This window comes from Oryctolagus cuniculus, chromosome 3, assembly GCF_051225735.1.
Source record: "Oryctolagus cuniculus isolate XC-2025 breed Fujian yellow rabbit chromosome 3, ASM5122573v1, whole genome shotgun sequence".
In the NCBI taxonomy this organism is placed as follows: Eukaryota; Metazoa; Chordata; class Mammalia; order Lagomorpha; family Leporidae; genus Oryctolagus; species Oryctolagus cuniculus.
In genome coordinates, this window is record NC_142869.1 from 32,923,123 (window position 1) to 32,995,211 (window position 72,089).

Consider the following 72,089-nt stretch of genomic DNA (forward strand, 5'->3'; position numbering starts at 1 on the left):
TGCAGTCTATCACTTAGGATAGTTTATGTTTCAAAAAAAACAAAAAAGAAAAAAAATCATTTGAAGCTGGCTTAAGCAAAGCATGGAATTTGTTGACTCACATACGGGTGGATTCAAGGCTGCGTGGCTTCAGGTGTGGTTTGAGGCACAGATGCAACATATTCTGAGGGACTCCATGAAGCTGAGAGCATTTTGTCCACATTGGCTATTAGATCTTTTCTTCAGGTTGTTCCTGGGCTCAAGTTCTAGGCAGGGTTTTTCAGCCCTGAACAACATCAAACCCTTTCCGTACATCAAGGAAGAGAAAGCATCTTTCCTAGTTTGTCATAAGATCAAGGAACTGTTTTATTTTCTGGAACCTCTAGGAAACATCTTGCATTTTAGTGATCCAAACTGGGTCATGTGCTCATGTCCAAAGGAAATGAGTGAATGGGTTTGAGCTGATCAGAACTCACACTTAGAACAGAGTAGCATCAAACCTACTAAGAGTGGAGCTTTTCCCCAAATGAATTCTGGGAAGCTGCCATGATGGGGAGGGAGGGGAATACAAGCATCAAAATCCCAAGTACTTATTGCAATGTGCACACCAAGACAAGCACCACCACCCACCCCTGCCCTAAATGGGCTCTTTTATCTGAGACCTTCTATTATTGATGTTCAGTATGTTACAGTACAATAAAATGATAAGTATAACAGAAAAGGGCAAAAAAAGGCAATTCATATTCATATTGTTCTTTGTGTCCCAAGAAGTCTATTAGAAACTACCCTTGAAAAAGCCTACTAGAACCAGTAAGATAGATTTAATAACCAGAATAAAGGATGCTGTCATAGACACTGTTGGTGCCTCATTCACATCTCTTATACCAGGCTGCAGAGCCCTCTAGTAGGTGCTAGGACTATTGGCAGCTAGCAGTTTAAAGCTCCACCCCTTCCTCAGGGGATTGCTATTGGCTGAAGGAACTACCTTGCTCAGTGTCTCCCCCTGCCCCACCCAATCACTAATTTAGAGAGCTAAAAAAGCCAGCCCCCTTTCCTTAAGCTGGGACAGAGCTATGTTGCAGCTTGCTTCTGAAGCCTTCTGTGCCTCCCCCAGGTCAGGTCTAGACTTTACCAAACACTACCTCCTATTCAGTCCTTTCTGCCTCCTGTAGATTCCCTCACGCCCTCTTAACTTCTTCCTGGAGTAATTTCCTCAATAAATCACATCACCTGAGTCTCAACCACAGGCTCTCATACTAACGACCCAGACTTCAAACAGAGGTCACTTGGTATAGGGGAGGGAAGAAATCAACACAAATTAACTAGCATATGGAGTGGCAGGAAGAGCCTTGGCTCAAGATAGGTTTAGTGAGCCAATGGATTACAAGAATTAGAAGGTACTCAAATTCCAAGTAATAGACATCCACCCAGATTGACTTCATAGAAAAGGGAGGAGGTATTATAAAAGAATTAGGGTACCACGAAGGACAGAGGGAAAACCTCCATAGAAGTCATCCACATTGTCTTCCTCCCTCTCTCATCTCTGCACCTGTTTCACTGGTTTCATCTTTGTTTTGTTGAGGGGGGAGATCGTGGGGGATACAGTCATGCTAGAGATCTGAATATTTTTCTTTCTTAAACTTGAGAGATTGGATAAGATTCCATTGCCCTTTTTGTTGTGGTTCCAAGAGAAGGAATTTTGATTGGCCCACTGGTGTCAGATAAGCCCTGAAGTGATTGATCCTGGCCACAGAGCAGAGGTTTGGGGTGGATGTAGCATTGCACAAACATATCCTGGAAGCCTATCCTTATGGTCATGTGAGAGAGAAGAGGCCATTGGCAGATTACATTTTGAGTGCCCACTATTGTAATCCCAGGGTATGTCACTTCATGAATTCTACCAGCCTGAAGGTGATCTTTATCTCTGCCTTGGGCAAAAGAGTTATTAATGATGGAAGCAGTGAATTGGCCAGATTCAGGAGACTCTTTAAACTGGGAGGAATAAATAATGTGTTAGATAACTTAATACGGCTACTGAAGGAGTTTGGTGGACTTAAACAGTTCCCAGAACAAGAAAATTATAAGTAATGGGTTAACAATCAATCTGGTAGTCATAGAGTGGAAGAAACTTGACAATGATCCATTTGATCAAAGACTCCAGTAATTTTAGTTGACCATGAGTTGGTCATGGCATGACGTGGTTTCTAATAAAGGCTTTGCCTTGATGGGTGGCATTTTTGGGTATAGCATCCAGATCAGAGCAGATGGCACGAAGAGTGGAAAAGGGTCTGTCTTTCTGTACTCTACACTTGAATCAGAGGTATGCTCAGTTCTACACACCATACTTTAAAGGTCTTCTAAACCAGAGCTCAGGAAATAGAGGAATGCATATATATTTAGCACCTACTAATCACCAGACACTCGAGACAGACATTTTTAAAACTACATTCCCCAGGTTAGATGAGCTGACTGGAATTGAAATCTTATGAGAAATGGAACTGAAAATATTTTTGACAAGAGAAAAGAAGACTTCTAGAAGGGAAAGGTAGCTTTGTCCAGGTATCTGATAAGTTGTCATAGGAAGAAATCTCTGCTATTCAAGAGAGTAAAGGAAGCACACCAAGTGCAGAGATGCTGAGCCAATTTGCACCAAATAAGAAAGAGCTTGTTAGCAATGGGCAATGCTCTGTTATGATGGAATGGGCTTGCTCCCTGGTTGATGAGCCTACAGTCTGGAAGTAATCAGGACCACTGTTGAATATGCCCTAAATGCCAGGTCCATGATAAGTACTTACATACACAATTTCAAATCCTCACAGTAATTTTGCAAGCAGAAAAAATTATTACTCCTATGTCACAAATGAGAGACTTGTGGTCTAGAGGAGTTTCATGACTTGCTTAAAATCTCATTACTTGAAAGTGCAGAGCCTGAATTCCAACTCACATCTGACTAATTCCAAAATAGGGATACGTAGATCCTGCCTTAGAAAGAGGTTGGATTAGGTAACTAATCAGGTATACTAATTTACTCAGTTTTAGATTCTTCCCAGTAGTCCCTGTTTTCTGAAGCCTTCGCCAAATGTAGCATACACACGTCCTAAGCAGGAATTTGTTTTTGGCGTGGGGGGTGGGACAGAAGGGGATTCAGACCAAGTATTTTTGTAAAAATACCATATATTTGTGTATGAGGTGAGAATAAAGGAAAATACACATTATCAGTGAGCAATTCCCAAGCACAGCAGCTTCACTCAATGACTCCAGCAAGGTCAGCAAAGGAATCTTTCCAACTATGGTCAGGGACCCCGGCTGATGGGGAACATCTTTTTGACACATGCCTGCATGACCACAGCAGCAGTGGTCAGCAAGTATAGCTACTGTGCACTGGCTCTCACAACTTCCTTCTGGAAGTGACACACATCTCTTTCACTCACCTTCCTTTGGTCAATATATGGGCAGAGTAAACTATCAAGAAGGTGAGGAAGGACATCCTATCATAAACTAGCATGGGACAGCCATACAGATGTCAGATTTCCCTAATGATTTCCACAGTAGGATTTTGAAAGCAGTAAATGTTCAGAGGTGATATTTAACGTATAACTAGGATCATTAAGAATTTTGAAGTAAATTGTGAAAAGATAAAGTTCATTCTCTAAAAATTTGGAGGATTATAAATTAGATCTCATTATAACACACTGTCAAAAGATGATCCAAGTGAGTGGTTTTCATTCTGTGCCAGAGAATGTCTTAGACATCCTATATACACCTGCATAAAGGGGTAAGGCCTAGGGTTCTGGGTTCTCTCCTCCTCTTCTTTAGTCTGTTTAACTTGGTGATGGTGGTGGTGGTGGTAGTGGTGTGAGTGTGTGTGTGTGATTGACCTATTTCTAACAGCACCCTTATTTCCATTTGGGAAATTATTTCCATCTCTGCTCTCTGCCCGCATCCCCAACTGTTCCACATGAGATGTCCTGGTACCAGCCTCGGAAGCTACTGGCCTCTACCGGAAGCTCTCCACCACTCAGGTACAGACAAATGTGCAACCCAGGATTAATCACATATACTCTCTCTTGATTTTGACCCTGAGACTAGTGAGCACAGGGGCAAAAGAAATAGTGAGAGTTCATTCATTGCCACTTCTAGTCCTGGTACCTGTAAATCCCAACCCTCACGCTTCCATTCTCCCTGCAGTCATGTGAAAGCACTATAACATCTTTCTGGTAAATTCCCATATGCTCAGTTAACTCAATAGTTTCTCTTACTGACAGTCAGATAACCCAAAGTTTAACTAAGATTTTGTTTGTTTCTTTGTTTAAACAAAGAGTTCCACTGTTAAAATACTTAAATTTGCACAAGGTGTTTTTAGATGCTGATCCTAACCCTATATTTTAAGCTTAAAAATAACAGGAGAAAATGCAATTTTTTTCAGCTCTTTCAGCTGACAATGCACATGTCACCACCAACAGGAACCACAAAGAAACCTAGGTCAGTAAAATGCTCTCAAAAACAATGTCTCAGTGTCTCTCCCACCAGTCTTCCCACATTTGATTAGGAAATTTAACTCTTTCTTAGTGTCCAAACATTGACAAGCTGCAGGCTGCACAATCTGAGCTATCTGATCCAGGTGTCCCTTGGGAGCCCCTTGCGGTCCTTCTCTCTGTGATGGGTGGAAGGGACATGGACACACACACCTACTGACTTGGATTGGGGTGCTTTTGAGGTTTGTGCCTTTCCTGTGCAATGGTAACACCGTTTTCTGTGACTCATTTGTAGCATATTGGCACCAGCTCCTCAATCTTCCTGGCTGATATTTATGAGTTTAAATATGGCTAATGATACAACATGCCTGCCAGATGGTCAAGGGGAACTACCTGGATTCAGATATTTGAGCATCAGGCAAATGCTTGATTCCTTGGACTGAGACTCAAACATAAAGCCATTTTTGGAAAATAATATAATCCTGAGGATTCTCAAACACTGTAAGTAAACAGAAGCAACCCATGCAGATCAATGAAACAGGAGCAGGCTAAGGGTGGACCAGGCATCCTTCTCACATGGGTGAGTAGCCGGTGTCGCATTAGGGCTGGTTCTGCCTGCGTGTTCTGTTTGGGATTCCTGTTATTGTGTAGGTTGCAGAGACTTAACATGTATTTCCCCTGTGATGCACCCGATGTCTCCTTATTTTGCTTGTAGGATCAGCTGCCTCTCCATAAATGTTTATGAGTTTCCCTGGTTGTTTTTGTTGCTTCCACAGTCTCCATCAGATTCTTGGTGCACATTCTTTTGCAGAAGCCTGAATGTTCTGTGTCCTGCTCTGCCCAGCGGCAGTCTTTCTTTTTACTCTGGCTTTTTGTTGAGTCTCAACCTGGAATGTCAAACTGTTTTGGTGATTCTCCCAGTCTGCTTCTCCCTGTCTGCTTCACTGGGTTATTGATGTGCTCCCTTGAAGTGCCACCACCTCCGTACCCGCAACCCCAGTTCTGCACTTGGTGAATTGTTTTTTACTCTGTAAAATGGGCACTTCTCTCCACTCAGCCAGAAAGCAGCCTGGTTTCTGCCAGGAAGCACTGGTCCCTTGGCAGAGGGCAGTCAGAAAACATCACTCCAGCACTCAACGGTCATTTTTTCCCTGAATTCTTTGCTTATTTGCTTTGTTTCTAGCTTAAGAACCATTCCTTGGCTGTTGCAAAAGCTGGCCTATTTTGAGTGCTATCAGCCAAGCATAGATCACTACTTCTGTGTACTTTATGTGTGGATTACTCCAAGAATTAGGAAAGAGAGTGGAATAAAGAATTTCATAGGAGGAAGGATTGGCAGACTGTAGAACCAAGTTTAAAAGGAAAAGGATTAGGGAAGACAGAAAGCAACCAGTTTTCTAAATTCAAGGGAAACTACATACAGTTGCTAGAGGAATTCAAGGACATTTAAAGGCTGGGCTGTTTTTCTTTAAATATAATTATCCTTTGCATGGATTTCTCAAGCAACCTACCTGCCTGGCTCACCTCACTGTCCTGTTGTCCATGTGGAGGTCTCTGGCAAGGTCCAAGGAGCTTTGTACAAGCAAAGAAACAAACAAACAAACAAACAAACAAATACAGCTAATACAGTTAAGAACCCTGGAAATAGAAAGTCAGGCTCCTAGGCTATGAATGTATCCGGTGAACTATGTGACAACACTGAGGTGTCACTGCAGTGCCCCTTTTTTTGATCTCATTGGATTCAGGCATCCCCACAGATGTGTCTTGTAAACCAGCCTCTTTCAGGGGAAAGGAATCTCTGTGTAGCACCTCTTGTTCCTCTGTCCCTCGGTCTGCTCTGAGACGTCATTGTCAGGTCATGGGAATCACATCCCCCACCCCGTCATGCTGTTGGTGTGTCAGCTCCTTAGGCATGTCTCACACACGCAATTCCGGCCTGGCCAGTGTCTGCCTTTTTCCTTCCCCAGCTCATCATGCCCACATCACCAGCCCCTCACTGCCAGCAAGCAGAGGCCAGCCCTGCCTCTCAGGGCAGAGACGATTTGCTGTGCTCTTCACCCTGAGCAAGGAGACCCTTCATTTAAAAAGGAAAGATGCTTTATTTCTCCCTGAATTAGAATAATGAAATCTGCCTTGTAAACACAGAAATTAAAATGCAGACAATACAAGTCCTTCAATTTCCTTTTATTGGTCCTCAGAGGTGAACCCAGGAATGGTTGTAAATATGTATCAAGGTAGCTCCTGGCCTTGCTGTAAGGAAACTCCACTCCCAGCAACGCCAAGTGTCGCCGTCTCATTTGTCTCCAAGAGTCCCTCCCCCGACTCATCTCCCCACGCTGCACCTGCTTCTGTCTCCCTACCCTGGCTACAGTGACTTTGAAACTGGTAAGAAATATTTTGAGGTGACACCGGAGTGGCTGTGTGGTCTGGAATGCATTATCGTGCCATGTCTCAATTACAATGCTCTCCGGATGGTAGGGGAATCAGCACAGGCTTGGAGCGCACTGCCACCTCCTGGAAAACCAGCCACACAGGGTGCCTGCTGTCATCCCTCCAACGCCACCAAAGGGAAACCAGGGACTTGGTCGTGGCCTTCTATCTTTAGAACCCAAGATCTAAAGTGCACAGAGCAGTATGCTCCTGCTCCTCCAAACTGGAACACACCAATTCCTGAAGGGGAAGAAAGATGTTGCACTCTCCTCTTAATTAAAAGCAAATAACCAGGTCGGGGAGGACCTGGTGCCCAGAGATGCGATCCTTATTCCTGCCTTCCGCTCCGAGGCTGGCAGCAGGCGCCGCTTACCGTAAATGAGTGCCTGGCACCAGTCGGATCATGCCCTTGGGATCTCTGGCAGAAGTGATAGCCTTATTTACACCGTTAAGGGACTGGCCGCAGTACTCCGAGGAGTCACGTGCACCGCGGAGGTAGGGGTGGAGACAGCCCAGGCTCTTCCTGTTATTCCCCTGTGATTGTTTACTGAGATTCGGCCTTGCCAGTGTGTCCGGATAACTACTGAGATTCTTTCAGGGAACACCAAGAACACAGAAAAGCCCCTATGAGTTTAAATTTAAAATCACAGCACATGCAACTGTGTCTTGAAGGCGCAGCTTTGCTAACGAGCAGGTTAGTTGTCAGGTTTTGGCTAGAAGAATAAAATATGCTTGGGAAGAGAGCGGGCCCATCGTCAGGAAAAAGAACAGGATAACAGATTTCTCTATCAAGAGCTTTCCTTTGAAATGACAAAAAAATGATTATCTCTGGAAAAAGGCAAATGAGGAAGTATTCTTATTAACTGAATTGATTTCTACAAAATAGCTGGATTTTTTAATTCAATGGTGTTCCCTATAAATAAGCATTTCTTATCTTTGGAAGAATTATAAACCCTTTGAAAAATATTTTAATATCTGAAAATTTATGTATCTTTTTTCCAAGAAAAATACATACATTTAATAAAGTCTGTGGAACCCCATCACCAATTTGCCAAGGCTGAAGTCATCTTCTTTTATTTATTTATTTTTTTCTGACAGGCAGAGTTACACAGTGAGAGAGAGACAGAAAGAAAGGTCTTCCTTCCATTGGTTCACGCCCCAAATGGCTGCTATGGCCAGCGTGCTGCGCCGATCCAGGTGCTTCCTCCTGGTCTCCCATGCAGGCACAGGGCCCAAGGACTTGGGCCATCCTCCACTGCACTCCCAGGCCACAGCAGAGAGCTGGACTGGAAGAGGAGCAACCGGGACAGAACTGGCGCCCCAACCAGGACTAGAACCCAGGGTGCTGGCGCCGCAGATGGAGGATCAGCCTAGTGAGCCGCGGCGCCGGCTAAAGTCATCTTCTTTTAAAACATTTACTTATTTATTTGAAAGGCAGAGGGCCAGCGAGAAGGGGGTAGGATATCTTCCATAGGCTGGTTTACTCCCCAGGTTGCTTTAATAGCTGGAGCTGGTCCAGGATAAAGCTGGGAGCCCAGAACTCCAACCAGGTCTCTCACATTGGTGGTAGGAACACAAGTACTTGGGCCATTGTCCACTGCTTTCTCAGGTGCATTAGCAAGCAGCTGGATTGGAAATGGAACAGCCAGGACTTGAACTGGCACTCTGATATGGGATACCAGTATTGCTAGTGGTGGCTTAACCCACGTGCCACACACTGCCCTTCTCCCCCCTAAAGTGACCTTAACATCATTTAATTAAAAATACCTGCTGTTGCTAGACTGGGTTTGAGCATCCTGGTTGTTTCAGGGAGAAAGAGAGGCCATAGGAATATCTTCAAATGAGCAGAACCTTGAGCTTGGCACCTGTAAGGAACGACCAGGAAGTATTTTCCCTCTGTTCCATTTCCTAGCCTCAGATTAAAAATAGGTTTCAACATGCATCCTTTGAAAATCCTGTACTTTCAGTCACACATTTGCAAAGCTCTGATAACATCTGGCCTCAGTATGGCTCCAGGGAAACAAAGTTGAAGCTGGGTCCGCTGTGGCACCTGTTGGGACCTGTCCGTTGTCTTCTCCCTTGGAGGAAAAGCCTAACAAAAACAATTTGGGGAAACAGCCTTCTCATGGGGGGAGGAGATCCCACCTTTGCTGACAATGTCATGGTGGCAGCCCCACAGCCCTCACAGGGGATTCCAGATATGGAAAAATTGTACGATCAGATCCAGGGCGAGATGATTTGCAAGAACTACATTAAAATAGTAGTGGAGTTGGAAGCATACCAGGGGATTCCAATTCAATCCCATCGAGGTGGCATGTACCAATGCCATCTCACTGTTCCAGGTGATCAGTTTCAGTTCACAGTTGGTCATGGTGAAGGGACTGGGAGTCAAAGGGAGCACATAGACAAGTCTAGTACCTGCTAACGCTAACCGATAGAATAAATAAAGGGGAGAGTGATCCAACATGGGAAGTGAGATACTCAGCAGACTCATAGAATGGCAGATGTCCTAAATAGCACTCTGGCCTCAGAATCAGCCCTAAAGGCATTCGGAGCTGGCTGAAAAGCTCATGAGAGTATTTCAGGCATGGAAAGCCAAGATACTCTGGCAAAAGATCTCTGCGAGTGAGATCCCAGTGGAAAGAACAGGTCATCAAAGAAGGAGGTACCTTTCTCTGAAGGGAGGAGAGAACCTCCACTTTGACTATGACCTTGTCTAAACAAGATAAGAGTCGGAGAACTCAGAGGGCTTCCATAGCCTTGGAAACTCATGACTGGAGCAGAGGGAGATTACTGATGCCATAGACAGGAGTGTCAATTGGTAAAGTCAACAACAGGAGTCACTGTGCACTTACTCCTCATGTAGGATCTCTGTCCTTAATGTGCTGTGCATTGAGATTTAATGCTATAACGAGTACTCAAACAATATATTTCACTTTGTGTTTCTATGGGGGTGCAAACTGTTGAAATCCTTACTTAATGCATACTAAACTGATCCTCTGTAAAAAAAAAAAAAAAAAAAAAAAAGAAAAGAAATTATCAATTCCCAACTTGACTCTCACTGGGATTAAACATGACAATAGGTCTGCTCTGATTTCATCATCATTTAAAAAAATCATCTATTATTTTTCACTTTATGTTTCTGTGTGGGAGCAAACTGTTGAAATCCATACTTAATGTATACTAAGCTGATCTTCTGTATATTAAGATAATCGAAAATGAATCTTGATGTGAATGGAAGGGGAGAGGGAGTGGGAAAGGGGAGGGTTGTGGGTGGGAGGGACGGTATGGGGGGGAAGCCATTGTAATCCATAAGTCGTACTTTGGAAATTTATATGCATTAAATAAAAGTTTAAAAAAAAATAGTAGTAAAATATAGTGCCACAGGGTCTCTTCCAGGGCTGGATCCCTTACCTCTGGATTATGGTTTTTCACCAGTGGCCCTTGTCTTTGGATCCCTGTTTTCATCTTGATCATCAGTTCCTGGAAGCTGCCTTTTGTCTTCCTTTCCTAATTGGTAGCAGAGGCTGTGTGTTCACATAAGTATTTTCGGACTTGAGCTTTCAAAGAAGTGGTCACCCTCCAGCTTCTCTCTAGCGTGGGCCAGTTCAGCATATCATTGGGAACTCATTTTTGTTTCTCTATCTAAAAGCGGTGGAATTGACAGTGTCATATTTATACAGTACCTTTCAATTTTTTTAATTTTCTCCCAGGTAAACCTCATCCTTCTCCTCTTAGCAGGTGGGAAAATTGAAGCACAGGTGGACTAAGGGGATGAGCATTAGTCCCCAGGACACAGGAGCAGTGATAACAGGTGAGTGCCGATCCCTTCTGGTGAACCCACCATTAGTCACTGTTTCACTTACTCTCCCCACAAACCTGTTTAAAAGGATAAAATAATGATCCCTTCTTTTCCAGCTAGGAAGCCAAAAAAAGTTCATTTCACTGTTATTTTAATGACAGATGATTCTTGGTGGCATACAAGAGTAAACTCTTATGTGGATCACACATCTGTGGGTTTATAAGAAGTGAACTACACTAAGCTGGACTCAAGCAGCCCCATTGCATGGCATCTTTCATCCTTCTTGGGCCAGTGGGCCAGCTGTGGCATGGTCTTTCCATGAAGATGATGGAAATGAGAGCAGAAAAGTGGAACCTATAAGGCTGCAGAAGGCTAAGGCTCAGAACTAGCACAGAGACACTGCTACCCCTACAAAATTAGTCAAAGCAAGTCACATGGGTGAGTCCAAAGTTAAGGAAGAGGGAAGTACACTCTGTTTAAGATGATGCTGTGGCCAAGGGAGGTAGAGATGAGAGAAGAGACATAACCCAAGCTAGCTAAGAGAAGGGCCTGGGATTTGAAAAATGCTGCCTGGCGGGGCCGGCACCGTGGCTCACTTGGTTAATCCTCCGCCTGAGGCACTGGCATCCCATATGGGTACCAGGTTCTAGTCCCAGTTGCTCCTCTTCCAGTCCAGCTATTTGCTGGGGCCTGGGAAGGCAGTGGAGGATGGCCCAAGTGCTTGGGCCCTGCACCCGCATGGGAGACCAGGAGGAAGCACCTGGCTCCTGGCTTTGGATCGGCATAGCTCTGGCCGTAGTGGCCATTTGGGGGTGAAACAACGGGAGGAAGACTTCTCTTTCTGTTTCTCTCACTGTCTAACTCTATCTGTCAAATAAATAATAATAAAAAAAGAAAAATGTTTCCTGGCTTCAAAATCCAAGTTGTTAACTGCTGTGTTACATTATGAGGCCTTAAAGGACCACAATAGTTACCTTTAAAAAAAACTCACCTAGATTAATATAGACAAATAAGAGTAGCAGAGGAAAGCTATTAATAAGGAAAAATAATAGAAGAGTAAGAAATGGGACATGGAAGAGAGGTTAAAACTGTAGCTTTAATTCATAATCATCCAGCATTCTCTGAATACTTAGTCATATTTTATAGCACCATTTCAGAGCAAGTGGATAAAATGTCCCATTTCACCTTATGAGAATCTTTATTGGCGTGTGTTAAAAGTTTTGAGACTCAGACTCACTTTTTTTTTGGACAGGTAGTTATAGACAGTGAGAGAGAGAGACAGAGAGAAAGGTTTTCCTTCCATTGATTTACTCCCCAAATGGCCGCTATGGTCAGTGCTGTGCCGATCCAAAGCCAGGAGCCAGGTGCTTCCTCCTGGTCTCCCATGTGGGTGCAGGGCCCAAGCACTAGGGCCATCCTCCACTGCCTTCCCAGGCCACATCAGAGAGCTAGACTGGAAGCGGAGCAACTGGGACTAGAACCCGGCGCCCATATGAGATGCCAGCGCCACAGGCAGAGGATTAACCAAGTGAGCCCTGGCGTCAGCCCCTCAGACTCACTTTTAAGTAGAAATTTTGGAGGTGTGTCCCACTGTAATATCATGCATAACCTCAGATAAGTTGGGGGCACTGGGCTTTTGGAAGGGTGTAGTGACCAGAAACCTTAGGATCTGAAATCAAGGAAGCAACAGAAGGGCAAATTCAGACTTGATGGACCCAGGAAGACAAACTGAAAGGATTAGAACAAGGCCTTAAAATGATCACCGAGAACAAAATGGATTGGAATAAAATAAAAGCAATGGATACAGAGAGACCTTTACCTTCCAGGGGACGAATAACCTATATTATGGATTTTGAACCTCAGCATGGAGTGAGATTGCTGGTGTCAGTCATATATGATATCATGGAATAGTGACCCTTGTCAATACCAGCATCTAAATGCCACTCTCCAACAAGAAGTCAGGGACATTTTGAGAAGACATCATTGTAAGAAAGAGGCAGCTGGCCAGCGCCGTAGCTCACTTGGCTAATCCTCTGCCTGTGGTGCTGGCACCCCAGGTTCTAGTCCTGGTTGCTCCTCTTCCAGTCCAGCTGTCTGCTGTGGCCCAGGAGGGCAGTGGAGGATGGCCCAAGTGCTTGGCCATTAGGGGAGTGACCCAACGGAAGGAAGACCTTTCTCTCTGCTTTCTCTCTGTCTCTGTCTCTGTCTCTGTCTCTGTCTCTGTCTCCCTCTCTCTCTCTCTCTCTGTCTAACTCTGCCTGGCCAAAAAAAAAAAAAAAAAAAAAAAAGTGGCAGCTGATTCCCCAGCCATCCCAGCCATCTACCATCATTCTACTAGAATTATGATACTCCCACTTCTCCTTTCCTTTGGAAGTGACTTATTTGATAATCCCAAACAATAAGCCTACTTGCCCCATTTTTCCCTCTTAATCTGAAATAATATTCAAGAAACTATTGGTGGGACCTCCTATATGGGCACTGATTCATGCTCTAGCTATTACACTTCCAATACAGCTCCCTACTAATAGCCTAGGAAAAGAAGTGGAAGATGGTCCAAGTTTTTAGACCCCTACCAGGCTTGTGGGGGACCCAGATGAAGCCCCTGACTCCTAATTTTGACCTGTACCAGGGCTGACCATAGCAGCCATCTGGGGAGTGAATCAGCAGATGGAAAATTTCTCTCTCTCCCTCTCTCTCTCTCTCTCTCCCTCTTTCTCTGTAACTCTGACTTTCAAAATAAATAAGTGCATCTTAATGAAAAAATAGACTATTGGCAACTTGCTCTTTGCTTCTCACTGGCCATGTGAGTACCTAATGAATGATACAGAAACCTGACAGAGAGAATGAAAACGACATTTCATGGAGGACTTGAAATGACAATGGGGCCGGCCTCCCCCTCTGTCACCCAAAAAGAGGAAGGGACACAACAGAAGGTTCTTAGAAGATGAAGGAGGTAATCCCTCTTTTCCTGGTAGCATCCATGAATCTTAGGTTTAAGTACAAATGCAGAGACCCAACAGGAAGCCAAGATGTAGGGGACCATGGTGATGTGGAACTTGGCCCATTGCTCAACCCCAGTCTTCCATGCCGAGTGTTTTCCTGATGGGAAAACTCCTTTTCAGTGATGTCACTGTGAGTCATTTTATCAATTCCAGGACAACAGAATGCTGAGAAACCAGAAATTAAATGAGGTAATACTGGGAATACTTGGTTACTAACAATCACTGAAGGCATACAAAAAGCAAAGCAGAATATCCTGGAGGCAGGTATTGAACAGCTTAATATACCCAGGTGCTTTACTATTCATTGCACTCTAGGATAAGAGTTCTGCTCCTGTGCTTCCAAATTTCCAATGAGAGCTGGCACTGTGGTGATAAGAATACAAGTGAGGCTTAACTTCTCATGTTTACAGGGCACTCACTCTGTGGCTAGGAAAATGGTCTCAGGTGGATAAATGACACTGTCTTGGAAAATCAACATCATTCAAAGCATACTACAAACATTGACTTATCTAATTTCCCCAATAACTATATAAGGTTGGTCCTTTATTCCAGTTTTTCAGTGTGGCAGTTGAGACATGAATAGGCTCAGTGACTTGACCCAGGTACACAGTCATGAAACTACTGAATGGAATTTTGAACCTGGGCAACAGTGACTTCCCTACAGTGTCTTTCATATATGTGAATCCTGGAAACCATCCATGAGAATCATTTGATGAAGAATTTGTGGCCATTTGAATTTTCTCCTTGAAAAATGCCTGTTCAGGTTCGTTGCCCATTTCTTAACTGATTGTTATTTTGTTGTTGAATTTCTTGAGCTCTTTAGGAAATTCAAATGGCCAACAAATACTTGAAAAAATATTCAAGATCACTAGCCATAGGAAAATGGAACTCAAAAACCACAAAAAGGTTAGAATGGCTTACATACAGAAATCAACAAGCAAGAAAACCTTGGGAGGATATGGGGAGGGTGTACCTGAATCCACTGTTGGTGGGAACATAAAACTGTACAGCCACCATGGTGGAAGACATTATGGAGATACCTTAGAAGTTTGAAAATAGACCTACCATATGATCCAGCCATCCCACTCTTGGGAATTTACCCAAACCAAAAAAAATCAGTATAAGAAAAAGTTATCTGTACAGTCATATTTATAGCACCTCAGTTCACAATAGCTAAGATATGGAATCAACCCGGATGTTCATCAACTGATGACTGAACAAAGAAATTATGATATATGTACACTATAGAGTACTACTCAGCTGTAAAAAAAAGAAAATGAAATCTTGTCTTTTGTAACAAAATGAATGAAACTGGAAACCATTATACTTAGTGAAATAAGCCAGTCCCAAAAATACAGATATCATATGTTTTCTCTGATCTGGGGTAACTAATAGAGTACCTGAAATGCAATGTATTGGAGTGAAATGGATATTTTGAGATTTGATGGTCATTTACAGCCCTTGTCTCTACTGTTGAGGAACAGTGTTTTTTCTTCATACTATTTGTTGAACTCTTTACTTAGTGTATGCTTAAACTTATGAGCATAAAGTAAACTGAAAATAGATCTTTGTAAAAATTAAGAGTAGGAATAAGAGAGGTAGGAAGAAGAATTGTTGGAGCATGGGCAGGAGGGAGGGTAGGGTGGGAAGTGTCACTATGTTCCTAGATCTGCATATATGAAGTACATGAATTGTATACTTAAATATAATTTGAAAAAGAGAGAAAGAAAAAAGAATTTGTGGAAGAGCACAGGGACAAGATTGCTGCTATTAAGTAGAAACAGTGTGTAGAACAGACTTTGACTTCCATTTTGGAGGACCCTGAATCTGATGTTGGACATATGTCCAGTATATAGTTGAGAAATAAACTGTGTGCCTTTCTTTTGGGGGATATACTCTCAATGCCCTAGGGTGGATTCTGAGACTTGTGAATAGACCCTGACTTTTCCTGGTATAGTATCAACCAGGGCTTTTCACTGAGCAGTGTCCCTCACTCTTCTTCCAGGATGGATCTTTCCTATCTCAAGCTCTGTGGTTGGGGAAGCTGGTCTGGGAATGGGCCTCGGTCATGCAACTTTTTCAACTTCTCAACCCCATTCAGTGCTTCTTTGGAAATTTTACTGGAACTATTGCACAAGAGAAGCAGTCTTTCTCCAGTGTTTCAGAGAAGATAAAATCTAGGCACAGAGCTGCTGCTGGTGGTGGTGGGGTCTCACTTTGCATTCACATATGAAAAGTTGATTTAAAAAATCCACAGGAAAAAATTGATAACTTTAAAATAAGAAAGCTCACTAAATCCTGAGAACCCCTTTGGAATCCCTGAATCCTGCTGTTCTTGAACTCCCTCTAAAGCTTTTGGCGAGATGAAGTGATAAATCCCACTTTGTTTTTCTTTATTCAAGCCAATCTTTTATCTCACACACACACACACACACACACACACACACCACAAACAAAACAAAAACGAAATATATGTGTGGATCCTTGGAAGAAGGTACAGTCCTCAGTCCTAGGCTTAATAATTCCATTTTGGGTGCTGGTCCTAGTCCCGGCTGCTCCTCTTCTGATCCAGCTCTCTGCTATGGCCTGGGAAAGCAGTAGAGGATGGCCCAAGTCCTTGAACCCCTGCACCGCGTGGGAGACCTGGAAGAAGCTCCTGGCTCCTGGCTTTGGATCAGCACATCTCTGGCCGTAGCGGCCATCTGGGGAGTGAACCAACAGATGAAAGACCTCTCTCTCTTTCTCTCTCTCTCTCTCTCTCTCTCTCTCTGCCTCTCCTCTCTCTGTGTAGCTCTGACGTTCAAAAAAAAAATCCCATTTCTTCCAGGGCAGAGCCCTGAAGATTTTTTCCAGTAATCAGTGGCAGCAGATATCAGTCGCTTGTCTGACATTTAATTGCTGCCTCTCCTCTCCCCACGCCAAGAGAGGGTTTGTCTAGGCTCGTCCCCTCCCCCATTGCTTTCTCTGCAAGCCTCTTCATTGCCAACCATACTCCATACTCTACACCGCCCCATACCCCCTTATAAAAGATATTGAGTTTGTTTTTTGGAAGCATATATGGGTGGAAAACTCCTGGCTGAGATCAAGATGTCAAAGCATGTCTTGAATGGGACACAGATCATTTAGCCAATTAAGCCATTTTCAGTTTTCCCAGATTTAAAGACAACTAGATGAACCATTTCTTAACCCTTCTAATGCCCACTCAGCAGAGAATGAACTAACGGCTCTTCTCAGTTAGCTTCTGGCATACAATCTTCATTTTAGTAGTTATCATTACATGGATTGTTAGTTTGCTTTTCTGTATTTTGAACTAGACCCAAAAATCCTTTAGAGAAGAGATTTTGTCTTACTGTATTTTTTACCCTTCTTTATGAAAAAGCATAAACAAGATACTTCGTTTACTGGTGACAGCTCTAACCTGATTATCAGTCAAGTGTTATATTTCAGTATTTCCCAAAATGTGTTCCCTAGGAACTGTATTTTCAGTATCAACATCACCTGAGAGCTTGTTACCTATACAAATTCTCAGACTCCACCTGCTGAATCAGAAGCTTCGAGATGGAGCCCAGCAGTTCACATTTCAATAACTTTCCAGATGATTCTCATGGCTGCTAATATTGGAGAACCATTGGTTTAGGTTCTTGCTATTCAATGTGTCTTCGTCAGAGGACCAACAGCATCAGCATAATCTGGGAGCTTACTAAATATGTGAAATCTAATGCTCTACCACTGATATATTGATGTGGTCAGGAATCTGTGTTTTAATCAACTTTTCAGGGGTGGGTGTTTGGCACAGCAGTTAAGATGCCTCTTGGAATGCCAGCAATCTGTGTCATAGTGCTTGGGTTTCAGTCCTGGCTCCACTGCCTATCCCAGCTTCCTGCTAATGTGCACCCTGGGAGGAAGTAGGTTATGGCTCAAGTGCTTGGTTCCCTGTCACCCAATGGAGATATGGATTAAGTTCTGGGCTCCTGGTTTCAGCCTGGCCCAGCCCTGGCTTTTGCTGGTATTTGGGAAGTAAACCAGCAGATGGGAGATCTTTGTCTGTTTCTCTGCCTTTCAAACAAATAAAATAAGTAAATAAACATATTTTTTAAAATGAGCTTTCCAGGTGATTCATACAACATTAAACTGTGTAAACTTTCAAAAGCATCACATTACCTAGGGATTTTGTTGAACACAGCTCCAATGTCCAAGAATCTGAATTTCTAACAAGCTCCCAGTAAGACTGATGTTGCTGTTCCAAGGACCCTGATCTGAATAGCAAGTACTTCAAGACTACAGGGAAATCCAAGGAAGGGGGATGTATCTCCTGATCCAATACCCATCCTTCTCCTGAAATCAGGAAGAATAGTTTTTATCTGACTTATATATCATGCATCAAGGTAAACTTATATTTGCAATAAGAATTCTGCTGTAAAACAAATCTCTTAAGCAACCGTCTTGAAGAAAATAGTCAACCTTTAAAGTGATAGACTTGCAAACCTAATTATAAAATAAATGTCATAGGGTAAATTAGCGTATGTGCAATAGGAAACTGGTGAAGATTATAGTTCTTTTTAACTTTGTAAAAGATTTTACTAAGCTACCATACTGAATAAAGCTTGAAATGTGAGATTGAAATGAAGAGTGCTTGTGACTCAACACCTGACTTAAAGATGGAAAATTAACCCCAACTTTTAACTAACACATTCAATGTGATGATTCTTCATTTCCTGTTTCCTATCTGATACCACATGGCTTTTCATTTTTCCATCCTGCTCTCCTTCTGGCTTCCATGGATCATAAGTCTATTATCAGCATTATTATGCCTTCCTTGGTAGAAATGAAATAAAGTTGATTGAATACAAGGTCTCATGGACTTATAATAGTACAATTTTTCTAATCAGCTACTCACAATACTTTCAACCTTATGTTTTTGGGTATGTTCTTATTCATATATCCCATGTTGAATTTTTCTGAATAATATCTATGATTTATGTCTCTTTTTAAAAAAATTATTTACTTTGAAAGTCAGAGTTAGAGAGAGAGGGAGAAAGAGAGACTCCCAGATGGCTACAACAGACAGAGCTGAGCCAGGCCGATGCCAGAAGCCAGGGGCTTCTTCCAGATCTCCCATGTGGGTGGCAACTCCCCGCAAGCACTTGGGTCAGCTTCCGCTGCTTTTCCCAGGCCATTAGAGGGAGCTGACTCAGAAGTGGAGCAGCAGGGAAATGAACTAACACCCATGTGAGATGCCAGTGGAAGCTTTACCTGCTGTGCCAGAACACCATTTCCAAGGATATGTTTCTTTGTTTCCATTTCTTTGGTCACCAACTGAAATTAGATCTTATTCAATGTATGTGTGCTTAGTAGATTTTCTGGACTGCTTTGTCTCACTTCTCCCTTCTGGTAGTCTCTCCAAGGGTGGAGAACACCCAGTCCAAGGGCCATATAAGGCCTGCAAAGACATTTGGTCTGCCTGCAAAGGCAACAACAAGATGGGACTTGAAGTTCAATAAATCTATTGCAGGCTAATTTTTAAGTTGATAAATTTGTATGGTTCCTGAATGATGTTATAAATATCCAAATGGCCCTTGGCAGCAAAAAGGTTCCCCACCCCTGCAGTCTTGTCCATCTATGCAGACTGATATTTATGCAATACATGCCCTTCCTCCCACTATGCAAAAGTGTTAGTACTTTCTGCAGCTTAGGCGGATAATGTCTAGACCCCTGCCTGGTGTTCAGGAACTGTAATCAGCTGATCCCAACCTTTCACTTCACTTTTATAGGCTTCTCTACCTACTCAGCTGGGTTTTTGGGGGCTCCAACCCATGAACACACATTCCTCTTGACCTCCTCTGTATGTCTGTGTCTGTTTTGCACCATCTGTGTGAAGAGAAAGGACATTACTCGTCTTTGATTTGGAGCTTTCACAAATCTGTTTTTAAAAAAGAAAAATGTTCTCAGAAAAAAAAAAAAAAAAGCATGAGAACTTCATGGGAAAAGAGCATGCCAGCCAGATAGGAGTTAGTACACCCACCGTTGAAGCTCTTTAGAACTTTATTTTTAATTCATTTTTAATTTTAAGTAAATGAATCCATGAAGGAAAATTCTTCTTTTGGAATATCTGAGAAGACTATAAATTCTTGATTATAGCAGGGTGAAAAACTGTAATAAATAGCTATTATTTTCTCATCTTATCATAGCACCAACTTCAAAATTTATGAGCTCATAAAGGCTAATCTTTTTCACTATGCCTTCAATAAGAGGCTCAACTGAAAATGCATATGTTTTTCTGAAGTCAAAGTCTTATCTGGAACAAAGTTCATGTAAAATGATAGCACCATCAAAAGAGGAACATTTCTAGCCAGACAACATTTACAATTCTCAGACATATTTTAAACATTAAATAATATTTGCATTAAAATCTTTTTAAGAAATTATACATTTGTGATGCTTTCGAAATAATTCAAAAGGAAAAGGGAGGAAGCCAAGCAAGGGAAAGCACTTTGGGGGTGACTTCAGCCTTACCCCACAGGATCTCTGAAAATGTCATAGCTCCCATTGAAAGACAACTGGGATTTCATATTCCTGGACCAAACAGGCTACCAAACAGGCAGGGCATGGGTGTTTCTGATGGGGAATGGAGTTCCCACACTCTTCTAGCTCACTGTGGGTAGACTTTGTGGCAGACAAAGTACATTCAGTAGCCCTGAGTAGTCCCTAGCAAAGTCATATTGGTGTGAGTTGTTGGAGGCAAAAAACAAAAACAAAATTCACATCAATAATGGAGTGGGATTCAGGAGAAGGGGCCTAGTGGATTTTAGAAAACCACTGACAATATCCACTAGAGAGTGCTTCTGATATCCCAGAAGAGGAAAATTCCTATCCCAACAAGTTATCAGATCAATCAACAATTATTACCAACAGTGTGACTTGGGGCAGCTGTTGTGGTGCAGCAGGTTAAGCCACTGGTTGGGATGCTTACATCCTGTATCAGAGCACCTAGGATGGAATCTCTCCTCTGCTTCCAATCCAACTTCCTGCTGATATGTGCCCTGAGAAGCAATAGATGATGGCTAAAGTATTTGGGATCTTGTCCCCCAAATAGGAGACCCAGATGTAGTTCCTGGCTCCTGGCTTCAGCCAGGCCCAATGCTGGATGTTGCAAACATTTGAGGAGTGAACCAACAGATTGAAGATCTTTCTGTCCCCTACTCCTCTCTCTTACTGTTCTTCTGCCTTTTTGATAAATAAAAACAAATACATAAACATTAAAAAGAACAGTGTGATCATGTTGATTAAGTTCTTTATGTCTCAGCTTCATCAAATTTTAAAAAGTGCTTAACTCAGGATTCTTATGTGCATCATCCAAAGTGATAAACATAAAATGTTTTAATCGCTATACATCATAACAGAAATTAAGTTATTTTTTAAAAAACTCTTGCTTTTAATATTATAATTTTATATATTTGACAGTCGACTTCTCTTTGTGACATGATAAGTTTACAACAGATACAAGGTAAACATATAAGGTAAAAGTAATATTGAGGTGATATGCAAAATGTATCTTTAGTAATGTATCATGAAATGAGTAAGCTTCATAACCAAAAGAAAGGGAAGGGCTTGAACTAGATAGCAGAAGCAGATTCATTTTAGCCATAATGTAGATAAAATTAGAGCCAGAAGCTTAGACGCCACCTGAACTTATCATTTTGCATCACTTTAAACTGTAAATTTATCTATAAGTCAAGAAGTTCCAGGTCCTTTGTAGGAAGTTATGGGAAAAAATTACTGACAGAATTGGGTGCAAGGAAAAGCAGAAACAAAATGCAATATAGTCAAACTTTATGAAAAATAAAAGAGTTTTATGGAAATACTTCTATTAGCACTGAACTGTTTACCCTATAAAATCACTGAAATTTTTGACCTATGAAAATAGAAATTTCATATGATTCAATCCAAAGAACAAAGAATATTGGGAGATAGTCTTTCATGGCCTTCCAATTTCATATCCATCTTTCTGGCTGTGGCAAGAATGCAAGGTCATGACCACTATTTACCTGGGTCATTTTTCTACTCGAGGGACAAGGAATGAGGGTTGAGGAAATATCTCATTCTGGGATAAAGACCAAATTTGCTTACAACTTGCTATGGAAGCAGTGAATTCCCAAGCTCAGAGTTTGTTTCCTGTAACACGACTCACTGCAGTTGCACGTGGCATCTGGGCTCTTTGCGTCATCTCCTTCGAACTTGGATGCAAGAGCAACCGATGTAAATATGCTGATGTTCATGCTGCTGTCATGAGTGATTATGTCCTTTGACTGTGGCCCAGGGGTTGCATCTCTTCTAATGACATCCATGAAATGCTAATTAGCTAACTTCTCAGATATAAGGCACAGTAAATTAATTCCAAGCCCCAATAAGTCACAGTATAGGATATTCTCCAGATCGTGATAGTTGTATCAGTTGTGACATTTTCCCAAGCTATTACATCCTTTTAGACCAGGTAAATACCAGTGTGGTCATTCCTCTTTCTACACTGTTTTTAGGAGCTTTACAGAGGAAGTAAAAACTTTCAGAAGAAGAAAAACATATGTCATGTGCCCGAGTACCTTAGAGAGATGTGTGAGGCCCCTCAAGGGGGCTATGATTGTATCTTAGAGTCTAGAAAAATTCATGTGGGAGACTAGAGGTAAGCTGATGGGTTGAATTTTTTTCTGTTTCCTTCCAAATTTGGCCATGGACTCAATCTTTAGATAGGAATTAAATTTTGCAGATGAGAGCTCCTATAATACTCAGAGGTTCAAATTATTTTAAAAATAGCCTTGAAAACAAAAAAACATAGACTAGATTAAAACTTACAATGTGTGTCTCTAAGAACAGCTCACAACTGTCTTCTTGAATAAGGCCTTGGGGAGTAACACTGCTTTTCTTCCATTCTAGGATGACTATTGATGAAACCCAACCATTCTCTCCTGGCAAAACCATGATTGTGGAGTTGACATGTTTATGTAAATAGCTGTTCTCTGATTCATTAAACCCTATTGGCTCTGGCATTTTCCTTTCTGACCCTTATCAGCCACATACTAGCAAAATGTGAAGAAATAGAACAAAGACAGGCAATAAAAGGGGAACAACCAAGAAGTGCATTGTGACTGTGACCAACAAGGAAATTTAGAAATGGGTGACTGAACACCCAAGGAGACCCTGTCAGCTGGTCACAGCTACATTTGTTCAACTTGACAAGTGCTTAGCACAATTTCAAGGTGTCATACAGAGATACATAGGCAATGACAGTCATGGATGCTACTTTAAGATCAGATTGAATGTAGGAAATACTGTTGTTTTTTATAAATTGGCCTTTTGTGAAGTTGTTAAAAAAAGAAACTTAATAGATTAGAGTGCAATTAAATGCCCACATATCCCTAAACATACAATCTGGCCCTTGCAGATCTCTCCACATACTCCTTATTTCCTTCATTGCATGCGTCACAAGCTACAATGTTTATTTATTAGTGTTATAAATAAATGATTCACCCAGAGCTGGGATTCACAGTACCCATTCCACTTATGTGTCGTTGCTGCTCCTAATCTCACCCACTGGAATATAAATTCAAAACAGACAGGGCTGTGTCTATCTTGTTCACTATTATAACCCCCCAGCCTGGCAAAATGTGCTGAAAACAGTCTCAAAATTTTTTTGATACATAAATAAAATAGGCAAAACTAGCAACAGCTACATGAAGATATCATATAATTTATCCCCTGAATTCGGCTCCTAACTTATTAACACAAAATTCAGCAAAAACGTGGCTCAAAAGCAGAAGCAAAATTTTCAAAGAATTTAGATGAAAAAAAATCCCCACACCCCAGGGCAGGAAACCTATTCCTACTTCATTTTCCTTATTGAATATTGAGATCATAAATCAGAAAAAACTAGTAGACTACAAAAGGCTCCATCAGAATCTCATGAGGTGACCTTTAATTAGATTTTAAGAGCAATGGGGTTCCACTGGTACTCAACTTTTCGAGATTTAAAAGTGAATACAATAATAGCAATCCTGTTGAATTGCTTCATATTATAGCTGTGCTGTCCTAACTATAATGCTAAATCAGTAAAGCTCAAGGGTGCGATATTAAACACCAGATAATTTCACTGATGGCCCAATTCTTCATTTCACACATTGAGCTCTGCTCCACCCCTTGACTCTGAATTCAGTCATGTGACTGACTTCCTCTGACCAATGGAATGTTAGCGAATGTTATGCAAGCAGAGGTTTAAAATGTATGTGTACACTGGGACTTGCTCTCCCATTGTTCTTTCTCTACCATATTCATGAGTACATGACTAGCCTAACCTGCTGGGGGAGGAAGTACATGGAGCAGAGTCAGAATTCCTTATCCCAGCTAAGGCTATCCTAGAATAACTGACAGCTGGCCAGGCCTCAAGTGAGCCCTGAAGCTGACCTCAGATGTATAAGTGATCACAGCCAAGATCACCAGGATTTCTTGTTGACCTATAGATTGACACATCGTTGAGTTTTAGAAGTGTTTGGCTTGTAGCATTACTGTAGTAATAGATGATTAATACTATACTCTTATAAAGTCATTAAAATTAATTGCCAGCAAACAAGCATTAAAATGTAGACACTATTCTTTATTGAAATAGAAATTATTTTTAGTTAAAGTTAATTGACTTCTCTACAAACTAACATGCTTTCCTTCTAACCACAGCTATGTCACTGGTGTTGAGCAGGCCTGGTAGGATGTACTTAGAGAAGAGCAATCAGGGACATCAACAGACTCAGCACCACAGTGATGGAGGTCACCTTCCCAGCACTGTTTGAGAGCCAGTATTTTGCATACACATCATCTAGGATTGACAGCACAGCCTCCATGGTTTCTTCACAGGTGGGCTGGATCTGAGCTTCTGGCAGAACAAATCCATATGTGCCATTGTCCCTCAGCTCAAACGTGTATGAGAAAGGGATCCCAATGTCTCGAGCCCAGTCTCTTGAAGACCCTGATGAGGAATCTACAAAGGAAAACATGCAGGAAGAGGTAAAAATGTTATTTTCAATGGATAGATTTCTATGGCCGTTTCAGGGAATAAATATTCAATCAGTAGAGACTCTTTTTTTCAGATTAGAGTGTCATAGGTAGCTATCTTCCCCCTTTCTTGATAGTAAGTGTCTTTAGGAAGGGGTTGTACATTATTTAGCCTCTCGGGCCCCCACCCTTATATCTAGTACGATGCCTGGCATCTAGAAAAGTTTGTTAAAGTTTATCAGATAAAATCAAAGACCAGGCAATCTAATATTGCAAGGCAATAATGAAGTGACATATTTAAAGGAACAGAAACAAAATGACCCAGAGGAAAATTTTCTCTGTGCGTCCCTAGAAGGTGGAGGAGGTGATGGTTGGGGGTTGGGGGACACAGGGCATTTTCCTTTCGCTGAATTTTTTTCTTCTAGATCTTTTTACCAGGCTGCTGTAGCAACTAAAATAAACGAGTCTGCAGGCTGCTCGCCTCTGGCCTGCTTTCACCGGGCTCCTGGAGTCTGTGTGGTGACCCCGTGCCTCTTGCTCCCACCATACTCCTCCTCTCAGAAGAAATCAACCTCAACATCTGGCACACCAATGTGACTGAGAGAGAGACAGCGTGTTGGACTTGGTGAGGTCCCCCCTTGATTTCTGCAAGTAGGCCCCTCGATGTTTTGTGTGCTGTTCAGTTCTGTGGGGGTGAGCACGGAACCCCCTTCTACGCCACTTTATTTGTCCTTGTCCTCAGTCTAAGTGACCCCAGGTTAGGCACACACCACCCAGAAGCACACGCCACTTCTTGGCTCTTTTTACTTTCAGTTCTCCTGGTGAATTCACATAAGGGACTGATCATTCCAGAATTTGGAACCAAGTCATCTTCCCTCACTCGAGAGAGGTGATGCTCCAGAGACACCGTGTGGGCATACGGCCTTGACCTAACAAACCAAGGAAGTCTCCCACTAAGCATAGGATACACCACTGTCTGTTTGTCTAAAGTCAGGAAACCCCTGCAAAATGCCAACAGCGGCTGAAGTGCTATGAATTGATTTTGTTATGGCAGCAGTGCTGTGGGAGTCTTTCCTTTGGCTAGAGTTGGCATGGTGTGCTACTCTTAAACACTCAAACATGGGAAAGATACCCCTCTCTCAGAATCCCGCACAGATTACCAAACATAATGAATCTGTGAGTGATAAGAGCCTGACACTCCAGGTCCCTGTCTCACAGACAACAGTCGATGACTGTGGGAGAGCTCTGACAGTGAAAATGACGTGACAGCAGACAATGCAGCAATGCCTAGTCAGCCACCCCTCAACTACCCATGGGATGAACTTAGACAACCTTGAGGTGATAACCCATACGAGGTCATCCCATCCACACCCAGTGAGGATCCTCACATTTGTGGCAGTCCTCAGGCACCCCAGGCACTCAGGGTAGCCGCTAGAACCCATCCCACTCACATATTTGCCATTAATGTAGGAATGGATGCAGAATTCAGGCCCTGGATTCCAACGCCTGTAAAAAGGCTTCTGCTAACCAAGGGTCGAGGATATGTTTGTGTCTTTGCAGAGAATGCAGGACAGCCCATTTGGGTACCAGCCAGAAACATCAAGCCTGCAACTGACAGCCAACTAGAATCAGATGAACAAGACTGAGAGTCCACCTTGTTAACAGATGCACCTGCCCTATCATCCTACCCTGAGAAACTGCCCATGTCCACATCCGCTACTGTTTTATACCCCATTAGCTCTGGTCAGCCACTCAAATGGCCCACAGCCTGTGTGTGGTCATGTCATTCCTGATTACCATTGTTCCTCATTCCTACCCCTATCTGAGCAAGCACTCCTGAGGTCTCCTGTTTTGATCACTGGTTAGTCAACGACGGGTAAGATCCCCTGGGGGACAACCTAAGACAGGCACAGTCACATACGGATACCACATGGAAACGGGGTCAACAATGGTATGGCCAAGAATCATTTCTCCTGTCGCTCAAAAATAAACGAAAATGGAGAAATGTGGTGGAATGAGAAGGCTGTGCCAAGATGGCCACTGGCAACAGAAACTGACTGACAACAGGTCGTGATTGGATGGCTTCAGAAACCACATGACAATGGAGCCTGCCTGGCAACAGGCTGTGATTGGATGGCTTTGGAACCTGCCTGGCAACAGGGTATGATTGATTAGGGCATAGACCGCCCCTTAACCAGATTGGCTGCCTTGGCTATATAAGCTGCTGTAGCAACTGAAATAAAGGAGTCTGCAGGATGCTCGTCTCTGGCCTGCTTTCTCTCGGCTCCCGGAGTCTGTGTGGTGACTCCGTGCCTCTTGCCCCCACCACACTCCTCCTCTCAGAATGAATCAACAGCAACACCAGGCCACATCTTGCTTTGCTTTCTGGCTGATGGGGCTTCTGGGAAACAAATTAACTGACCAAGTATCATTGAACAGTGTCCTTTGTGTTAACCTCTGGGTCTTCTAACTTCCCATCTCTTTCCAACTCAAGTCAAGGGAAGTTTTGGTATGAGAAAATGTATTATTTTTCTTCCATTTTAGCTCATGCCATATTGCTACAGACTATAATTATGAATTTGGACAGACTCCCTTGTATCATTGGTCATTTTGATTTGTACTCCCTGTTGATCCCAGGAATTCTTCTCTTCTCACCATCCAAAGTCCACTGACTTATTTTGTTCCTTAGATACTATTGAAAAGGGAAATAAAGATACTTACATAAAATATCCGCACTTGATCCAACTCTATAATTGGTTCCATGCTTTGCTTTCAATGCATTTGCTGCCTTCTGTCCAACTTGAATCTGTAGGTGGGAAATACAGATACCTGGTGTTAAAAATAAACTCAGCAATCCGTGGGCTTGGAATTTTGTACAGATCCATCTCTAGAGTTTTAGACCATATTTCTGACTTCCCATTATACATCTACAATTAAGAAGCCTCGTGGTACCTCCAATTCAACACACAACCTGTTTAATCCCATTGTCTCCCTTTAACAAGGCTGTTGTGACTTTCATATTTCTGGTCTTCCAAACACACATGGACAATCCTGCAGGTATCTCTGACTCTCCTCTCAGTTACTTAGCTGCATTGCCAGTGCCGTCACCCTTTTTCAGACTCATTGCCTCTTGGTCTGTTTCATCTCCTAATAAGTTTCCTTTTTATCACCAATTCTTATCTTCATTGTTTCCACTTGGCTTCTAGATGGATCTTTGTGGACTAGAGCTATGATCATGATCCTGCTGAAAAGCCTTCAGTAACCCCAGATTTCTTACTGAGCTAACTAGAAGCTTCCCAGCCATTGAGAACCTCTAAAATATTGGCTTAACCCACTTATTACGTTGTATTTTGTACACCCACCTAGAGCATAGTCAAACTCATTTCAACACGGTTACAAAGACATGCCTCATGGTCTCTAGCTTTTTTCAGGTGGGATCCATACCTTTAATCTCTGCTGGTTGAAATTCTTCCCAACTTCACAGAGCTTTCTTGAATGCCATATTTTTCATGAGAATTTACCTTGCTTCAACTAAATTCTCCCCTATGCCCTTTGTTCATGCTGCTCTTATGACTCCACTCCAATTCTCCTTACATGTATTTAATACTTACCTCTCACATATCTGTAAAATTTTAGAGCTAGAAGTCACGCCTGTCCTCATACCTACCACATTGTCACCTTACAATATTGTAAATCTCTCAGAAATAGATGGTTTCTAGGATCTCAGCTTTGCTCTCTGAAAACCATTGCCTGAGATCAGTCATTAACTAAGGCCAATTTCTGTTGGCTGTGCTTACTGATATTGTGATGAATATTCTGGCCCAGCTCTATCAACAGACTCGAGACTCCCCAACCCTATTGAATACCTAGCAGATAATATATAATACTTCCTCTTGGATTCTGAACAAACATCAGCCAAATCCCCTTGCTGTTCCTTACCTGGACCAGAATCCATCATTGCTTTTACCCCTGAGGGCAGCTTGGCTGCACTTACAGGTGCATCATCTCCCCTGACTGTTAACTGAAGACAGGTCTAGTTTTAGCCCCTGTCTCTCCCTTCCTAACTCTGCACTGTCTAATTGAATCCTAAAATGTGAGAATGTTTGAGCAGAGTAGAGATAGGTATGGTGAAATGTAAGAGGAAGACTAACAAAGGCAGCAAATTGTGGTGGGAAGCACCTGCAGCAGTTGTAAGGTATATCCTTCAGGCACCTGGGATTTTTTGTGTGTGGTTAAGATACAAGAAAAAAGATTACTTTGAATTATTTGTAAGTATTTTGCCATGTTATTACTTATGACTGAGTATTGTCTTTGGTCATCTCTCTCTCTCTCTCTCTCTCTTCCCCCTAAAAAGATAACGTGCATCTGTCTCAGTTCCTCTGTTTATACTGTCCAGAACTGAGATTAGGGACAGGAAAGGCTGAAGAATGAGGTTTACAGTCAGTTTATGCATTCACAATGAAAGAAGCACAAGATCTATTTGTATGAAGAAGAGGAAATTATAAGCAGGAGGTGGGGAGTCACAAAGGGGAACTCTGGATAGAAAAGTTCTATTAAGGAACTGAAAGTGAGGCGTGGAAAGGATTCAGGTAGCTGCCATGTGTGATGAAATCAAGAGCAAGAGTCTTGGGGAAAGCCCACTGTAATTTACCAACTCCATTCCCTTATGAAGTGTTGCAAGTCTCTGTTAGACATACAAATTGCTTAGAATTTATTGTTAATTCACTTGTGTTTCTCGGAATGAAACCCCATGCTAACTGGCCCATGGGGGGGCCTTAACTTTTATTTGGGAAGCATGGATCAGGTCCAGACTACATTTTCCAGCTAAAGATACCTGCATTGTTTTCTTTCCTGCAGTTCACCCCTTGACAATGATTTATCATTTCCATTGCCAGGCTTTGCTTATTTTACCTTTTCCATTTCCTCTCCCCCAAATTCTGGTTTTGAGTGGGAAACAATTCTCTCAGTTTCCCCATCTTTTGTGATAAAAAGTACTTTGGATTCTTTTAAAGGATTCCATTAACAATTAGTGTGAGTTAGAAGATAGGCACAAGAAATGTGTACATGTACACTTGTGATCTGCCTGTATTGATTCAGTCACTTCTGAGGTGACAAAGTGGAAATTCCCTAGACTACTAATTCAACTTCTGTGTCTGGAGGTGGAATTTCTGAATGCAGTTCTCTCCCCTTATGAAACTATACTACAATGCCATCTAGGACAAGTCTCTCTGTTGCCCTTCCTCTCAACTTAAAAGTACAAGTTGCATATCCTTTGTTCAAAGTGCTTGGAGCTAGAATTATTTCAGATTTGGAATTTTTTCAGATTTTGGATTATTTGCATATACATAATAAGGTATCTTGTGGATGGGGCACAAATATAAACACAAAATTAATTTGGTTCATACACATCTTACACACATGACCTGATGGTAATTTTATCCAATGTTTTGAATGTACCTGTGTTTTGACTATGACCCATCACATGAAGTCAGGTGTGAAATTTCCACTTGTACCATCATATTGTCACTCAAAAATTCTGGATTTTGGAGTATTTCATATTTTTCAGATTAAGGATGCACAATCTGAATACCCTAGTCAAAATCATAAAAACTTCTTTCCAACAGTACTTGTTATGTGCTGCTAAATGTTGCTGAAGATCTCTAGCTTGCTTACCAAGACCTTCACTGAGTCTAGAAATTTTCCTGTAAGCATAAATTCACAGACAGGCACATGAACAGTTTGATTAAGGCCCTGGAATGTGTTTGACAGTGGGCGGGGTGGGTGAGTGAGAGGAGGACCATGTTTGGGATGGCTTGCACAACTTGATGTGGAAAGAGTCCAAATGGAAAGAATTTAAGCATGTAAAACATTAACATTCTTATTGTATCCTAATTTCCAGAGCAGCTTAGGAAGGAATTATATATAGTTATGTTTCCCCTAAACAATGATTGAATAGTGTAATATTTACTATGATTTCTAAAAATTTTTGGTTTTGTAAATATATAGAGGTTAATTAGCCTTCTTTAATGGTTGTAAATAGTGATAGAAATGGAAATCTTCCCAGAGAAATTGATTTGATTCTGTGTCTTTGTGCACCATATAAAAGCTTGCATCCCCTCCCCCCAAAAAACATAAAAGCACTGCTAAGTAGTTTCAACAACATTGACATGTGCTGGTGAAGTATTCACAATGCCACTTTATTGAAAAATTTTGGAGATGAATGTTTACACTAACTCTCCAACACCTGAGACTAAGCAACACAGAACTGAAGCAATCTTTCTCAGTTAAATTTATCTATTTCTACACATGGTACTAAGGAGTTGCCAAAAATTCTAGTCTTAATGGTCCTTCAAGTAGCGTCAAAGCTATTGCCCCAAGCTCCTCCATTCTTGCTCCATCTGACCTATGGCAACAGGGCTCTCTAATCTTTGCATACATACATAGCTTGCAAAATGACCAGGTAGTTCCTGTTTTCCTGTGTCTAGAAGAAAATGAAGTTCCCAGGAAAAATACCGGAGTATACAAATGCTGGTGGCAGACTCCCTTCCTCCCATCAAATATCCTCCTGCTGATAGAAAATTCTTTCCCATCAAAGATCGATAATGGCCTCCTTTTGGAGACTCATTTGTTGATTCCACAGTTCCCTTTAAGGAGAAAGTAGAAATCTACAACACAGGCCACAGACACCGGGGATAAAGAGGGTTCTGGGCTTCTCGCCTGAAATATCTGCCTCTGCAGATTTCTTTATTAAAGAAATAGAGATTCCAGAGCTCACAAATGAAAAGGACAGCACATAGTTGACAGAGAACATAATCTGATAATTGCCCCTAGAAGTTGTAGGCCCTTTCTGAGCTGAAGAGAGCCAGTGTGAGGTAGTGGAATGAGGTATATGGTCTCTGGAGTCCAAAGACATGAATTTCAGGCCAGACACCACTGTTTCCTGTCTACAGAGGTGCTACAGATATAGTTAAGTCAATGTCTCAGTTCCTACACTTCCAAAGGGAGCTGACTATATGATTAAGATGGGCAAAGTAGACTATGTCTGTAAAATTCCTTTGTAGACTATAAAGATGTGGGTAAATATAAGTTATTTCCACATTTTGCAAAATGATCACATAATAGGTTTTCCTGGACCAATAAAGAAAAAGGAATTGTAAGAAAAGTACTTGGGAACTGTGTACATGTTTGACAGTGGGGAAAGGGCTTTCTCCAGCAAAAATCTACAGTAGTCCTTTTGGCACCCAGGCCTTATGTTTTATGGGTCCTGCTCCAGAGTAAGAAGAAAAAGAGGTATAAAAGACCTGGTGCTTCCCTTAGTCCCTTAGTGGAAGGGACCACCCCAACATATACACCAAATATGAAGCTTATTTTTTAAAAATTAAGATAAACAAAGTAGCACATGTCGTAAGAATGAATAAATTGGAATCGTTGTGCCTTATTTGTAGATATATAGAACAGTGATGCCACTATAGAAAGCAGCGTTGTAATTCTTCAAAAAGTTTCCAAGATATGGGGCCAGTGCTGTGGCATAGAGGGTAAAGCCACTGCTTACCGTGCCGGCATCTTGTATGGGCACTGATTCAAGTCCTGGCTGCTCCACTTCCAGACCAGCTCTCTGCTATGGCCTGGGAAAGCAGTGGGGGATGGCCCAAGTCCTTGGGTCCCTGCACCTGCGTGGGAAACCCAGAAGAAGCTCCTGGCTCCTGGCTTCAGATCAGCGCAGCTCCAGTCATTGCAGCCATTTGGGGAGTGAACCAGCAGATGGAAGACCTCTCTCTCTCTCTCTCTCTCTCTGCCCCTCCTTCTCTCTCTGTGTAACTCTGACTTTCAAATAAATAAATAAATCTTTAAAAAAATTCCAAGATATGAGTACTATATGATCAAGCAATTCCAGTTAAGTCATCTTTCTGTTTTGAAGGGTTCCACATCCACAGACTCAACCAACCAAGGATCAAAAATATTAAGGGAAAAAATTGTGTCTGTACAAAATACATACAGACTTTATTTTCTAGCCATTATACCTTAAACAATATGGAGTAACAACCAATAGATAGCATTTACATTATTTTAGGTGTTTTAAGTAATCTAGAGAGGACTTAAAATATATGAGAATATGTTTGTAGATTCTGTGTAAATGTTATTTCATTTTATATAAGGGAGCATCTGCACACTTTGGTATTCACAGGGGGCCCTGGAACCAATTCCCTGTGGATACCAGGGGATGATTATGTATACAAAAGAATTGAAATAAGAGTCCTGAAGTGATATTGTACTTCTATATTCATAGCAGCATTATTCACAGTAACTGAAATGTGGTAGCAACCCCAGTGCCCATCAGTGGATGAATGAATGAGCAGAGTATGGTCTATACATTCAATAGACCGTTGTTCAGCCTTCGAAAGGAAGGAAATTCTCACATATACCACATGGATGATTTTTTTTTTTTGACAGGCAGAGTTAGACAGTGAGAGAGAGAGAGAGAAAGAGAGAGACAGAAAGAAAGGTCTTCCTTTTTCCGTTAGTTCACCCTCCAAATGCTGCTACTGCTGGCGCGCTGCGCTGATCCAAAGCCAGGAGCCAGGCGCTTCCTCCCAGTCTCCCATGCGGGTGCAGAGCCCAAGCACTTGTGCCATCCTCCACTGCCTTCCCGGGCCACAGCAGAGAGGTGGACTGGAAGAGGAGCAACCGGGACAGAATCCGGCGCCCCAACCAGGACTAGAACCCGAGGTGCCGGTGCCACAGGCGGAGGATTAGCCAAGTGAGCCGTGACGCTAGCCATGGATGAGTCTTGAAGATATGCCAGTAAAATAAATCATCCATAAAAAGGTGAATACTGAACAATTCTGAGCATATATGTTATCTAGAGTAGCCAAATTCATAAAAATACAAAGTAGAATGATGGTTGCCAAGGGTAGAGGTATAGGGTTAAACGAGGAGATGTTAATGGGCATATAGTTTCAATTACCCATGAGGAGAAAATTCTTGCCATTGATTACACAAGAATGTGAAATATTGAACCATACCTTTGAAAATGTTAAGATGGTAAGTTGGATGTTATGTGTGTTTTACACTTAAATTTTTTAAATAAAAAGATAGCAAATATTATAACAATTCTATTGTACTCTCTCTTTGATTTGTAAAAAGTTTCACCAAGGAGAAAAGGGCCCAGTCCTTTTCAGCAATCCCAGCCCCCAGTGCTTGGGTAAGCACAGCTTTGGAGAAGAACGTGTACCTCAGATAATGCAAAACACAGCTTCCCTGCCTCAGCTTGCATTTCATGGGCACTTCCCCTCACAAATATTCCGAGGCAAATATTGGAGGAAGAGTTTAGGATAAAATAGAGCATTGTGTTTAGCAGAGAAGAGAGCAGATATTATTTAGCTGTGTTATTTTAGATATGCCATATTCTACTAACAGCTGGCAAGTTCTTTAAAGCATGGTTTAAAAGCTGTAATTGCTGAATGGAGCTTTGAGAGAATTTACAGAAATGAAAGCATATTCCTACAGATTATTAACACAATCATCTCATTTATATTATAGACAAATACCTAAGATGCCTCCCTACTTGACACTTTACGGAACAGGTAGTTAATTAACATAGGTAAAGCTGCATTTAACCCGAAGCCTCCACCAGGCGCTTGGCAAAGAGCAAAAAGCAAGAAAAAGAAACTGAAGATGAGCAGAGAGAAAAAAGGGGGGGCTGGAGCCAGCCCCTGGAAATGAAAGTCAGTAAAAGGAAGACAGAGGTCTTTCTGCAGTTATTCTTAAGGCCATGTCACTGTGGACTTACCAGTTCTTCATGGTTACTTGATTTATTTTTGGTGTAGCCATATGGCAAGAGAATGTACTGCCCATAAGAGTGTATGGTCAGGAAACACACAATGTTCTCCTTCTGGCTCTCTACAAAGCTGGAGACAGCCTTAGTCTCTGGTTCAGACGCTGGTCCTGTCCCACAGAATGTTAAATCTTGGCAATTTTTAGATGCACCAATACCTGAAATATACAGGAAACCACAAAGATGGCCTCAGGATCTCTGTTTAGAAATGACTGAGAGCAAGAACTCATCAGTGCTCGGGGAATCCATGGATTGTATCAGGACTTGCCTTTGGTTATCTACTTGAGTCTTAGCTAAATTGGTGAACTTGGACAGACACTAAAGGACGATTTTTCAAGGAGGAACACAAAGAGGTGGGAGAGATGATGTTAAAGATTTAGAAACATTGGGACTGATTTTATGGTGTCAATGATGTAGCAGGTAAAGCCATCACCTGGAAAACCAGCATTCTATATGTACCAGCTTGTGTAGCAGCTGTTCTACTTCCCTTCCTGCTCCCTGCTAATGGCCTTGGAAAGGCAGCAGAAGATGGCCAAGTATTTGGGCCCCTGCCACACACATAGGAGACCCAGATGAAGCCTTGGGATCCTGGCTTCAGCCTGGCCCAGCCCTAGCCCTTGGGATCATCTGGGGAGTGAACCAGTGGAAGATCTCTCCCTGTTACTCTCTCTCTCTGTAACTCTGATTTTCAAATAAATAAATATTATTTAAAAAGAAATGATTTAGAAATATATTCCATGCTTGTATGACCCTGCAGGAAAGATGCAAATAAAATGACATTTCAATATTCTGTTTAAAGCTGAGGGGACTCTGAGACAAATGGTTAAGACTGAGTTCTTAAATTCCTAGGTCAGGCTCTGATAGTTATAGTGGCCCATATTGCTCCTTCAATGTCTTACTTGCTTAAGTTTCATTAGAGCTATTTTACAAGGACATAAAGCAATTTGACCTCCTCATTTATGATAATAAGGATCATCAATTGAACACCTCTTATATGCTAGGTACTCAGTCCCTTCTAGGTAGAAGTAGATTAGATTACACTGAATTTTCACAACAGCTATTTTTATGGTGACTCACCCACGTTTACAGAAGAGAAAAGTAAAGCAGGAAGATGAAGCCATTTTTCAAAATTACCACTATTAGATCTGAATTTTAACCCTTGCCATCTGGTTAATGGTGATATTCTTAACTATTCTTGCCTCTTTATATACTTCCAATTCATTGAATATGTTAATATTTGGAAGCACGAAAAAGTGTGCTCTGTTTACTGCCCCCTTTGCTACTATAAAATAATCTCCACAAGAAAATTTTTTTGGAATTTTCTTCTTTCTTTATGACAATACATATATTTTAAAGCAAAGTGATGTATTTTAAATATTTGTATAAGAAAGTACTTAAGAAAGTTCATGGAAAATGCAATTCAATGATAAGCTTATTTTGATGTAAAAATATTTTTAAGCCATGCATAACTTTTTTCATAATACGCATTCCTGTGAATGTGTTGAAGTCTCCTCGTTTTCACACTAATCTACTTTGTCATTGTTTAGCCAGCTCTCTTGAAGGCAGCTCTGCATCTGAGAGCTGATAGCTCTTGCTATGTAGATAATATCATTCCTTTTAGAGGAAATAAACCTGTTCAGGAAGTCCAGAAAGTGGTATGAAAAAGACCTTTATTTTCATAAATTATACTTTTAGTAATTCAACTCTTCATTTGTTTATTTGCTCTATTTTTGTTCATCAGCTCACCTACTAAACATATACTTACTACACCAGGATGCATTGAAATTTCTGTTGAGATCTGTCCCAAAACATGTGCCATTATCATGGAGTGAACGGGATTTCCTCCAAAGACGATCCTGTAACAGAGGAGCCCAGGGATGTTACCATCCTGAGGTTTCATAAATCACGGCGTTAGTGGTGAAAGGTGGCCCTCAAACATGAGGAACATTCTGGAAGAATTTGCCTTTCACATGATGAGATTTGTTGTACATAATTTTTAGTCTTGCAGATGGGCTAGCAACCCGAATAACAGGAACATTTCAACCAAAAGTGTAAACAAATTGGAGGAAGCAGTGTGGTCTTTCCCTCTCGAGAAGATTAGCAGTGCCTGTGGACGTGATCTGCTTACTCAGACCAAGCTTCAGGGTCAGTTTGGGGTCCAAGTGATACAGATGAAAAGAAAATATCTTGAGAGAGGGAAATTGGAGGTGTATCAGAGCTGGTCTCTGCACACTTCTAAAAGCTGAAGGTGAATGCTTGAGATGGAAATAAAGACAAGTTTCACCAGGAAAGCTCAGAGGGAGGAACGTGATTCACACGCCATTCTGGGAGGAAAACCCCGTGAAGGGCCTTTGAGAGAACAGTGGAGGAGTCACACCATGACTCTTTCTTGTAGAGTGATGAAACGTCTTAAAGAGAAAGCTGTTTACTACATGAAAAGAATTTAGAAGAGGTTTGCCCCCTGTGTGAATGAATACCTTGAAAAGCATAGGCTAGTTTAGCATCTATATCCCCCTCATCTTCATAACTGACTTGCAGATACAGGTTGGTGTCTGAACTTTATATCAATAGAAGCCCTACTGCATAGCAGGCAATCCACAAGCATTAAGAGGAAGCAGGAGGAGAAAGGACCAATCTGATGGTGAGACTGGGAACATATCAACAACAAAGAAAAACTTGCTCTGGACTTCACTTCCAAAAGGCCTTTGCTCCCTCAGTCCCAAAGTTGGTTTTGATTGTTTGCATAACAAATTTTGAGGAGAGTTTTTCCTATTACTAATGGGGGATTCTTTCTTCACACGGGTAAACATTTTTCTTATAACCAGCAGGAATGAGGTCAGAAGAAGGAACCCAAGTGGAGCTTAGGTCAGTGCATCCCAGGACATCTCAATGTACTCACAGTGGTCCAAGAATAGATGTAACCATCAATGTTGAGAACTGGAAGCACATAGAAGTCCAGGTTCCTGAGAAACCTGATTATCCTCAAGTCATTTTTATAATTTTGTAGGAGCTGGAAATTTAAGAGAGAAATATCTGGCATGATCCATGGAAGAGCAATCTTTTCCCCTTAATTTTCTGCCAATTTCAACTTCATTGTAAGAGGTGATTGCACCTCACACCCCCGTCCTTCACCCCCAACTACCACAACTACTCCTCAGCAGTCTTAGTTTTTATAGTTGTAGTTCTCAAACTTCATCCTACATCACAGTCACCTGGAGGGTCCGTTAAAAACAGATAGCCTCAGCTCCATCCTCTCTTCCCATCCTCCCCCTGCCCCTATGAGTTTCTAACACATTAGGTTTGAGATGGGGCCCAAGGATTTGTATTTTTAGAAAGTTCCCAGTTGATGCTGATGTTGTTAGTCTGGGGACCATATTCTGAGAACTACTCTGCAGGATTTTTTTTAATGTTTGGATTTTTAAAAAGACTAACCAAAAAGAATATTGTTTTTAAACGTTTCTTAATCCCTCAAGAGTATGCTATAAGCAACTCACAAAAATATTGCTGTGCTAGGTATTTTCCATATGCTAAATCTCTTAATCTACAGAACAGATACATGGGACAGTTATTTCCTATGCCTTTCGCAAATGAAAAACTCAGGATCTCAGGGCCAGAAAGTTTTCCCAATGCTGTTAGAGACAGACTTGTCTTTAAACTATTCTCTGACTCCCAAGAGACCTCTTCTTCTACATTCAGATATTTTTTACCCTCCAATAAAAACGAGGCAACTGATTAGCTCTGTAAAGAGTTGCATTACTAGCCGGCGCCGTGGCTCACTTGGCTAATTCTCCGCCTGCGGCGCCGGTACCCCGGGTTCTAGTCCTGGTTGGGGGTGCTGGGTTCTGTCCCGGTTGCTCCTCTTCCAGTCCAGCTCTCTGCTGTGGCCTGGGAAGGCAGTGGAGGATGGCCCAAGTGTTTGGGTCCTGCACCCGCATGGGAGACCAGGAGGAAGCACCTGGCTCTTGGCTTTGGATCGGCCCAGTGTGCCGGCCGTAGCGGCCATTTGGGGGCTGAACCAAAGGAAGGAAGACCTTTCTCTCTGTCTCTCTCTCACTGTCTACTCTGCCTGTCAAAAAAAAAAAAAAAAAAAAAAGAGTTGCATTACTAACCTGTGATTGGGGCATCGATTCTAAGTAGCCAAGAACAACAGATATTTTATGGGCTGGTTTACCATTATGAGGAAGCTAAAGACACTTACTTCTTTCACAAACCATTGGCAAAAAGCTGGGGCAATCCATTCCCTGGCATGAATTCCACAGTCCATCCAAATGCTCTTCTTGGGGTTACTGGATGGTTGGCTGATCTGGAGGGGAGATCCATGCTGCATTACCAGTCACTTATTATCCTAAGTCATTGTGCTTAATTATCAGCTTTTTTATTTTCCCTAGAGGTCCCTTTGTTACTTCTCTCTGTAGTTTAATGGAGGCAAGGATGCTGATGGAGACACCCACCGATATGACACTTTCCTCTGCTAATTTTGTTCTCTTGCCATAACCTTGGTGGTGGTTTTAAGGACCACCGACTCCCTGTGGCATCCACCCAAAGCATGGTCTTCCCTATACGCTACATTAGTCCCTAACTAGAAATAAAAGCATAAACATCAAGTCACAAGCATTTGTAAGTCACAAGAATTTGTAAAAGCCTTATAAAACCTTTAGGCATATAATTTTCTCAGGGTGGTAAAGTGCACAAGAATCACAGGTATTTTAAAATAAAATATTCTTTATTTACACTTCTTGAAACCATGAGCAGATCCAAATACAGAGTATCTTGCAACACATACTGCATTCTTTTTCCCTCAGAGATTGCTCTACTCTCAGTCCAATTTTCTTTCTTCTCTCCTCATCCCATTTATTACTCTTACATATCTGTGCACTCATTCCAGCAAGAAAGGTCCCCTCCTCTTTCAAAGCATTGAGTAGACAGGAATTAATATGGCAATTGTGGATTCTCTTTGGTGAAGAAGGGACTGTGAACACATCCAGTTTTAACAGTCTCATCTGTTTTGGATTTGGAAATGGCCTAGACTAGCGCTATTTGTGAAAGCCATCAGGAGTTGGACTGATGAAAGCTCTCTTCCTCCCTATGAGAATCTTATGAATTGAGATAAATGTCTGACCAGATTGATCATATTCAAGGAAATTCCTCATTTCAGCCTCACTTATTTGCCAGTGCTTCAAAGAAAATTCCTAATCCCTCTCTTAATTTTTTTATAATTATCCTATTATGCATATATGTATGTTAATTTTATTTATTTTGATTGCCTCCTTATTATGTACTCTTTCTACTCTTTATTATATGCCTGGGGCAGAGAATAAATTTTAGAAGTATTTTTGGCTGACTTTGCTCAGAGTTTGACAGCCTACTTAAAATCAAGTAGGCAGGATTCCCATGCTTAATATATCAGGCAATCGTTCATTTAATGCCTGGATAAATTATATTTCTGAGCCAATACATTATTTGTAGTTGTCAATAACTTTCAAATGTAGAGCTGTGCTCTTAAATGAACATCTACAAGTAATGACAGGGCAGTGGACTAATGATTATTCTCAATGCCAGTCTCATGTTAGTCTTTAAGAGTTGTCGTGGACAGGCAGTATCAGCAGCACATGGGAACTTGTGAGAAGAGTATTATGACAGGCAGCCATTTAGCCCAGTGGTTAAAATGCATACATCCCACATCGGAGTGCCTAAGTTCAATTCTCAGGCCCAGCTCTTGACACCAACCTCCCCCAAAGCAGAAACAGTAGTGATTGGATTCCTGCTACCCACATGGGAAAAATTGTGTCCCTGCCACCCCCTTGGGAGACCTGGATTGAGTTGCCAGCTCCCAGCTTCTGCCTGGCCTTGCCTCTGTTATTGAGGGCATTTGAGTAGTGAACAAATGGATGGAAGCCCACTCTTTTTCAAATAAAAATAATATTTTTCATTAAAAAAATCACTTAGAAGAGGGCTTGTAAAAGCAGATCATTGGCCCCCACCACCCGGAGTTTCTGATTCAGTAGAATAGTGGAGGGCCATGAGAATGTGCATGTCCAAGTTCCTAGGTGGCGCTGCCGCTCTGGGGACCATCCTGTGAAAAGTACCGGTTTGGTGCAGGATTGTCAACTCTGGCTGCGCGTTAGGATCACCTGGGGAGCTTTCAAAGCATCTTCAACCATCCTGAAATAATTAAGCTTCATCTCTCTAGGCAGAGTCCAGGCATCAGGATTATATGACAGCTCCCCAGGTGATTTTAATGTGCAGCCAGGATAGAAAAATCACTATTCTGGGAGTCTAGAAGTCCTGGTCTTGTGGGAAAGCAGTTATTTGGCTATTTTATCCACTGACATGCAAAACAGGAAGGAGTATCTAGTGACCTGATTCCCCTCTGGTTATGGTATTCTCTGGTTTTATAACGTTGCACAGATCGCTTCTCTTCTCTGGATCTTTGTTCCCACAACATAAAGTGAAGGAACCAAAAATGAAGGTTTCTGTGGTTTTAAAATATTTTAGTGGAGGGGCTAGCATTGTGGCTTAGCGGTTTAAACATCCAGCTGTAATGCTGGTGCTGGTTTGAGTCCTGGCTGCCCCACTTCTGATCCAGCTCCCTGCTAATGGCTTGGGAAAGCAACAGAAGATGGCCTAAGTACTTAGGCCCCTGCCGCCCATGTGGGAGACCCAGAAGAAGCTCTTAGTTTTGGCCTGGTCCAGCCCTTGCTGTTGTGGCCATTTGGGGAGTGAATCAATAAAGCAGAAGACCTCTCTCCCTATAGCTGCCTTTCAAATAAATAAAACTAAAAAAAAAAAAATTTAACTGGAAAAAATCTCTTTAAAAAAGAACATTTTACAAAACAAAACAAAAAATGTAAACTCGAAGTGGAAAGCATACTGTCTCTAACTGGAGCATGTGTGGGAAATCGACCACTTCTGGTCCCTGCTGTTCTTTCCATCTTACAATTATAATCATACCCAGTCACCCAGTTCTCTTTACTCATGAGCTTGATTCCACAAGATGATTAAGCTTTTAATTTGAAGAGCCCGGTTTGGAGTAGAAAAGGAGAAGTCTTTCCACACTGGCTCTTTCAGCCTTTCCCACATTTCTAATTAAAGTCCTGATAGCAGACAAATATCCATAGGTTTGAAGAGGGAGGCTTCCTTTGCTCATGTGGTTAATTCCCAGCCTTCTCACTCACCTTCAGATAATACATGGGCCGGGTCTCATAGGTCATTCCCAGGAAATGCTGTGTCACCACGTCTGTGTACTTCTCACTTATCTGATTCATCCACTGATAGATCTGAAATAGTCAGGGAAGACTTGGTTATCAATGGGAAGCTTACTGACTCACCTGTGATTAAGATAATCAGCCATTTCTTTCAGTAAGACATTGAACTCTGCACTCTTTGCTTGAGATTGCAACCTCTGTGTAGAAACAAAACAGAAAACTAAATCAATGAATTACTTCCTCCTTCTCCTTTCCTTTAAAGATCTAGTTTGCCACCAAGCCATAGGACATCTTGTTAAACTTTACAAATAAGATGTAGAGGATTAGCAATTTTAATAATGCACCAATCACACTTCATAAATATGGTGTAACAACACATCCTTCATGTGGCCACCAGATTTAACTTTCACATGGCACTCAATCATGCCAGAAAAATTTCAGTTCAGCTTTAGTTTGCAAGTTCTTCTGTCTTTATGAATTCCAACAAGATCCTTTGCTAACGTCCATGATTCTGAGGTTAGAGAAATATGGTAATTTCCTTCCCAGAAATGCCAACAGAGTTTCTAAATCAAGCTCAAAATAATCATCTCAGGTCCACTGAGTAGACCTGAATAGATACTGATTTAATTACAAATCTTGCACCAAGCTTGGAAGAAGTCTTGCACTTTTGTTTATAAGTCCATAACATGGGTTTCCAAAAGGGTGAATGCAGTAAGAAAGTTTTAAGACATTTTAAGACTGTTACCAACATGTTACAAGACCTCTTTCACACTCAATTTCTATACAGTTGACATCTCTGAATGACAACAACCCAGGGTTATGGCAAATAATAGTTAATTCTGGATAACAAATATACTACCAGAAAATTTTTATATCTTAATTGATACTCATCATAGAGCATCTATAGATAAAATGCACTATTATAACAATAATGATACTTAAGTAGCTATCTACATAAAGAACAATAGCTTATTACATGGGTATCTTTGAATGTCTATAAGGTGACTAGATCAGAGACCTGGAATTCTAATTTTCCCCCTTATTATGCTAAAATGCCTTAAGTCTTGGGTTAGCTACAAATAACAATGAATAGCAGCAGTATCTATCACTTATTCTTGCTTAATTAATAGAAGTATAGTTTATTTCCGAGATCGGTTGCGTTCAGGATGGTATGGCCGTAGACGAGAAGTATAGTTTATTTCATTGACTCTCATAACTGCCGCAAGATAGATACTACTTTTTCTATTTCACAAATGAAGAACCTGAGGACCCCTGGAATGTTCATTTCTTTCTTTTTCTTTTTTTAATAATTTTTCCTTTTACTCCATATCACCAGATTTTGTAGTTTCAATGCTGGTGGTTCTGGTAATGTTGATGTTTGAGAATCCTTTGAACTCAGTGCCAAGGCAAATAACCCCAGATTCTAAGTCTCTCTAGTTCATAGATGTTAACAATGAACTATCCTTCTCTGATCCTAATGTAGGCTGTAGGCTGTCACCAACCTTCCCCCGGGTGTCCTTACTCACCTCTTCCATGGAGTGATACTTGTCATAGGAATAGGTCTCCAGGCTCCTCCATGGACTCACTGTCTTGTCCACAACCTCTTCCCCATGCTGTGCTAAGGATCTACAAAGGGAAGAAAGTAGGATGGAAAGCAATGAAGAAACTGGGATATCCTGAGAGTTAAAGGTTGATGAAAAAGGCAGCAGAAAGCATTGTGCACAAAATTTGGAGGGCACAATTGTAGGGTGAATGTATCACTCCAACCCTTCAGTTAGGCTGGGATAATTCAATATGATGTTGTAGATTAAAAAAAAAAACTTTGAAATTTGTAAAACAGATAATAGCTAACATTTATTGAACTGCAACTTACTGTGATACATGCACTGTTCTAAGCAATTTAAATCTCGTTTTACTTCTCTTTAAAACTCTGAATTGGGTACTCTCATATCCATTTCAGAAATGAAGAAGCTGACTCAATAAAGAAATTGTTATTGCAATTTAAACCCTGATACCATGTCCAAAGAGCCTACAATATTAACCACTGCACTGAATATAATGGCTATATTATATTCAGTTATACAATGGTTTGTCTTAAAAAAATAAATGAATGTTGTAAGCATTTTTAGGTTGACAAGAAAATTAAGGGAAAAATTCGGATGATACCCAAATATCCCCCATCTGCTTGACTCTCACACACAACCCTCCTCACTATGGACATCCCCTCACCACAATGGGACATTTGTTTCAACCAATGAACCTATGTGTATTCATCATCACTCAAATCCACAGTTCACAACAGGGTCACTCTTGGGGTTGTACTTTTTTTAGGTTTGGACAAATGTTTGATAAAATATGTCTACCATTATAGCATCATATGGAGTAGTTTTACTGCCTAAAAATCCTCAGTGTTCTGCCAATTCATCCCTCTCTCCACCTCATTGCTAACAGCTACTTATATTTTCACTGTCTCCATCATTTTGCCTTTTTCAGACTCATACAGTATATAACCCTTATAGATTGGCTTCTTTTACTTAATAGTGTGCTTCAAGTTTCCTGCATGTTTTGTCATGGCTTGATACCTCATCTCTCTCTTAATGCTGTATAATATTTCATTTGCCACAGTTTATTATCTACTCATCTTCAGAAGAGCATCTTAGTAGTTTCCAAATGTTTCCAAGTAGTTAGAAATATTCATGTATAATTTTTTGATATGGATATTTAGGTAAATACCAGAGTTAAATCGCCACATCATATAGCAAAAGCATGTTTAGTGTTGCAAGAAATGGTCAATGGTCTTCCAAAATGGATGTACCATTTTGCATCCCCACCGGCAATAAACACCAGCAGTGAAGGAGAGCTCTGTTGCACCACTTTGTCTTCAGCATTTGATGTTGCCAATGTTTTGGATTTGGACCATTTTAATAGATATGCAGTGCTATCTCATTGTTTTAATCTACAATTCCCTAGCAACAGATGATAGAAAACATCATTTCATATGTTGATTTGCTGTCTCTTTATCTTCTTTGCTGAGATATATGTTCAAGTCTTTCGCTCAGTTGTAAATCAGGTGGCTCTTTTTCTTACTGTTGAGTTTTAAGAACTTAAACAACTCTTCACTTCAAAGTATATTTTGGGTAATAGCCCTTTATGACATGAATGTTTTGTTATTATTTGGCTGGTCTTTTCATTTTCTTGACATTTTCTGTCACAGGATAGAGGTTTTTAATTCTAATGAAGCTCCGCTGATCAGTTATTTGTTTCATGGGTTGCATCTTCTATATTGTGTCTTAAAAGTCATCACCATAAATTAAATGCCATCCAGTTTTTTCCTCTATGCTATCTCATAGAGCTTTATGGTTTTGCACTTTACACTCAGGACTAGGATTTGTTTTGAGTTAATATTTGTGAAGGGTGCTTGTGAATGTATAGTTATTGGGGCCAGACCAGACATTTACTGTTCAAAAGATACTTTTTTGCTTCCTTTTATTATCTTTGCTCTTTTGTCAAAGACCAGTTGACTATATTTATGTGGTTCTATTTCTGAGCTTCCCGTTTTCTCCTATTGACCTATTTGTCAGTTCAATTGCCAATACCGTATTGTCTGTTACCTTATGTTAAGTCTTGCAATTAGGAATACTCAGTTCTCTGATTTTGTTCTTCTCCTTCAATATTGTATTAGCTATTCTGGCTATTAGTTATTAGCTATTCTTTTGTTTCTCCAAACTTTTTACAATCTGAAGAGAAAGCATAGTCTCCATACAAACTTTAGAATCAAAAAAGTTTGCCTTTAATCACAAAAAGTCTTGCTGGGATTTTGATTGGGACTGTGCTGAACCTATAGAGAAAATTTGTGAGGAACTGGCATCATGACAATATTGAGTCTTTCAGTCTATGAACACAGAATAGATCTCTACTTATGTAGTTCTTCTTTGACATATTTAGTTAGGATTTTACTATTTTTTCTCTATAGATCTCATACAAACTTTGTTATATTTATAGCTAAAAATTTCATTGGGGGTGAGAATATAAATAGTAACATGTTGTATATTTCAAATTCCACTTATTGCTAGTATTAGAAAATGGGATGAGTTCGCTGACTTCGATCTTATTCCGACAGGGTCATAGTCAAAGTGGAAGTTCTCTCCTCCCTTCAGAGAAAGGTACCTCCTTCTTTGATGGCCCTATTTTTTCACTGGGATCTCACTCACAGAGATCTTTCATTTAGGTCTTCTTCTTTTTTTTTTTTTTTTCCAGGGTGTCTTTGCTTTCCATGCCTAAAATACTCTCATGGGCTCTTCAGCCAGATCCGAATGCCTCAGGGGCTGATTCTGAGGCCAAAGTGCTATTTAGGACATCTGCCATTCTATGAGTCTGCTGTGTATCCCACTTCCCATGTTGGATCGTTCTCTCCCTTTTTGATTCTATCAGTTAGTATTAGCAGACACTAGTCTTGTTTGTGTGATCCCTTTGACTCTTAGACCTATCAGTGTGATCAATTGTGAACTAAAATTGATTGCTTGGACTAGTGAGATGGCATTGGTACATGCCACCTTGATGGGATTGTATTGGGATCCCTGGCACAATTCTAACTCCACCATTTGGGGCAAGTCCGATTGAGCATGTCCCAAATTGTACATCTCCTCCCTCTCTTATTCCCACTGTTATACTTAACTCAAAAGGCTTCCATAGCCTTGGCAATTCAAATAGCCTAGGGATATTACTGATGCCATAAACAAGAGTGTCAAATTGTTAAGTCAACAACAGGAGTCACTGTGCACTTACTCCTCATATGGGATCTGTCCTTAATGTGTTGTCCAATGTGAAGTAATGCTATAACTAGTACTGAAACAGTATTTTACACTTTGTGTTTCTGTGTGGGTGCAAACTGATGAAATCTTTACATAATATATACTGAATCGATCTTCTGTATGTTAAGATAATTGAAAATGAATCTTGATGTGAATGGAATGGGAGAGGGAGCGGGAGATGGGAGGGGTGTCAGTGGGAGGGAAATTATGGGGGGGGGAAGCCATTGTAATTCATTAACTGTACTTTGGAAATTTATATTTATTAAATAAAAAATAAATTAAAAAAAAAGAAAGAAAATGGGATGAGGCTGGCGCCACGGTTCACTAGGCTAATCCTCCACCTGCAGCACCAGCATCCCGCGTTCTAGTCCCTGTTGAGGTGCCGGATTCTGTCCCCGTTGCTCCTTTTCCAGTCCAGCTCTCTGCTGTGCCCTGGGAAGGCAGTGGAGGACGGCCCAAGTACTTGGGTTCTGCACCTGCGTGGGAGACCAGGAGAAGCACCTGGCTCCTGGCTTTGGATCGGCGCAGTGCACTGGCTGTAGCAGCCATTTGGGGGGTGAACCAACGGAAGAAGACCTTTCTCTCTGTCTCTCTCTCTCACTGTCTAACTCTGCCTGTTAAAAAAATTGAGCACCAACCAGGAAACCTGTTAAAATGAAATGAACACTATGAGAAATGGTGACTTGATCAGCCCTCACCCTGACTGTTGATGAGCAACTTGATATGTTATCCCTCTTAGTATTTTTTTTGTTTGTTCTACTTAATACTTTTGGTTGAATACTGTAATCAATACACAATTCTTCTTAAGTGCTGAAACTTAACTGAAAAGAGATTGCTGTTAAATGTAAGAGTGGGAATAAGAGAGGGAAGAGATGTGCAATTCGGGACATGCTCAAGCTGACTTACCTCAAACAGTAGAGTTAGAAACATACCAGGGGATTCGAATTCAATCCCATCGAGGTGGCATGTACCAATGCCATCTCACTAGTCCAAGTGATCATTTCTGTTCACAATTGATCATAATGATAGGACTAAGAACTAAAGGGATCACATAAACAAGAATAGTGTCTGCAAATACTAGCTGATAGAATCAAAAAGGGAGAGAATGATCCAACATGGAAAGTGAGATACACAGCAGACCCATAGAATGGCAGATGTCCTAAACAGCACTCTGGCCTCAGAATCAGCCCTTAAGGCATGCGGATCCGGCTGAAAAGCCCATGAGACTATTTCAGGCATGAAAAGTCAAAACACTCTGGGAAAAAAAAAAAAAAAAAACCCTAAATGAAAGATCTCTGCGAGTGAGATCCCAGTGAAAAGAATGGGTCATCACAGAAGGAGGTACCTTTTCTGAAGGGAGGAGAGAACTTCCACTTTGACCATGGCCTTGTCTAAATATGATCAGAGTCAGTGAACTCAGAGGGCTTCCATAGCCTTGGCAGCTCATGACAAGAGCCTAGGGTGATTACTGAGGCCATAAACAAGAGTGTCAATTTGTTAAGTCAACAACAGGAGTCACTGTGCACTTACTCCTCATGTAGGATCTTTGTCCTTAGTGTGCTATACATTGAGATTTAATGCTATAACTAGTACTCAAACAGTATTTTTCACTTTATGTTTCTGTGTGGGAGCAAACTGTTGAAATCTTTACTTAATGTATGCTAAACTGATCTTCTGTATATAAAGAGAATCGAAAATGAATCTTGATATGAATGGAAGGGGAGAGGGAGTGGGAAAGGGGAGGGTTGTGGGTTGGAGGGACGTTATGGGGGAAAACCATTGTAATCCATATTCTGTACTTTGGAAATTTATATTCATTAAATAAAAGTTTGAAAAAAATGAAAAGATTTAAAAAATTTAAAAAAAGAAAATGGGATTACTTTAATGTGTTAATCTTACATCTTATAACTTTACTATAATTATTAGTTCCAGGAGCTTTTGTTGCTGTTGAATCTGTTTTTCTTTTTCTTTTTTAAAATATTTTTTATCTGCACTCCTATGTTTATTGCCGCATTTTCTTTCTTTTTTTCAAACTTTTATTGAATAAATATAAATTTCCAAAGTACAACTTTTGGATTATAATCTCCCTCCCACTCACAACCATCACATCCCCCACTCCCTCTCCCATCCCATTCTTCATCAAGATTCATTTTCAATTATCTTTATATACACAAGATCTACTTAGTATTTACTAAGTAAAGATTGCACCCACATAGACACACAAAGTATAGAATACTATTTTAGTAGTAGTTTTACCATTAATTCACATAATACAACACATTAAGGACAGAGGTCCTACACGGGGAGTAAGTACACAGTGATCCTGTTGTTGATTTAGATTCTGTTTTTCTACACACACAATAATGTCATCTGATAAAAAGGGTCATTTTTATTTCTTCCTTCACAATCTGCATACCTTTTATTACCCTTGCTTGTCTTACTATATCAGGTAGGCCTTCAATTCAATGCTAAAAAGCAGTGATGAGAATAGACATCCTTACCTTGATTGAGCTTAGTGGGAAATTTTCTATGTTCTCACTATTACTCATGCTGTTAGCTACAGATTTTTGGGGGCTGTTCTTTATCAGGTTGAAGAAGTTGTTCTTTTCTTTTATAATATATAATATTGGATTTTGTCAAATACTTTTACTGTTTATTGGTATTATTGTGTGACTTTTCTTCTTTAACTTGTGGATGTGATAACATTAGTTGTTTTGAATGCTGAACCAGCCTTGCATAACTGGGATAAATCTTACTTGGTCATGCTCTATAATTCTTTTTATACATATATTGCTGGCTTTGATTTGCTAGCATTTGTTGAGGATTTTTCTAGCTATGTTTATGAGGGATTTTGGTCTATAATATTCTTTATTTACCTTATCTTTGTTTGATTTTGACTTGTAATACAGCTGGCCCTGTAACATTTTTTAGGACATATTGTCTCTGCTTCTATCTTCTGTAAGAGATTTACAGAGTTGGTATAAATTCTTTTTTAAATGTTTGGCAGAATTCACCAGAAAACTCATTTAGGCCTAGAGCTTTTGGTTTTAGAAATTATTAATTATTCATTCAATATCTTTAATAGATACCAGCTTATTCCAGTTGTCTCTTTATGGTTTAACAGTTTGATAAAACTATTAAGTATCTTATCTATGCCACAAATTGTGCTAGAACTGAAGAGCTCACATTTACACACAGTATGTAATTTCATTCTTACCTCAACCCTGGGTATTGTTACTGTCTATATAGTTTGCAAATGAGGAAGCTGAGGTCAAGAGAAATTAAGTAATTTGTAAAGAGTCACAGAGCTAGTAAGTCGTACAGCTAGTACTCTATGACTAAGCCACACAAACATTTGATGAATGTTCTAGTTTTCTAGATGAAAGGCCTTATTGAAGCAGAAGTGGAGTTATATTTTCATTATGACAGCATACTAACTGACAATTCATTTACCCAGAAAATATATGTAGAGTGATTACCATATTAAGGGGACCAGGGAATGAGATTTTAAAGATACTAGAGTGCAAACTTTTGCATAGTGATCCTGAATAGCAAAGAATTATGTTAGATATCTAATTAGCTAATATTGTAATGATTGTCATGCTTTTCCACATATTTTGAACAGTTACGGTATTGTTTCCTCTCTTTCTCTAAGCCTTCATTTCTTCATTTGTAGTAATAGTCCCTTCCCAAAGGATTCTTAAGGTCGTTAAATAAACTATTACATGTGTAGCTATTATTGCATTAATTGTACCTAGTAAATTACTAATAAATGTTAGGACTTTGTAGTCTGGAGCAAAAGCCTAATTTAGCTGTAATGGCATTAAAAATAAAATCATACAGATGATAATTTAGCCATCCTACTGACGTTATTCCCGAAGAGTGTCAAACTACAAAATGTTTTGATAGAATTCATTGTAACTCAAAATTCATTCATATCTACCTAAATCCAATAACTGGATCGATTAAATGTTAATCTTTTTATCTGGTTCATTTAGCATCATGTACCACAATTAACTACTCTGATGGAAATGAACTTCTCCTTGCAGTTCTACTACACTTATTTTTGTTAATTTGAATTTAACAGAAGCTCTTTGTCCTCAGACTTGTAAATATGTTATTACATTGTTGAATGAATTTTACCTTACTTAGCTTGTCCAAATGAAAAAAATCTCAAGAGAGAGGATTATCTAAATGACTAGTTACAAAATGAAAATAAATTTGAAAAGGAGATTAAAAGAAAAATGTTATTCAAATTGTAATAGTTGTTTCTTCATGTGATTTAGGGACTCATTTTTATTATTTACCAATCATTGTATTTTTTATTAAGGCACGGTGCATCAGTATGAGGAATTCCTACATAAATATACATACATTAGTGCAAGCAATATGTTGATGCTGATTGCTTTACAAAATTAGTATCATTTTATAAAAATATGCACATTTCCTAGTGTGCTTAAAATTCATAAAAATTGAATCTATACATAAATTTTCAGAAGCACATTTTATTACTTTATTAACTAACCAGCATATATATATATTTTATAATAATATTAGTTAACCTTTACTGAGCACTATATGCTAGTCACTGGTCAAAGCACTTTATATTTATCTTATTTAATCCATTCAACAACTCAACAAGGATGTACCCTTAGGACTTCATGCAAAAGTAGTAATAAGAGTAACAGAAAAGATTTCTTTGAGAGTTAAAAATTTACTGAACAATAAAACCTAATAATGGTGAAAAGCAAAATAACTTAGACATTAAATAACAGGATATGATGATCCAAGCTTCCTGCTAGTGTACCTGGGAAAGCAGCAGAAGCCCAAAGTACCTGGGCCCTTGCCACGCACTTGGGAGACCCGGGTAGAGTTCCAAGCTCCTGGTCAGCCTGGCCTGGTGTCCTGCTGTTGTGGCCATTTGGGAAGTGAATCAGAAAATGGAAGATTACTTCCTCTTCTTCTCTGTAACTCTGTAACTCTGCCTCTCAGATAGATAGATAGATAGATAAATTTTTTTTTTTTTTTTTGGACAGGCAGAGTGGACAGTGAGAGAGTGAGAGAGAGACAGAGAGAAAGGTCTTCCTTTTGCCATTGGTTCACCGAAGGCAGGAGCCAGGTGCTTCTCCTGGTCTCCCATGGGGTGCAGGGCCCAAACACTTGGGCCATCCTCCACTGCACACCCGGGCCACAGTAGAGAGCTGCCTGGAAGAGGGGCAACTGGGACAGAATCCGGCGCCCTGATCAGGACTAGAACCCTGTGTGCGGCACCGCAAGGCGGAGGATTAGCCTATTGGGCCACGGTGCCGGCCAGATAAACCTTAAACAAAAAGCAGGATATAAGGTGTGATAAAGTAGTGCCTGGATAACTACCAATTAAATGGAAAGAAACAGAAAATTTGAAATGCAAACACAGCCAGTAATAAATGGCTAATAGTTAAGTGCACCAGAACTCTTCTAAGAACTTGATACATACTCGTTTGATCCTTATGACAATCCTTAAGGTAACTATTATTATCCCTATTCTTTTTGTTTTCTGAAGACTTAGTTACATAGGTTAAACTATAATTACACCCTAGAAAATATCTTCAAATTTTACTTTGAACTGCCAAGAGAGGAAATATAAGTACCGGCATTAAGAAGTCACAAGAAAATAATTTTAACCCTGTTTGTCAGCATGGGAGGGGAGAGAAAGTGAAGAGGCTGTTTTTACCCTGCTCCCTTTTCTCCTTCCTCACACTGGTTCTGTGCCGGGTCCTGCTAGGGAACAACATCATGGAAGGTACTCTCATGACAGTGATGGGATCAAGGGCGGTGGCTGGTTTTTGTTCCTTCATTTAGTTTAGCGAATGCTTAAGTTTTTCTTTATCACAAGTGTCTACTCAATAGGATAGGAAAATGAGTTAAGTCAATCCTTGTTATCCTCAGAGGGACTGCTTCTAAGAGCATTGTAGATACCAAAATCCACAGAAGTTCAAGTCCCTTATGAAGAATGGCATGCTGTTTGCATATAATTTACTTTCTGGCATCCTACTGTATATGTTAAATCTCTATCTTACTCATAATACCTAATACAATGTGAAAGCTATGTAAATGGTCATTATACTATATTGTTTATGGAAAAATGACAAGAGAAGAAAAGTCTGTACATTTTCCATACAGATACCATTCTTTCTGGGTACCCTTGACCTGAGATTGTCTGAATTGGAGAATATGGAACTGGTGGATACGTGAGTCTGGCAGAACCTGTGAATCCAGAAGCTTGGCTGTATACTACAAAGCAGGACTTGCACCTGGTGAATTTCTGCTTCAATTGGACTTCAATACCCTGTCAATGTCACAAGAGAGGGAAATAAATTAAACACAATTGGTCTCTTTCAAGAACCAATATTTGGCTTTCCCCCATATCACAGCTACAAAACGTGTGGGTTTGTTTCTCCCTAAAGACAGCATTGAATGACTAGGTCCATGCACGATTCAAAAAAGTGAATGGGCTAGTATCTGAGTGAAAACATCTATTATTGAAATTGTTTATCATTTTTATACAAACCCTAGATACAATAATTAAACCTCAGAAACCATAATTCCTAGTTCAAGAAAATATTTAAACTATATACTTAGAAAGGCTATGCCCTGTTGCTTGGCGATTTCTTGCATGATACTTAATACATGTAGATAGGGAAGGGAAAACTGGCTAATTACCCAAATATCTCCAGTCTCATCTCACTGACCAAACAAAAAGATTATTGTACTTTGTGTATTTATTATAAATGGAAATTCCTAAAATGTTTTACAGAAAAATGAGCCTTTGGGGTGCATTATTAATAGATGCTGCAGATCAAAGATTGTCTGATGGAATTTTGACAGCAATGAATAAAGAGACAAAAAAAACCCACCATGAATATTGAAGAAAAATTTGTATTTTAAATACTTAGTGAAGAAGTAGTCTTGTGAATATTTCATAAGGGTAATGTATTTTCAATTTATTTCTGCTTACAAAATTCACATGTATTTAAAGTGGAAAATTTAGAAAGTATAGAAAGAAGGAAAAGGGGAAGAAAAATAGAAAAGAGAAGGAAGGAATAATCCTCACTAATTTCATTTCCCTGAATTAAATCTGTTTCACATTTCGGCACAATTACTATCAGTCTTTTGTCTATGCATACATTGTTCTTAATCATAGAAGATTATATCTGTACTTGTACAGAATTTGTATTCCTTCCTTTATATTCCATATTCTACCAGATACATTGCTTCAAATCAGTGAAAAATCTGTTTAAACATTATTTTTAATGACTGCATATTATTTGACAATAAATCCGTATTATGTAGCATCATTTATTTAAATATTTTCTTCTATGTTGCATATTAAAGCTGCTTCCATTTTTGTTTTTTTGCTATTGTAAATAACTCTGTACAAATAACATTTTTATAAATCTTTATTCTCATTGCTCAGTTTGAATATTTTTCAAGTCATTAGATTCACATTTCTAAATTGCAAATGGTTAAATAGACTTACATTTTTAGAGACTATTCATAATTATATAGGAAATAGCCTCCCTAAATTCTCAAGACAAAGATTACAACACTTGTAATCTTCATTAATTTTACATTTTCTAGATTACCATCTCTCATATGTTCTGTTGTGAATAAAGAACATCAAAACTGCAGCTAATCTGTGTTTTGAGTTGGTAAGAGTCACGCAGAGTGAACATTATTTTGTATCAGCAAATTATAATGAAAATAGAACAAGCAGATTTGAAATGTTTTCCTCAGGTGCAGTCATGAGTAACTGTCCAATGGAAGCCTTTTATTGGAGCCCCACTGCCTGAGAGCCTTGGCAATCATTCTCATTAAATAGAAGTGTTATGCATGTTCATTGTAGAATAATTGCAAAATGAAGAATAGTTGAGGGAAGGAAAAAAAATCACCAACCATAGATAAAAATCACCATTTTGGTATATATTGCTTCTTTTATTTTTCTAAGTATTTTACTTCATTTTGTATTCTGCATCTTTCCTTTAGTGTAAGACATGCATTTTCCTTTGCTACTAAAAGTTTTCACAATTATTTTTCTCACAACCCTTTTCCATATATCATATTTAGTCTGACAAGGGGCATTTAGATTATTTCCAAATATTACAATATTCATATCATATTTAAAGCTGTGTCTCAGTACATAAGACATCTTTGTAGTTTTTCTGTTCATTCCCTCATTGTAGACTTCTAGAGGCAGGGACCAGATCAAAAAACATGTAAATTTTAAGGTGCTTGATATTTTTAAGCTGCCTATTTTTTTTTTCATTGTTTTCCTGTGAAATTTGTAAGAGCTGTTGTCTCTAATTTACAGATGAAGAATTTCAGAAAGGAAGATAAAGTACTTTTCTATGAAGATTAGTAAATAATAGAAAAAATGAGGAAGATGTCAAAACAGATTTTGGGCAACACATAAATCCTGGACTCCCTTAACATATCTGAAATCAGACAGTCTATTAATATAAGGAACAAGCTGAGTTCACACAATTAATATGGAGTAAAATTCAGAGTGGGGTTCTTTATTCTGTGAAAGCAAGTTTATTGTAAAATCACTATAACTTGAGGCAAAAGAGGAAATACTTATTCTAACCACACATACTTCATGAGATCTGCTAACTGAGCAAAATATGATCTATGTGAAAAAGAGAAAACTTTATATGCATACTATGAGCACACACAGTTTAATAGAGCCACACAACGATATTTTGGTGAATGACAGATTACATATACAAGAGTAGTTCCAGAAGATGCCAACATTTCATAGTGGAGAGCTGGTTAATTAACAGTTCTGGCTGCTCCATTTCCAATTCAGCTTCCTACTAATGCACTTGAGAAGGCAGCAGAAGATGGTCCAAGTATATGGGCCCCCCCACCCATGTGGGAGACCAAGATGGAGTTTGTGTATGTCTGATCCAGACCTGGCTGTTGCAGTCATTTGGGGGAGTGAACCAGTGGATGGAAGCTCTCTCTCTCTCTCCCCCTCTCTCTCTTTGTTGCTCTACCTTTCAAATAAATAAATAAATACATGAGTATAACTTTTAAAAAAGAAAAAGTATGCAGATATCAATAAATGGATTAAAAAGATTATATCAACAAGTGACATCATAGTAGGCTTACTTTATATAAGTATATTAATATTTACAATGTTTACACAATGATGAAGTTATATTTAATATTTACAATGTCACACAATGGTGAAGTTATGGAAAATGTATTTCTCTGAATGCATTTGCATAGCGATGATCATAATATATATTATAAATTCAAAGAAATTATAATGCATTAAGAATAGGGAAAGACCATCAAAATGGGCAAATTATGTAAACAGGTGATTTATAAAATAATGAAATTGATAACAAACCCAAACAATTAACTTTATTATGAATCAACAAAATGCAAAGAAATCAATATCTGGTATTTTTCACTTATCAAATTGGCTGGAGGCCGGCACTGTGGCACAGCTAGTTAACGCCCTGGCCTGAAGCGCCAGCATCCCATATGGGTGCCGGTTTTAGTTCCAGCTGCTCCACTTCCTGTCCAGCTCTCTACTGTGGCCTGGGAAAGAAGTAGAAGATGGCTGAAGTCCTTGGGCCCCTGCACCTGCATGGGAGACCCAGAGGAGGCTCCTGGCTCCTGGCTTCAGATCTGCACAGCTCCAGCGGTTGCGGCCAATTGGGGACTGAACCATCAGATGGAAAACCTCTCTCTCTCTCTCTCTCTCTCTCTCTGGAACTCTGATGTTCGAGTAAAATAAATAAATCTTTAAAAACAATTGGCACATATTTAAGCGGTGCTTTCATACACTGTTGTTGGAAGTGTAAACAGAGGCAACACTCTGGAGAGCAATTTGGTAGGGTGCAGCCAAATCTTTAACTTTTTCTCAGTCTCTGACCCAGTAACTGTTTTTTATCATTTATATTAGGGAAAGGAGCAAAGATTCACAAAAAAAAATATGTAACTGATTGGTCATCATGGTATTATTTGTAAAAATGAAAAGCAGAAATTGGATAAATGATGAAATATGAGTTAAAACATGTTTTAAATGAATTAGAAATGCCACAGGTAATTTTCTATAACGTATTTTAACGTGTTTTTCTACAACACATGGAAACTTCCAGTAATACTACTGTATACACAATTAGCTATCTATGCAACCAAAAACATTAACAGTAATTATCTCTGGTTCAAATCACTTGGTAATTTTGAGCATTTTTCTTAGCAATTAGAATAATGTGATTTACCAATTGAGAAATTATAAAATACAGAAAACTATGAAAACATCTTTTTATAATTTTATTTTTGAAACCACAAAGCAAATCAATTGGTATATGTCATATATTGGGCTAGATGTTTGATAGATTTTTTTTCAATGATTATTAGAGTAATGTTCAACAGCAAAAATTCATTATTCTCAATTCATGGTGGTGTGTATGGGTAGGAACGAGGGAAAATCCAGCTTCACAAGTCTTGAAAAAAGCATTCCTTTGGACATTCTCAATCATATTAACCAATCCCTTTCCCAATTCACACTCACCTGTCATATCCTAGCACCCCAGGAATCAGCATGCACAAAAGGTAAAGAGTCCCAAGCAGAGTCTTCATTTTTCTGAAGGGAGAGCCAGAAAATCCCATGCCTATCTTGCGTGTCAGTGGACCAAGTATCTCTGAGATTGCAACATGATGCTGGCGCCCACAATTAAGATAAGTCAGTAAGTGGATGTCTCAGCATAAACACACTGGAGTAATTGCCCATTAACTCCATCACGTCCTCATAGTTGATAGTAGAAAACATTTTGCCATTTGATATTTCATTTCTCATCTGAAGTCAAATTTGTATAAGCTCTTGACTCCACCAGATCCAGAAAGAACTTTCTTCCCTATATTAAGTATAGGGAAGTATTTCTAGGAATCCCCATCACCTGTATTCAGGGTTGACCACACTTTCTCTTCCCTCCACACAGGTTTGCTGGGTACACTATATACGGTATCTTCTGCTCTGGTCATGGTGGGTATGGTAATTATTCATGCAGAACCTCCATGTCTCCTGTGCAAGCTAAAGCTTTATTTGGGGTCAAATACCTTCTCTTGTTCTGATGGCTGACAATCACTAGCTTCTAAAACAAACCAAAAAAAAAAAAAAAAAAAAAAAAAAAAAAAAAAACACAAAAACACATGTCTCTCAAAATCAGAGTGCTGAAGTCAGTTTGAATCCATTCCCAAGGGATTTCCCCTCCCTCAACATCCATCTCATTGCTGGGACTCTAGCAAACACACTGTGTTTTCAGACATACCTAAGATATGCCTGAGTTTCAAACAGAGATCAGTAAAGGTAAAGTCTCAAGCTAAGATTGCTGCTAAAGCTCTAATAGAGCAGGGCAAACTCCAGTTCAGAGTGAATAGTGAATGTAATAAGAGTCTTTACCGCTTGGGGGGTTGTGTCTCAGAAGCCCAATGAGGAAAGTATTTCAAGAAAGTGAGAATTACCCACTGAGCCAAATGTTAAGAAGTTGAGTCAGATGAAGACTGATAACTGATCCATCAAATCTAGCAGGATAGAGGCTACTGGAAACCTGGAAGGGCAATTTCGGTATGTGGGTGATAGGGAGGAAAGCCTGACTGGAGCTGATTAAAGAAGGAAGAAACTGGAAGCAGCAGGTATAGAAACCTCAGTCAGAATAGTTCATTAAAGATAATTACACCTTAAAGGAAAATGCTTTGTGATATTCTTCCATCACCTCTTCTAGTTGTAGTTAACTCAGAAATCTTGAATTTGGCACATGTGTGAGATGCACTTGGGATACTTGCATCCCATTTCAGAGTGCTTGGCTTTGAAAACCAGTTCTATTTCTGATTCCAGCTTTCTTGCTAATGCGCACCCTGGGAGACAGCAGGTGATAGCTCAAATATTTGGGTCCCTGGTATCCACTTGGAGACACAGACTGAGGGCTTGGCTCACAACTTCAGCTTGGCCAGCTCCATGTTGCAGGCACCTGGGGAGTGAACCAGCAGATGGAATATCTCTTTCTCTCTGTCTCTGTATGTTCTTTACATTTCAACTAAAATGAAAATAAATAAATAAAAGTGATTTAAGAAAAGCAATCTTGAATTTGAATGATGGTGCTCAGACTGAGGGATAAGGTGCAATATTCGCACAGCTCCCCTTTCCCCAAGTGAGTGGACAGACACTGCTGATTCTGGCCCAAGGATTGCAATGCCCCTGTTTGTTCCACAGAAGAAGAGTGGGACCTAGGAGTTAAGGGTGTCTTCTTGCCATTCTCATGCTCATTGAACAGGGACCAGGATGGACTCTGGATGAATAGATGCATAAGTAGTCTAAACAAAAAGCAAAGTTACAATACACTCCCTGTCAAGCAAATATGTATTTCCATGCCATTACTCTGAAGCAAAAGAATTTATAAATAAAAATTATAAGTATGTGGTCAAATAACACATACAAATTGTCAGTAGAAACCTGAAGATGATTTTTAAAATATATAGTGAGGACATTTGGCATTACTACACAGGATTTTCCTAGCAGTCACTGATAGTTGGATTTCCCTCAACCACCAGGTCCAATTTCACTGTAATATGTGGTCTCCTGCCAACCCCACTGGCCAAAGATGATCTCTCTGTAACCTTATGAAATGCAACCAGCAACCCAGAGCACTGGGGCCAATGAGCCGGAACCATGGGCTCCTCACTAACAAGGGTGAATTATTATCACCTCTTTCCTGGTGATTAGATTATTCCTTATCATTGTATTTTACAGTTTTATAGTTATCATCTCAGCACAATTTATCCATAATAGTAGCGTTTTATTATTGCTGTTTTATAGTTCTTATAGCAGTAAAATTTATTCTCAACTCTATTATTACAATATTCAACTACTAATGGAATTCTTGTTTTTATTTGATTGTGTTTTAAAGCCATAACAATAAAATTTACTCCCAAAAATATGACTTCAAGTTTTATGCTCTTTAAACAACTTGATAGAATGCCTGCAAACACATGTGGTTCTTTAAGTCACACGAGGGAAAGCCTGCCAAAGCATAAACATTGTTCTAGAAAAAAAGAAGGGAATTGGTTCTTATTATGGTGAAAGCTATGTTCTTTGATAGAGTAAGTAATGGGATGAAAGAAATAAAAGGACCTCAGGGACAGCTGATTTAGAGGAGGATTAAATTGTAATTGGCAGAAATATTTGTTTTTAAAAATCAACCTCTTTTTATTACCTGCCAAGTCCTCTACCTTTCCTCATCTTCATCCTCCAAAATAATGTGCTCTCAAAATGATGCCCATGATTTCTCTGGACTCAAATCTTCATGGCTGGTTGCCATAGCAGTTGGAGAGAGGCTGTTATGAAATATTATTACCAAATGTCAGGGTCATTTTGAAGGTAAACAGCTTCAGTGACTTTAAGAATTGGTAGGCACACAGCCAAGTCAGCTCACCACCTCTGTTGCTTCTTAGTTGCTCTCATTGACCCTGAACCACAGAAGATTGCAATAAACCTCATCATTCACTATGCCCCTTTTATGCATAGAATACTGAATTAAAGGGATTGGAACATCAATTATAATTCATCTAGTGGAGCAAAGTACCAGTAGGATTCAAGTGACAGGTATGTCAGGTTTACAGGAATTTAACATGTGATTAAGGGCTTGGTGTCAGATGGATGATAGACTGATTGGTCATTTGGAGAGATGGAGGCAGGGTGGGTGGAGATACAAACTGGTTGACAGAGATTAGCAGAAGATATTTCAGTAGCAAAATCCATATTTGAGTTTTGGGACAGCATCAAGGATAGATTCTTGTCCTGACAGAAGCTTCAGCATAGTATTACTATCACTGAAAGCAAAAAATAAATGGATGGATGGATGGATGGCTGAATTTGTATCTATGCCCTTGCTGGATGGCATAAATCCATTGGCTGGATCTAGACTGTCACATAGATGAGGAGTCATGAAAAAAGTTCTTGGGAAATACACAGTATGAAAAATCTATGGTTGGATTCAAAATACTTTTGCACTAAAATAAACTTGACTTTTAATTGTATTTTCCATGAAATTTTTTGGAAGAACTCTCATATGGGTAGGTGCTTAGCTTGCTGTGACCATCTGCCTCCTTTTGCCCAACTCTGGCAACTGTGGAAGTGTACAACTCAGATCTACCTTCATAAGAGAAACTGCTGCCAATATCTTGTGGGTGCCTTCAGGATCTGACTCAGGATTCAAGCTGAGACTATGTAAAATCTGGAAATTCACCAACCAATGACTGAGCACAAAATGGTAGAAGGGCTCTAGGAGCAATCTTCTTGGAGCTGCACCACAGCCTGTGGTCCTACCTACCCAAAGTTCTTTCTTCCCCCTCTCTTTTCACATGTGTCTAACCTGCATCATCAACTAAAAGCTCTCCTTATGTTCTCCTCCTTCCTCTCTTCATTATCTTTTGTTAGGATAGGCCCCCCCATCCCCCCGTCCAGATCTTTTCCACTTCTAACATTATCTGTATATCTGCTTCTCAGATGATCCAGCCAATGTAATAGCCAGACTTGAGGACAAACAAAATATGAATAAAGCTGGTCTTGAGTCATGAGGATCTTTCTGGATTTTTGTGGATAATTAGACACAGAAACAAAATTGAAGTTTGGAAATAACAGGGATAATTACACATGGTCAGGTCTTAGCAGGCTTCCAAAACCCAGCCAGAAATTCTCATGCTCACTAAATAACATACCAAACTAGTTGGCTTTTTTAAAAAATATTTTTTCCATCTCACTGCTTGCTTGTGTTCACAGTACTGAGCTGCAGAGGCAGAGCCCTCAACCTTCTTGCGAAGATGATAAACTCTGCTCCTTTCCTTTTGCTGAAGTAGCTTTCATTTGGATTATCAGTGACAACCAGAGGAGCAGGGAAGATAGGCATTCTCTCATGTGTCAAGCATGGCTTTGGGAGGTCCAGTAGATGAGGGAGATCCCAGAGATGAGTTTAGATTTCCTGGAGAAACCCCACCAACCTGCCTGGACATTATGTAGGGATAGAATCATGTATGGTAAGGGGAATCAGCTTGGGAATCAGCCACTGGATGCCTTTTTGTCTCTTTCCCAGTTGGACAACATTTCATTCAGTATCAGCCACCAACTAGTTTTCAAAGAGAACTGTACTCTGTGACCCTAAATCATCACCCTGGAAAACTGCTAAAGATGACTGCAATTATGGTTCTCTGCTTCCATCATCTGCTCAGATGCTGAAATGCAGAGCAATCCAATTAGGACCAGCATCTTTTCCTTTTCTGGATTTTGCCCCAGGTTCATTGCCCTTTACCTTCTAGTTTCTATTGAGTATATTCATCAAGGTCATTACAGATAATTACATGCATTATCAGGATCTCAGCACAATATTAGATGGACCAAATGCAGAGCAATGATTTACAAATCAGAAGCCTTGTGTTCTAATTCTGTTTCCACCGTTTATCAGCCATGTGATTTTTGGCAAACCTCACCTGTCCTCCCTGAGGGGTGAGGAGGGAGATGGAAGGAAAGAAGGGAGAGAGGGAGGGGAGTGGGAGGGAGGAAGGAGAGAGAGAGAGAGAGAGAGAGAGAGAGAAAATTAATGATTGAATTACACCTGTTTTGCCTCCCACTCAGGGTTGTGGAGCATATCAAATGAAATAATGTATGGGGAAGCTTACTGAAAACTATAAAATCATCAGAATGTGTAGTGTAATTATCATTGACACTAATAACAGTGATCTGAAACTAGATTATTCTAACATGAGACCACACAATGCAGTAAGAGAAAATCCAAACTCCCCAAACAGAAAGATGTGGAACTGTTTTCTCTTTTATAATGAAAGATCTAGATGCAAATTTCATGAGAGACTTTTCCTAAAGGGGAGTTTCTCAGCCTTATACATATTGGAAAAACAGATTTCTGAAATGCAGCATCTGTGTAAAATGAGCTATATCTTAGATACTAAAATCAACCGTATATAATATACACATAATCCTAATTCTTTGTTTATAGCATAACAACATTTTCTAGCATAACTGATTTTTGTATCCATAATCTAGTGCAAGTCATATATTCTTATTCCTGTGAACTAACACTGTATCTCTAAAATAATTTTTAAGAACAGAAATGGGACACTTTATTTCATAATTGAGAATCACTTTTACACACAGAAAAATAATTGCTACTAAAATTATTATGCTGTTGAATAAACCCAAGTATATTCAGAAAGCTCAATTCTACACTTGCACACTGAAACCACCAGATTTTACAAGATTCCTACTTCTTACTTCCATTCCCAAAAATAATGTCAATGGAGAAAAGACATCTTCACTCCAGTTTTCCTGTGCCCTATTAGCATTTCCTTCACTCACTAGAAGGATACCATATTACTCTGCTGGGAAATCTTTCAAATTTAAAATCATTAAAACTGTTATAAAGTAAGCTTATAGAATTATTATTGTGTCCAACACAGTTCTTTTTTTAGAAAGCTTTTATTTAATAAATATAAATTTTATAGGTACAGCTTTTGGAATATAGCTGTTCTTCCCCCCATACCCGCCCTCCCAACCCCAAACCATCCCACCTCCTATTCCCTCTCCCATCCCATTCTTCATTAAGATTCATTTTAATCATCTGTATATACAGAAGATCAACTCCATACTAAGTAAAGATTTCAATAGTTTGTACCCACACAGATACACAAAGTATAAAGTACTGTTTGAAGACAAGTTTTACTGCTAATTCTCATAGTACAACTCATTAAGGACAGAGATCCTACATGGGGAGCAAGTACACAGTAACTTCCATTGTTGATTTAACAATTGACACTCTTATTTATGACTTCAGTGATCACCTGAGGCTCTTGTCATGAGCTGCCAAGGCTATGGAAGCCTTTTTAGTCCACAAACTCTGTCAGTACTTAGACAGGGCTGTAAGCATAGTGGAAGTTCTCTCCTCCCTTCAGAGAAAGTATATCCTTCTTTGATGGCCCTTTCTTTCCACTGAGATCTCACTCACAGAGATCCTTCATGTAGATCATTTTTTTCCACAGTCTTGGCTTTCCCTTCCTGAAATACTCTCATAGGCTTTTCATCCAGACCAGAAGGCCTTAAGGGCTGATTCTGAGGCCAGAGTGCTATTTAGGGCATTTGTCATTCTATGAGTCTACTGCCAACACAGTTCTTAAAGCTGCATAAAGCAATCTTTGTGGAGTAGGATCAAATTATTGACACCAAATATAGAAAATGAAAGTTAGTCACAGGGAGAGTCTTATCTGCTATTTTCTGAGTGTGTCTGTCTTCCTGAAATTCTTATACTGAAATTTAATCCCTAGAGCAGTGATATTGGGAAAAGAGGCATCAAAGATGCAGTTAGGTCACAAGTGCAGAGTCTTCCTGATTGAGATGAATGCCCTTACAAAATGAGGCTGGGGGAGCTACTTACTTCTTTCTCATGTGAGGACAGAGCAGAAATGTATTTATCTATTAGGCAGTGAGCTTTATCCATACATATGGTTTTCTGGTGCCCTGATCCTGGATTTCATAGCCTCCAGAATTGTGAGCAATAAATTAACATTGTTTATAAATTCCCTAGTTTAAAGTATTTTGTTACAGTAGCCAAAACAGACTAAGACATTGTCTACAATGCCCCCAAATTTAAATGCCTTGGATAAATTTAACCAAGAATCTAAAGAACTCTACCTTGAAAATTGAAAACACTAATGAAAGAAATAGAAGAGGGTACACAAAAAATGAAAAAAGCTTCCATTTTCATGGATTGGAAGAATTAATGTTATCAAAGTGTCTGTACTACCTAAGACATTTATGGATTCAAAACAATCTCTATGAAAATACTAATGAAATTCTTCACAGAAATAGAAAAAATTATATGGAAGCACAAAACACTCTGAATAGCTAAAGCAAAGTGGAACAATAAAAGCAACTGGGGGCATAATAAGACAAGATTTCAAGACATATTATAAGAATGTTATAACTAAAACAGCATGGAAATGGCATAAAAATAGACACATAGTCCAAAGGAGCAGAATTGAAACCACAGAATTAAATTCACACATCTACTATCAACTTATCTTTGACAAATGTTCTAAAATAATTCCCTCCAATATGTGGAGAAAAAGCAACCTTTTCAATATATGATGTTGAGAAAATGGATTTCTTTATACAGAAGCTTGAAGCAAGGTCTCTACTTTACATCCTACACAAAAATGTATTAAAAATGGATCACAGATCTCAATGTAAAACATGAAACTATGAAGCTACTTGAGTAAAACATAGGGGAACACTCTAAGACACTGGCATAGGCAATGGCTTTTTAAGTAAGACCCTAAAAGCAAAAATAGACAAATTGGATTATTACAGAAGCAAAGAAGCTTCTGTAATTAACAGAGTGAAGAGAAAAATCAACAGAATGAGAGAAAATATTTGGAAACTTTCCATCTTCTTTTTTTTAACTTTTTTTAATAAATATAAATTTCCAAAATACAACTTTTGGATTATAGCGGCTTTTCCCCCCACAACCACCCTCCCACCCGCAACCATCCCATCTCCTGCTCCCTCTCCCATCCCATTCTTCATTAAGATTCATTTTCAATTATATTTATATTCAGAAGATCAATTTAGTATATACTAAGATTTCAACAGTTTGCTCCCACACAGACACACAAAGTATAGAGTCCCTTTGAAGACTAATTTTACCGCTAATTCTCATAGTACAACACATTAAGGACAGAGATCCTACATGGGGAGTAAGTGCACAGTGACTCCTGTTGTTGATTTAACAATTGACACTCTTATTTATGACGTCAGTAATCACCCGAGGCTCTTGTCATGAGCTGCCAAGGCTATGGAAGCTCTTGAGTTTGCTACCTCCGATCTTATTTAGACAAGGTCATATTCAAAGTGGAAGTTCTCTCCTCCCTTCAGAGAAAGGTGCCTCCTTCTTGGATGACCCGTTCTTTCCGCTGGGATCTCACTCATAGAGATCTTTCAGGAAACTTTCCATCTTCTAAAGAATTAGGGTACTGTGGTGAAACAGGCTGAGCCTCCACCTGAGGCACTGGTATCCCATATAGCCACCGGTTCATGTCCCAGTTGCTCCTTTTCTGATCCAGCTCTCTGCTTATAGCCTGGGAAAGCAGTGGAAGATGGCCCAAGTGCTTAGGCCCTTGCACTCTTGTTGGAGACCCCGAGGAAGCTCCTGGTTTTAGATCAGCCCAGCTCTGGCCATTGTGTCCATTTGGGGGAATGAAACAGCAAACTGAAGATCTTTCTTTCTGTATCTTCCTCTCTCTGTCTGTAAATCTACCTCTAAAATAATTTTTTAAAAAATTAATATCCAGGATTCACCCAAATGGACACAATGGCCAGAGCTGGGCTGATCTAAAAAAATTAATATCCAGAATATATAAGGAACTGAAGAAATTCAATGACAAAACAAAAATACCTACTTAAGAAATAGGCAAGATATGAATACATATTTTGCAAAAGAAGGAATATGAATGGCCAACAGACACATGATAAAATGCTCAGAATTGCTAGTCTTCAGGGAAATGCAAATAAAAACCTCAATGAAGTATCATCTCACTCCCGTTAGAATGGCTATTTATCTAAAAGTCAAAAAGCAACAAATGCTGGTGATGATGTGAGGAAAGGGAACCCTAATGTGCTGTTGGTATGAATGCATATTAGTATACCCATTATGAAAAACAGTATGAGGATTCCTCAGAAACTACACATAGATCTACTGTGTGACTCAAATATCCCATTGCTGGAAATATATCCAAAGGAAATGAAATCAGAATATGAAACAGATACCTGCACCATCATGTTGATTGCAGCCCCAATACACAATAGCCAAGCTGGAATTAACCTAGATGTACATAAACTGATGACTGGCTAAAGAAGATATGGTATATATGTACAATGGAAAAAAGTCATACAAAATAATGAAGTCCTGAGATTTACAACAAGATGGGTAGAACTGGGAATCATTACACTAAATGAAATAAGCCAGACAAAGAAAGACCAATCCTATATTTCTTCTCTCTCACATAGAAGTGAAAATACATCTCATAGTGTTACTGAGAGGGTTAATTTCAATCAGTGCACACACAGTTGTGTAGCCCAGTGGTTCACTAACTTGATTTCATTTAAGAATTATCCAGGGAACTTTCCAGTCACTTCCTTCCACAGACCACTTAGATAAGATTTTCTGGCTATGGTTTGTGGAATCAACACTTGTACATTTCCACAGGTGGTTCCAATGGGCATCCAGGTTTCAGAACCTCTGAAACCCATTTCCTGCTATGTTGTGGATGCGGTCAGGGGGTATTCTGCTGTTATAAAAGAATATTCAAGACTGGATAATTTATTTTTATTTTTTAAAAGATTTATTTTATTTATTTGAAAGTCAGAGTTATATATAGAGAGAGAGGAGAGGCAGAGAGAAAGGTCTTCCATCCAGTGGTTCACTCCCCAATGAGCCGTAACAGCCGGAGCTGTGCCAATCCAAAGCCAGGAGCCAGGAGCTTCTTCCGGATCTTCTATGTGGATTCAAGGGCCCAAGGACTTGGACCATCTTCTATTGCTTTCCCAGGCCATAGCAGAGAGCTAGATTGGAAGTGGAGCAGCTGAGTCTCAAACTGGCGCCCATATGGGATGCCGGCTCTTTAGGCAAGGGCATTAACTGCTGTGCCACAGCGCTGGCCCCTATTTTTTTTTTTTATTTATTTTGGCAACCATTTCTGAAGTCTGGGAGAGCACTAACACCTGCTCAGCTTCTGAAGATGCTCTTAAACAGCTTCAAGTCATGGTGGGAAGTGGAAAGGCAAATAGGCGTGACAGAAGAGGCAAGGGCCAAAGAGGTAACCACGCATTATAATGACCCCCTCTCACAGTCACTAACGCAGTCCTCCAAGAATGAAACTCATTTCTGCAAGGCATTATCAATCTATTAATAAAGGCTCATCCACCATGACCCAAACATCTCTTACAAGGTCTCACCTCACATCATTATTGTACTGAAACCAAGAATCAATATGCTATCTGGTGGGGACAAGCCATATTCAAACCATAGTAGAGGCATCTTTCAACTTGTATCCTCCTTTTACCCCAATGCAAGAGCCATCTTATCTCCTCAAGGATTTCTGAATTCCTAGCTAGGAAATCACAACTTCCCCTAAAGCCTGTTTTGATTACTCCATCTCTGTTCTGTTCTCTTAAATCCAATAGTAACCAGAAATTTCCACCACAAATCTACTTACTGGTCCCCTGCTTTATGTGTAGTTTGTGGCTGTTTCATTTATGTCCAATTCGCATATCACCCATGCCTCCAGCCCATTGCTAAGGATATTCTAAACTAAACACTTTTAAGGGTCTTTTAAAAAAAGTGAACCAAGATTCTCATAAAATGAACATGGTTCATGGAGATTATTTACTGCATCAACTAATAAAAAAATCAGTAAGTTGTTACACCTGGTTCAAAGATTTTAAATAAACACACACATATGCAACAATTAATGGATGAACTCACTTTACAAATAAATGCAAAATTAGTCCTTTGCATTCCACTAACCACTATTCATCTGTGTTTCCATGGAAAAGAGTAATTTATGTGATTATTCATTTTCTACAATGTGCAAAGTTGCATAATACATCAAAGATGATGGAAGACAGAGACATCCACAAATGGTGCTCTGGACAATGTCTACATTTTTCACAGTAGTTGCCCCATAATATTTGTGGTCCATTTCACAAGCTCTCACAGTTTTTTTTCTAACAACACCTAATATTTTTATGATCCATCAATAGATTTTAGGGAGAAAAGACAGAAGAGTTAGATGAAACCATGTAAGAAGTCTCAGGTAGAAATCTCTGAGATTAATTCAGCTAATGGGATTTTCAAATACCTGCAGTCAAAGTGAAATGAAAATCCAACTTTTATCTAGGGTAGCTCAGACTCTAGTGTTTTTTGTACAAGTTGCATTGGTATAACAGTCAAGCCTAAAATGTTGCCTATAAAGGTGTTACTTTATCAACAAGTTGTCCAAGCTGCAAAAGAGGAGGAAAATGCACCAAGCAGCTCATTCAACTCAATGAAGCAGAAAGAAATGTCTTTAATGTTCCAATGTGTGTTCCTTATGTTCCTGCATATTTAACACTTATTTAAATTTTCCACAAGTCCTGAATGGCAGTAACTTTTATCCTGTTCTCTCTATGAGCAAACTAAAGTTAGGAAGGACAAAATGATTTGCCCAACTGAAGGCAAGGATTTGAACCAGCCCCGTCTTTGTTGAAGTCCATACTCTTTTTTATAGTTTAATTTTGAAAATTGGCTTAGATAATTTATCTATCATTTCCAGATGGATGTTCCAGGAGCTTCCAAAATTTCTTCTTTTGGAAGCTGTGATTGGCACCCCGGGTTCTAGTCCCAGTCGGGGCACTGGATTCTGTCCCGGTTGTTCCTCTTCCAGTCCAGCTCTCTGCTATGGCCTGGGAGTGCAGTGGAGGATGGCCCAAGTGCTTGGGCTCTGCACCCGCATGGGAGACCAGGAGAAGCACCTGGCTCCTGGCTTCAGATCAGCACGGTGCGCCAGCCACAGCGGCCATTGGGGGGTGAACCAACGGAAAAGGAAGACCTTTCTCTGTATCTCTCTCACTGTCCACTCTGCCTGTCAAAAAAATAAAAATAAAAAATAAGAATACAGGAAACTTCAAATATCAATGAAGTCTTGATTTATTTTAGAAGATCCAATGGCCATTCGATATTTCAGCTTTGGTCACCAATGTCACAGATATTTTTAGAACTTAATTTCCAAATATCAAAATCTTTCACAGATTCCCCTCTGATTTCTTATTAAGATAAAATATTTAACATATAATTATATCAACAGTCACTTTGCAATTGCAGGAAAAAATGTATTTCAAGTACCAAAGATTTAGAATGTACAGTAATTACTATAAAGGTGTTGAAGCTGAGGATCTAACCTGAAGATCTGTGTGTGGCATTTTTTTTAAATCTCTGTGCTAAGATAATGGATCTGCAATTCTAGGTAATAAAGAATACAGTCTCTTAGCTGTCTTTGGAGAACACATGTGATTTAAGTTCTTTTTCTCTATGTTAGTAATCAATTGTGATTACCTCTACCATTCAATAATTCCTTTTTCTCAACTGTTTTGTTGCTTCTTGATTTCCAGGTATGATTTTCATGTAATGCATTTGGCTGTGGTCTCTGGAGTTGCTATGGCTTCTATTAGCTATCTTTTCTTCCTATAATATAATACTATTATTACAAATTTACCATTTAATAATACAAAACATTAATAATATGCAATTTATTAAGGTGGTTTATTTATAGTGTAATTGCAAAAGGTCCTTCATGTACCACAGAGATCAGATTCTTTCTTGCTGCTAAATTTCCATTGCCTTTGTATGTTCCTTCTGGCTCTCCACAATTCTGTTTCCTTTTGTAATTATTTTTGTCAGTCTTATTTTCTAGAAAGAGGAACAGTATACATTTTTCACTTTTTTCAGTGTCTTTCCACAGAATAGATGCTCAGCACCTATTTATTAAAATGGTATGAAGTTTAATTATCCTCATAGAAATAGAAATTTGTTCTTAATGCAGTCTTCTTGCCCGGGAGTGTTCCTTGCTTATGAGGTTATCAAATCTGTACAAATTTTCTCTTGTTGCTCTGTCTGGTATTATCTAAACAGAACATTTGTGAAATGAAAAAAAGATAAATCTTCAGTATCAAAAATAAAGATTATTAAAACAAGTTTAACTGAGATTTCAGTGGAAATAGGTTCCAATTATTACTAAAATAATGAGCTTCAGAGTTTAGTACTTTTTCAGGTTCATTCCAACCTGCTGGACTGTATCTCCATGTTCTAGGCTTAGGACTGACACGGATGACGAGTATACTATCCTTGCTTTCAAAATGAGAACAATAATAGTGACCAAAACTTAAGGTTCAAAGATTAACCTGATGATTGCTCAAGTGTCATTTCAACTAGTTTATATAAAAATTATCTGTAAAATTTTTTCAATATTATGGTTTAACAGTCAAGTCCTAACACTTTTTTCCTTCTGTTCCAAAATTTACTTTTCAGATATAAGCTATTTGTTGTTTAAATGCTTTCCTCTTTTGTGGCCTTGATGATAGAAGAGTCCCCAATGGATCCTGAGGAATTCACTTAGAAGAAGTTAAATCCCAGGAGATATTTGGACCACCAAGGTCACATTTAACCTACTGCTTCCTATTTGCACTTCACTCCCTGGTCTCACCATGGATCTTCTCCTGGGATGTGTGCCACTTCTCAACTCCTATTCAACCTCATCCTCATGGAGTGCTGTGTTTACAAGGTCTGACAAGTACCCTTAGCATCTTCACCTCCATCTGCTCCATCCTGCATTCCTTCTAATCATCTGGGATCTGTTATACCACCTGACTCACTCACTTCTCTAGCCTGACGTCTGAGAAATAAGGGAGAAGTCTCACAACCAGCACATTGCTGATGCTTATTCAGTCATTATTGGGTACCTAATATGCCATAGAACTGATACAAGAAACTGTTTTAGATTCAGAGGAATACAATAGTAAATAAGAGCCAAGCTATCTTTCTTCTCAGAGCATGAAGACTGATTGTGACAGAGAGAGTGGAGTTCAACAATAATATTGCAGTGTAGTATTATCATAGTGGAGACACAAAGTATCATGGAAGAGGGCTCCTAAATCAGACCTAGGAGGTCAGAGAAGGCTTTGTCACCTCAAATTCATGGTCTTCAACTTCAGTGGGCCCTTGGCACCATTCAGCCATCTTTTCATAGGTGTCCAATCAGCTCCAACACAATTCCCCACAAGGATGATCAAATTAAAACTGCTCTCTTTAGATACCCTCTCCATTCGTACCTCATCTCTCACCAGATGACACAGACTCTGACTGATCCAAGGAAATCTAGCCCTGATTTAAAAGTCCATTTTCATCTTAACTCCTTCCCTCCTGTATCAGAAAAGATGGTGTCCTTCTTTTGGGTGATTTTTTAAAAGATGTATTTATTTATTTGAAAATCAGAGTTACACACAGAGAGAAGGAGAGGCAGAAAGAGAGAGGTCTTCCATCCACTGGTTTGCTCCCAGTCAGCCACAACGGCTGGAGCTGTGCTGATCCAAAGCCAGGAGCCAGGAGCTTCTTCCAGGGGCACAAGGACTTGGGTCACCTTCTACTGCTTTCCCAGGCCAGAGCAGAGAGCTAGATCGGAAGTGGAGCAGCAGGGTCTCGAACCAGCGCCCACATGGGATGCCAGCACTGCAGGCAGCGGCTTTACCTGCTATGCCACAGCGCCATCCCCTTGGGTGATTCTCTCACTCCATCATCACCCTCAATTCATGGAGTTCCAGAACCTTAAGAAGTTGGCTTATTTATTCCCTTATCTATTCTTGTGTTCA

The 72,089-nt window shown here is 39.8% G+C and overlaps 1 protein-coding gene and 1 long non-coding RNA gene across 2 annotated transcripts; one reads left to right on the forward strand and one right to left on the reverse strand.

Annotated features, from left to right (window-relative positions):
- Window positions 1-24,312: 24,312 nt before the first annotated feature.
- On the reverse strand, window positions 24,313-57,268 carry CPO (carboxypeptidase O). Its single transcript, XM_089328732.1, has 9 exons — window positions 57,144-57,268; window positions 43,289-43,388; window positions 41,733-41,834; window positions 38,756-38,860; window positions 37,457-37,567; window positions 36,323-36,413; window positions 34,513-34,715; window positions 27,444-27,528; window positions 24,313-24,708 (listed from the first exon to the last, which is right to left on the reverse strand). Exons 1-9 carry the CDS (start codon window positions 57,239-57,241, stop codon window positions 24,446-24,448), a joined length of 1,158 nt encoding a protein of 385 aa, XP_089184858.1. The 5' UTR covers window positions 57,242-57,268; the 3' UTR covers window positions 24,313-24,445.
- On the forward strand, window positions 24,608-27,354 carry LOC149127303 (uncharacterized). Its single transcript, XR_016231176.1, has 3 exons — window positions 24,608-24,734; window positions 25,148-25,347; window positions 26,283-27,354. It is a non-coding gene; the product is annotated as an uncharacterized LOC149127303 (long non-coding RNA).
- Window positions 57,269-72,089: the final 14,821 nt, after the last annotated feature.

Bases quoted from the DNA above. Each gene is read 5' to 3' on its own strand.
- CPO (XM_089328732.1), bottom strand. From the start codon at position 57,241: ATGGGATTTTCTGGCTCTCCCTTCAGAAAAATGAAGACTCTGCTTGGG. The intron at 37,568-38,755 runs GTAAGTGTCTTT...TTAAATTTCCAG, and splicing joins GCCAATGGTTTGTGAAAGAA to CTCCTACAAAATTATAAAAA. The intron at 27,529-34,512 runs GTAAGTCCACAG...TCCCACCTACAG, and splicing joins CAAGTAACCATGAAGAACTG to ATTCAAGTTGGACAGAAGGC.